The sequence below is a fragment of the Mustela nivalis genome, assembly GCF_964662115.1.
Source record: "Mustela nivalis genome assembly, chromosome: 4".
In the NCBI taxonomy this organism is placed as follows: domain Eukaryota; kingdom Metazoa; phylum Chordata; class Mammalia; order Carnivora; family Mustelidae; genus Mustela; species Mustela nivalis.
This window is the reverse complement of record NC_139023.1, coordinates 98,156,425-98,225,936: the sequence shown is the minus strand read 5'-3', so window position 1 is coordinate 98,225,936 and position 69,512 is coordinate 98,156,425. Positions and strand designations below refer to the sequence as shown.

Below are 69,512 nucleotides of genomic sequence, written 5' to 3'. Positions count from 1 at the left end.
CTCCACCAGAATAGCAGCATGGCAGGAATCTGCTGGGTTTGGACTCCAAACAGGGCTCTGCTTAAGAGATAGAAATGCTTGGTTACAGGCTGAGTGAGCACAGAGCATGGCCGGGGACCAGGGAGAGAGGAGTGATAGACAGCTTTTCTCCAAGGGCACATTGAGGAGTGGGGCCCCGAGTTCTCCACTCCAGGCTGGAGATTGGGAGGCCACCATTTTGATTTCCATCCTCCAGAGCTGTACAGAAAGCGTTCAGAGAATAAAAACTCCTGAGAGCAAACTTGAGCAGATTTCTTAGCCTGGCCCCTGGCCAGGGTTGTACAATTCCACCTCAGGCAAAGACATTTGAAAATCACTATAGCAGGCCCCTCCCCCAGAAGATCAGCAAGAACATCCAGCCAAGACCAAGCTCATGGATTGAGGAGAACTGTGGAACTCCAGAGATAGGTAAAAGCAATGCATGGAATTCATGGCTTTCTCCCCATGATCCTTTAGTCTTGCAAAGTTACTTAAATTTTTTAAATTTTATTTTTTTATTCTAACTTTTTAAATTTTTCATCTTTCCTCTTTTAATGTTTTTTAACTAGTTTATCTTAACAATACCTTTCTTTTTTTTTATTTTTTAAAGATTTTTTTTTTGTTTTTGTATTTATTTGACAGAGAGAGAGAGATCACAAGTAGGCAGAGAGGCAGGCAGATAGAGAGTGGAAAGCAGGCTCCCCACCAAGCAGAGAGCCCTGATGCAGGGCTCGATCCCAGGACTCTGAGACCATGACCTGAGCCGAAGGCAGAGGCCCAACCCACTGAGCTACCCAGGTGCCCCTTAACAATACCTTTCTTAAAAATGTCTTTTAAAAATTTCATTATTATAGTCATATTTTATCCTTCATTGTATTTAATCTTATTTTTTGTATAATATAGAGTATTTTTTTCTTTCTAAAAATTTTCGGGATACAATTTCCACTAATAGGTCACAATATACCCTAAATATAGCAAGGGCTTTGTTCTAGTCTCCAGCCTGAGCACATTCTCTCCCCACCCCCTCCCCTTTTTTCTTCTTTCTTTTTCCAACCAACTTTTCAATTCCTTTTTTAAATTTTTTATAAAAATTTTCATCTTTACAGTCATATTCATCCCTTCATGGTGTTTACCCTTACTTTTGTATATATATAAATTTTTTGTTCTTTGAAATTTTTGGAGGTAGTTTCTTCTAAGAGAACAAAATACACCCAAAATCAAGTGGGTAGCTCTGTTCTATTCACCACTCATATATATATATATATATATTTTTTTTCTTTTTCTTTTTACCCTCTTTACCCTTTTTAACCTCTTTCTTCTCCCCCCCAGTTTGGGGTCTCTTCTGATTTGGTTACCGTACATTTTTCTGGGGTCTTTGCCACCCTTTTAGTATTTTATTCTCTCATTCATATATTCTTATCTGGATAAAATGACAAGGCAGGAACAACTCAAAATAAGAAAAAGAACAAGGGGCAGTATCAACAGCTAGGGACCTAATTAATGCAGACATTAGTAATATGTCAGATCTAGAGTTCAGTATGACAATTCTCAAGGTGCTAGCTGGGCTCGAAAAAGGCATGGAGGGTATTAGAGAAACACTGTCTGGAGAAATAAAATCCCTTTCTGGAGAAATAAAAGAACTAAAAATTAAGCTGAAATAAAAAAAGGGATTAATGAGGTGCAATCAAGAATGGAGGCTCTCACTGCTACGATAAATGAGGCATATGAGAAAATTAGTGATATAGAAGACCAAATGATGGGGAAAAAAGAAGCTGAACAAAAGAGAGACAAACAACTACTGGACCATGAGGGGAGAATTCAAGAGATAAGTGATACTGTAAGATGAAACAATATTAGAATAATTGGGGTACCAGAAGAAGTAGAAAGAGAGAGGGGGGCAGAAGGTATATTAGAGTAAATTATATTAGAGCATTTCCCTAATATGGCAAAGGGAACAAGCATCAAAATCCAGGAGGCACAGAAAATCCCCCTCAAAAAAAAAAAAAAAAAAAAAAAAAAAAAGTCCAAACCCCATCATCTAATAGTAAAACTCACTAGTCTCAGTGACAAAGAGAAAATCCTGAAAGCAGCTCAGGACAAGAAGTCTGTAACATACAATGGTAGAAATATTAGATTGGCAGCAGACTTATCCACAGAAACCTGGCAGGCCAGAGAGAACTGGCATGATATATTCAGAGCATTAAATGAGAAAAATATGCAACCAAGAATACTATATCCAGCTAGACTATCATTAAAAATAGAAGGAAAGATAAAAAGCTTCCAGGACAAACAAAAATTAAAAGAATTTGCAAATACCAAGCCAGCCCTACAGGAAGTATTGAAAGGGGGTCCTCTAAGCAAAGAGAGAGCCTAAAAGTAGTAGACAGAAAGGAACAGAGACAATATACCGTCACGTCACCTTCCAGGCCATATAATGGCACTAAATTCATATCATTCAATAGTTACCCTGAATATAAATGGGCTCAATGCCCCAATCAAAAGACACAGCATATCAGAATGGATAAAAATCAATCAATGTGATACAATACATTAATAAAAGAAAGAAAAAAAACATATGATACTCTCAATAGATGCTGAAAAAGTATTTGACAAAGTACAGCATCCCTTCCTGATCAAAACTCTTCAAAGTGTAGGGGTAGAGGGCACTTATCTCAATATCACCAAAGTCATCTGTGAAAAACCCACAGTGAATATCATTCTCAATGGAGAAAAACTGAGAGCTTTTCTGCTAAGGTCAGGAACACAGAAGGGATGTCCATTACCACCACTGCTATTCAACATAGTACTAGAAGTCCTAGCCTCAGCAACCAGACAACAAAAAGAAATTAAAGGCATCCAAATTGGCAAAGAAGAAGTCAAACTATCACTCTTTGCAGATGATATGATACTATATGTGGAAAACCCAAACGACTCCACTCCAAATCTGCTAGAACTTGTACAGGAATCCAGTAAAGTGTCGGAATGTAAAATCAATGCCCAGAAATCAGTTGCATTTCTACACACCAACAACAAGACAGAAGAAAGAGAAATGAAGAAGTCAATCCCATTTACAATTGCACCCCAAACCATAAGCTACCTAGGAATAAACCTAACCAAAGAGGAAAAGAATCTGTACTCAGAAAACTATAAAGTATTCATGAAAGAAATTGAGGAAGACATAAAGAAATGGAAAAGCATTCCATGCTCCTGGATTGGAAGAAAAGATATTGTGAAAATGTCTATGCTGCCTAAAGCAATCTACACATTTAATGCAATCCCTATCAAAATACCATCCATTTTTTTTCAAAGAAATGGAATAAATAATCCTAAAATTTATATGGAACCAGAAAAGACCTCGAATAGCCAGAGGAATATTGAAAAAGAAAGCCAAAATTGGTGGCATCACAATTCCAGACTTCAAGCTCTACTACAAAGCTGTCATCATCAAGACAGTATGGTAATGGCACAAAAACAGACACATGGATCAATGGAACAGAACAGAGAGCCCAGAAATAGACCCTCAACTCTGTGGTGAACTAATCTTTGACAAAGCAGGAAAGAATGTCCAATGGAAAAAAGACAGCCTCTTCAACAAATGGTGTTGGGAAAATTGGACAGCTACATGCAGAAAAATGAAACTGGACCATTTCCTTACACCACACAGAAAACAGACTCAAAGTGGATGAAGGACCTCAATGTGAGAAAGGAATCCATCAAAATCCTTGAGGAGAACACAGGCAGCAACCTCTTCGACCTCAGCCGCAGCAACATCTTCCTAGGAACATTGCCAAAGGCAAGGGAAGCAAGGGCAAAAATGAACTATTGGGATTTCATCAAGATCAAAAGCTTTTGCACAACAAAGGAAACAGTTAACAAAACCAAAAGACAACTGACAGAATGGGTGAAGATATTTGCAAACGACATATCAGATAAAGGGCTATTATCCAAAATCTATAAAGAGCTTAGCAAACTCAACACCCAAAGAACAAATAATGCAATCAAGAAATGGGCAGAAGACATGAACAGACATTTCTGCAAAGAAGACACCCAGATGGCCAACAGACATATGAAACAGTGCTCCACATCACTTGGCATCAGAGAAATACAAATCAAAACCACAATGAGATACCACCTCATACCAGTCAGAATGGTATGCTAAAATTAACAAGTCAGGAAATGACAGATGCTGGCAAGGATGTGGAGAGAGGGGAACCCTCCTACACCGTTGGTGGGAATACAAGCTGGTGCAACCACTCTTGAAAACAGCATGGAGGTTCCTCAAAAAGTTGAAAATAGAGCTACCCTATGACCCAGCAACTGCACTACTGGGTATTCACCCTAAAGATACAAATTGTAGTGATCCAAAGGGGCACGTGCACCTGAATGTTTATAGCAGCAATGTCCACAATAGCCAAACTATGGAAAGAACCTAGATGTCCATCAACTGACGAATGGATGAAAAAGAGGTGGTATGTATATATATATATATATATACACACACACACACACACAATGGAATATTATGCAGCCATCAAAAGAAATGAAACCTTGCCATTTGCAAAGATGTTGATGGAACTAGAGGGCATTATGCTGGTTAAAATAAGTCAATCAGAAAAGGACAATTATCATATGATCTCTTTGATATGAGGAATTTGAGAGGCAGAGTGGGGGTGTTGTGAAGTAGGGTAAAAAAATGAAAGGAGATGGGATTGCGAGGGAGGCAAACCATAAGAGATTCTTAATGTCACAAAACAAACTGAGGCTTGCTGGGCAGAGGGGGGTTATGGATAGAGTGGTTGGGTTATGGACATTGGAGAGGATATGTGATATGGTGAGGGCTGTGATGTGTGCTAAGACTGATGATTCACAGACCATACTCCTGGGGCAAATAATGCATTATATGTTAATATAATAATTAATAAATTTTTTAAAAAGAAAAGAAAATGTCAGTGTGAACCTTAATTATTTTCTTTCTAAAAATATATACCTCCTAACTGTATTCGCCAATAATGGCTAGAAGTTATGATAATCCAGAAGCAAAAACCATCCCATTGTGTCCAGATTGTGTTCTTTATATACTATTTCTCATTAAAAGAAGGAAAGACTCCTTGGAGAACAGGTTGAGGTAGGAAATATGTATAAGTCAGATAAAGACATCTTGTGTCAGGAACCAGGAAAGCTATTAGAGGTTACTGAGTGGTATTAAAAGACACAAGACCCAAATTTGTCCTAACAGACAAATTAGGCTGATACACTGATTGCACTGCTCCGTCATAATATTGACAAGAGAGACAACTGGATGCCAAGGGCAAAAAAAAAAAAAAAAAGAAATTGAACTTTGAACATAATCAATTTTCTAGATCTCACAACCAGTTAACTACCAGTTTACAGGAAATGGAGAGGATAGAGAAGATGGTTTATACCAAGAGACTGGAAAATACTGAACTAAAAGATTCAGTATATTTAACAAATAAAGGCAATGAGAAAAAATAGGGGGAGGAAACTGATCAAGAAAAAGAGTCTTGGAAACATATCAGTCAACTGTAATGTGTAGGCAGAGCTTGGATCTTTACTTGCTGAAAGCAACTATTAACAGATATTTAAAAAAAATTGGGGGAAATTCTACATGGACTGTTATTAGCTGTAGGAATACTAAGGAATTATTACTTTAGTTAGGTGTGATAATGGTATTGCACTCATGTTTAAAAAATACTCTTTTGGAGATTTATGGGTGAAATGCTATGTGGGGCTTACCACAAAATATTCCAGCAAAAAAAAGTATATAAACACATAATTTATAGTAATTCATAAGTAATTATAAAACATTTCAGAATTATAAAATAAAATCTTTATTTTAAAAATAATACTTATTTTACAATGTTTATATGTATAATTTATAATAGTATATATTATATATGTAGTAATGAAGTTATAGATGAAACAAGATTTGCAAAAGGCTGGTAATTGTTGAAACTGAATTATGGGTATATAGAGATTCATTGTACTGCTCTCTGAATTTTTATCTCTGAAATTTTAATACTAAAAGTTTTAAAAAATAAAGTCATAGCGCCTGGCTGGCTCAGCTGCTTAAGCATCTACCTTCAGCTCAGGACATGATCCCAGGGGCCTGAGATGGAGCCCTGCATTGGGCTCCCTGCTCATTGGGGGTCTGCTTCTCCCTCTCCCTCTGCCACTTCCCCCTGCTCCTGCTCTCTCTTTCTTAAATAAATAAATAAAATCTTTGAAAAAATACAATCATGAGTTCATATTAATGTTTCCAATTTTTAGTCAACTATATATGGCCATGTCCATTTAAAATTTTGTTCTAGTATAATGTTTTTTAGCCCTTTCTCTTCTCTGTTGTTCATAGTATCACCCACCAAGATTTTTTAAATTTTCAGTAGCACAAATGGATGTAGGTCTCTTTAGATATTGGATCTTATAATTATGCTGTATTTTATATCCTCTTTTTTCCTCCATTTATTCGATAATCTCTTTGTCCATTATTTTTAGTCATTTGTTGACATGCGTAATCTTAATGAATGGGTAGAAATTCAAATTATAGAGTTCAGTTTAGTTCAGTCAACAAATACTGGGCATCAGGTTTTTTGTTTTTTGTTTTAAATAGGCACTGTGCTAAATGCTTAGCATACAAAAACAAATAAGATGTAGTGTCCACACTTCAGGAACTTAGAATCTAGTGTAGATTTCTCAGTTGGGGTGCTGCAGATACCATTAGGGGTTCTGTAAGAAGTTAGTAGGAGTTTCAGAAAACAAAGGGGAACATTTTAAATTTTTTTGAATTTCCTTTTCCATGCAATGCCAGTAATTGCAGTAATGACTAGTAATTAAGCAGCTCTGTTAGTAATTTTGCTACAGGTTTTCCAGCTGTATGGCAATGTCTGCATGACTATGTCCATTTGATTGAGTCCACTCTCAGTTTTTGATATAAGAAAGGGGATGCTATTGATAATTGGTGAGTGCTGAATTGCACTGATTTGGAGAGTGATAGGTTGATGGCATCAGCTTCTCCATCTTGAACTATATCTCCTTATTCTCCCTCAGCCTCTCCCTACCCACAGCTAGCTGAGAGCAAACAAACCTTCCTGATATGATAAGAAAAATCAATGAGCAAATTCTAAGGAAAGACCTTCTAAGTGCTATGACTCAGATGCCTCCCTGATATTTTGCAATTCTGTAAATATTGCAAAACACGGAAATTGTAGGTTATGAGTGAATTATTTCATTTTCCGTTTGTGATTTCCTTGTCTAGTTTGTTTTCCACTTCATTAGCACCTGCTTTACAAACATGACTTAAGAGTCCAACGTGGTGATTTTAAAGATGAAGTGGGAGATAGAAGAGAATTCTAGGCCTAGGTAATCCTGTTAACATTAATACTAAAGAATTGTAACGTATAAATACAGCAATGGCTCCAGCAAAATTGAAAAGACACTTAAAAAGGAGCAAATAGGGACGCCTAGGTGGCCCAGTCAGTTAAGTGTCTGCCTTCTATCCAGGTCATGATCCGGGGGCCTGGTATCAAATCCTGCATTGGGTTTCCTGTTTGGTGGAGCGCCTGTTTTTCCTTCTGCCTTCTGCCGTCCCCCTGCTTGTGCACTTTCTTTATCTCTCTCTGACAAATAAATAAATAAAATCTTAAAAAAATAAAAAAATATAGGGCACCTGTGTGGCTCAGTGGGTTAAGCCTCTGCCTTCAGCTCAGCTCATGATTTCAGGTCCTGTGATCCAGCCCCAGATCAGGCTTTCTGCTCAGCAGGGAGCCTGATCCCCACCCTCCTCCCCCCCACCCCTCTCTGCCTACTTGTGATCTTTGTCCCTCAAATAAATAAATAAAATCTTAAAAAAAAATATGTGTATACACACACACATTTTTTAAAAAGGGGCAAATAATTTAAAATGGTCTTGGGAATCCCAGAGTAAAAGATTTGTTTAAAAAAGGAAGTTAGGGGCACCTGTGTGGCTCAGTGGGTTGGGCCTCTGCCTTCGGCTGGGGTCATGGTCCCAGAGTTGTGGGATCGAGCCCCGAGTAGGGCTCTCTGATCAGCGGGGGGGGGGGGGGGGGGCTGCTTCCTCCTCTCTCTCTGCCTGCTTCTCTGTGATCTCTGTCTGTCAAATAAAATAATAATAATAATAATAGAAATAAAAAAGGAAGTTAAAAATAATAATAAAATGTTACCTTCCGTAAAAAGATCCAGAAAGCAAGTTATTAAGTAGCAGAACTTTCTGACTAAAAATGGAAAAAGCCCAACAGTTGGTAAGAACCTCTAGTATGTAAATTTAGAGAGTAAAATGGGATAAGACGCGAGAAACTAAAAAGGTTTTACTCTCAAAGTGTGATAAATGGATGTAACTGGTGACATGTCACATGATGCTGAGATTTTATATAATAAACCAAAAAGCAACTTTTCTAGACTGATGGATCAACAGATTTTGACATATGGTACCACATATAAGATAGATAAATTGTGAAATTCAAGAAAATTTTTCTGCTATAAGATGCTACCCTAAATAATCAAAGGCCAAGATACATTTACTGTTTTGTCTTCATATTTAAAACAAAAGGTACATCTTAAAGGAAGTACATTGGCATCTGCACTGATGGTGCCCCACTGATTTCAACATTTCCTCCCTAAGAATGTTCATTCTTACAAAGAAGAAATCCTGATATACTCACAATACACTGCTTTCTTTTTAAAAAAGATTTTATTTATTTATTCCACAGAGAGAGACACAGTGAGAGCAAAAACACAAGCAGAGAGAGCACACATGCTGAGCAGGGAGCCTGATGTGGGGCTTGAGCCCAGGACCCTCGGATCATGACCTGAGCCGAAGGCAGACACTTAACCAACTGAGTCACCCAGGTGCCCCAATACACTGCTTTCTTCCTGGAGATATGTTGGTGTCAGAAACTTCTGGAGCTGAAATGAAAAAAATTTGGCATGATGCTACAAAAATAACTGAACTTGGGGTACCTGGGGGCTCAGCCAGCTCCGGTCATGAATTCAGGGTCCTGGGATCCAGTCCCCTGTTGGGCTCCTCGCTCAATGGCAATCAGCTGGATATTCTCCCTCTGCCCCTCCCCCAGTCTCTCTCTCTCTCTCTAAAATAAATAAATAATCTCAAGATTTTTAAAATAGATTCTTAAGAGAGAGAGAGCATGAGGGGGCAGGGAAGGGCAGAGGGAGAAGCAGACAGCCATCCAGGTGCCTCAGTATGTTGAACATCTGCCTTTGGCTAGCGTCTTGGTCCCAGGTGCTGCTGCCCCTTGGAACAATTTGTTACTTAAACTGTAACCCCTGGAGGATTTTACTAGTTGCCAAGCACATTTAGATATGGCCTTAAGAAATACATATACTGGGACGCCTGGGTGGCTCAGTTGGTTAAGCAGCTGCCTTCGGCTCAGGTCATGATCCCAGCGTCCTGGGATCGAGTCCCGCATCGGGCTCCTTGCTCCGCAGGGAGCCTGCTTCTCCCTCTGACTCTGCCTTCCACTCTGTCTGCCTGTGCTCACTTTCGCTCGCGCTCTCTCTCTGACAAATAAATAAAAAATCTTAAAAAAAAAAAAAGAAATACATATACTGACAACAGGTCTTTGGGGAGAAGGACGATGTTCGACCGTGAAGCTGGGCAGCTGGGGATGCCTGGCTCGCTCAGGGCGGAAGGCTGCCCCTTCACAGAAGCCGGGCAGCCAGGAAAGCCTGGCCCGGCCAGGGCGGAATGCCGCCTGCTGCAGGGAAGCCGAGCACCCTGGAACGCCCGGTCAGCTCAAGGTGGAAGGAAAACCGCCTGCTTCCCTTTTTTCATTGTCGCTCCTTTCTCTTCCCAGAAGTGCTCATTGTTAGTTAGATGAGTCCTTTGAATGTGCTTGGTTAACTATAAACCTTACCCTCCTCCTTGCTTGCTTGCAAGACGGGATTAACGTTTGACCTTCATCAATCCTTCTGTTGGCTATTGTTTTCTATCTAATAAAAGTGAGACTGTGGAGTTGCTCGTGGCAGCCGTCCTGTTCGACTGTTGTGCCCTGCTCCTAGTCTTTTGCAGCTGACTTGTTTGTGCCTAATTCTTCTCTCGTCGCCGACTGGAAGCCACAAGTGGCGCCCGAACAGGGACCAGACCAGACCCGATCTGATCAGAAATAAAACAGGAGAAGAAGCCCCAACGTGAGTTTTGCACGGCCGTGCCTTTTTCCCGCTGGTGAGTTGTGGGCAATTATCGAAGGGTATGGGTAATCTAGAGAGCACAAACGATTATCGCCCTTACGTGTGTTTATTGAGAAGGCTCCTGAAGGCAGGAGGAGCAAAAGTCAGCGAGGGCCAACTTATGGAGCTTTTAAAGGCAATTAAAGAACATTGCTCCTGGTTCCCTATATTAGGGACTTTAGATTTACAAACATGGGAAAAAGTAGGTCACGAGTTAAAACTTTTATATACGAAAGGAAAGCAAATTCCAGTCACTATATGGCCTACTTGGACCCTCATTCGCTCCGTTTTGGAGCCTTTACAAACCCCTGATTCGGAGAGCGATAATGAATGTTCAGGAGAAACTAAAACAGAGGAACCTGAACATGCCATCCAGGAAGAGAAAGAAACTATTAAGGCCACCAGAAAGGAATATAGAAAGGAGGAAACTCCTCCTCCGGTAACAGAGCAAAGGGTGCCCATGTCACTCTTGCTGACAGCTCCACCGTTATATAAGAAGGCGCCCGTTAATGAAAAAGTTGGAAAGTACATGCTATCGGCTGTTCAGAAAGGCCTCCTTGAAGCACAGCAAGTGGGAGACCTAGGTGCCTTGCCTTTTAATTTCCCGGTTGTTATTACAGAACATGTCGCTCCAGGACATGATCCTAACAACCCTAATGGTGTCTATGAGGCCAAACACGAGCAATTTCCCTTCAAATTGTTGAAGGAACTAAAACAGGCAGTACAAAAATATGGAGCTAATTCTCCATTTACAACGGGAATTATTCAAGGCATTGTAGAAGGCAATCGACTTATTCCGACGGATTGGTCATTGCTAGCAAGAACAGTTCTATCTCCAAGTGAGTTCTTGCAGTTCAAAACATGGTGGCAAGATCAAGCAGAAATAGCAGCTGCCCATAATAGAGCTCATAACATTCCTGTTTTCATGGAACAGCTCATGGGTCTTGGACCATGGGCCCAGGTTCAAGACCAGGTGTTAATGATCAAGCTGTTGAGCAGCTCAGGTGTTGCTGTTTGAGAGCATGGGAGAGAACAGAATCTCCAGGAGATAAGTGCTCTTCTTTTCAAAAGGTGGTACAGGGTCCAAGGGAGCCCTATACTGATTTTATTGCAAGATTACAAGAGGCTGTCAGAAGACAGACAAATAATATTGAGGCTGTGGATACCATTATGCAACTGTTGGCTTATGAGAATGCTAATTCTGATTGTAAGAAGTTGCTAGCACCCTTTAAAGGCAAGGGAACATTGACAGATTATATTAAGCTATGTCAAGGAGTAGGAACAGAGACCTATAGAGCTGATATGTTAGCTCAAGCAATGGCTGCTCCGACCACAGGGAAATTTAAAGGACAGTGTTTCAACTATGGGCAAACAGGGCACAAATATTAATCTTACTTTTGGATATCAAAATAGGCCAATATGTATCAGCAATCATTCCAGCTGCCTTGTTCCTGGTGATCAGAGATGGTTGGTGGACCTTCCTACTAATAGTTACTTGACTATAGCTCAGTTACATTTACTCTCTGTTAAAGAATTCCAAGCCTACAAATACCAGGGTCCTAGCTATAATGCAGCACCCCCTATTCCCAAATGCAAACCAACACAGATGTGGTCAGATGAGGGAATTCGCCCTTTATGGAAGGATTGTAGAGCAGCTCACCCCAGTATTGTTATTAATGATTCCTATGGAATTGTATGGGACTGGTCCCCTGTGGGGATGGCAGTCACCAATTGCACTGGGGAACCCTGCTCCACTCATCGAAAGTTAAAATGGCAAGTTTTTGATGATCCCATTTTACCGCAAACCTTAGCTTCAGGAGATGCACCTCTGGTGAGGCTTGGGTAAGGACTTTCTATGCCATCTCCTTTTGTTGATTATCATAAAAGACAAAAGAATTTATGGAAGGTTACTACTGCTTTAAGTCACGTAAGAGTTTGGAATGGCTCTTACATTCATCAGTCTAATAATTATGCATTTTCTTTTTTCCTCATGGATGAAGAATGGGTAAGAGCTTGTGTAAGAGATCCCTATGTTTTTGTTATTGGCAAAATGACTTTTGCAAAATGACTTTTATTCATAGTAATAGAGAAATAGACTGTCTAAACTGTAAGATGTTCACCTGTGTAGATAGGAATGTTTATAAAGACAATTCTATCATTCTTTTAGCTAGAAGAAGAATAGGCATTTGGCTGCTGGTGAAACACCACCATGTTTGGGAAAGTTCTCCAGACGTACATATACTTTTAACAGTATTGAAGAATTGGGTTCATAGAACAAAAAGATTTGTTGGGTTACTTATAACAGCTATTCTAGGAATTACAGCCATTACTGCTACAGCTACCACTGCAGAAATGGCCTTGCATCAAACTGTACAGACTACACAATTTGTACAGAAGTGGCATGAGAATGCTAGCAAGGCCTGGAATCAACAAACGTTCATAGATCAAAAATTAGATGAACGTGTCTCTGATTTAGAAACAGCCATGATATATATAGGAGATGATCTTCAGAATATAAAGCTTAGACTTCATATTTTATGTGATTGGAATGTTTCTTCTTTCTGTGTTACTCCCCATGCCTATAATGAATCAGAAGTATCTTGGAGCAAATTTTGCCGACATATTACTAACCATTATGGTGATAATCTAACCTCAGATATTAAACAACTTCAAGATACGATCCTAAGTATTACTCACTCATCATTACAATCTGTTCCAGGAGTGAGTTTTACTCAAAGAATTAATGATATTCTGTCCGATTTAAACCCTTCTACTTGGATCACACAAACTGGTCTCGGTGTTATGGTTGATTGATTATTCTTATTGCTGTAATCTTTTTATGCTTAGTCCTCAGAAGCACGCAAAAATCCCTCCAATGACTGAAAAATCAAGAAGCTGAAAGATCAACTTTTCTACTTCTTCACAAACAAAAGGGGGGAGATGCTGCTGCCCCTCGGAACAATTTGTTACTTAAACTGTAACCCCTGGAGGATTTTACTAGTTGCCAAGCACATTTAGATATGGCCTTAAGAAATACATATACTGACAACAGGTCTTTGGGGAGAAGGACGATGTACAACCCTGAAGCTGGGCAGCTGGGGATGCCTGGCTCCCTCAGGGCAGAACGCCGCACCCTGGAACGCTGGGTCAGCTCAGGGTGGAAGGAAAACCGCCTGCTTCCCTTTTTTCATTGTCGCTCCTTTCTCTTCCCAGAAGTGCTCATTGTTAGTTAGATGAGTCCTTTGAATGTGCTTGGTTAACTATAAACCTTACCCTCCTCCTTGCTTGCTTGCAAGACGGGATTAACGTTTGACCTTCATCAGTTCTTCTGTTGGCTATTGTTTTGTATCTAATAAAAGTGAGACTGTAGAGTTGCTCGTGGCAGCAGTCCTTTTCAACTGTTGTCCCCTGCTCCCAGTCTCTTGCAGCTGACTTGTTTGTGCCTAATTCTTCTCTCTTCACTGACTGGAAGCGGCACCCAGGGTTCTAGGATTCAGCCCCATGTTCAACCCCATGTCAGGCTCTCTGTTCAGTGGGGACCCTACTTCATGAACCTCTCTCTCTGCAGCTCCCCCTGGTTTCACTCTCTCTCCCTCTCTGTCAAATAAAATGAATAAAAATCTCTTAAAAATTTGCATCACAATTGATATCTTTTGTGAGGAGCAGAAAATACACAGAATAGGCTAATAAGCTGGACAAAGAAGTACATTCACAGAAAAACATCATTCTCTATTTAAAATAACAGTGAGTTGCAAAACAGTGTTAACCACTGAGCTATACACTAAAAATGATTAATATGGTAAATTGTGTTATGTGTATTTTACCAGTTCTTTTTTAACATTTATACATTTTATTTTATTTATTTTTTTTAAAAAACATATAATGTATTTTTAGCCTCAGGGTACAGGTCTGTGAATCGCCAGGTTTACACACTTCACAGCACTCACCACAGCACATACCCTCCCCAATGTCCATAACTCCACTACCCTCTCCCTACCCCCATCCCTGGCCACCCTGTTTGTTTGTTTTGTGAGATTAAGAGTCTCTCATAGATTGCCTCCTTCCCGATCCAATCTTGTTTCATTTATTCTTTTCCTACCCCCCAAACCCCCATGTTGCATCTCTACTTCCTCATATCAGGAAGACTATATGATAGTTGTCTTTCTCTGATTGACTTATTCTTTATCCATTCATCTGTTGATGGACATCTAGGTTCTTTCCATAGTTTGGCTATTGTGGACATTGCTGCTATAAACATTCAGGTGCACGTACCCCTTCAGATCACTACATTTGTATCTTTAGGAGAAATACCCAGTAGTGCAATTGCTGGGCCGTAGGGTAGCTCTATTTTCAACTTTTTGAGGAACCTCCATGCTGTTTTCAAGAGTGGTTGCACCAGCTTGTATTCCCACCAACGGTGTAGGAGGGTTCCCCTCTCTCCACATCCTTGCCAGCATCTGTCATTTCCTGACTTGTTAATTTTAGCATACCATTCTGACTGGTATGAGGTGGTATCTCATTGTGGTTTTGATTTGTATTTCTCTGATGCCAAGTGATGTGGAGCACTGTTTCATATGTCTGTTGGCCATCTGGGTGTCTTCTTTGCAGAAATGTCTGTTCATGTCTTCTGCCCATTTCTTGATTGCATTATTTGTTCTTTGGGTGTTGAGTTTGCTAAGCTCTTTATAGATTTTGGATAATAGCCCTTTATCTGATATGTCGTTTGCAAATATCTTCACCCATTCTGTCAGTTGTCTTTTGGTTTTGTTAACTGTTTCCTTTGTTGTGCAAAAGCTTTTGATCTTGATGAAATCCCAATAGTTCATTTTTGCCCTTGCTTCCCTTGCCTTTGGCAATGTTCCTAGGAAGATGTTGCTGCGGCTGAGGTCGAAGAGGTTGCTGCCTGTGTTCTCCTCAAAGGATTTTGATGGATTCCTTTCTCACATTGAGGTCCTTCATCCACTTTGAGTCTGTTTTCTGTGTGGTGTAAGGAAATGGTCCAGTTTCATTTTTCTGCATGTAGCTGTCCAATTTTCCCAACACCATTTGTTGAAGAGGCTGTCTTTTTTCCATTGGACATTCTTTCCTGCTTTGTCAAAGATTAGTTCACCACAGAGTTGAGGGTCTATTTCTGGGCTCTCTGTTCTGTTCCATTGATCCATGTGTCTGTTTTTGTGCCATTACCATACTGTCTTGATGATGACAGCTTTGTAGTAGAGCTTGAAGTCTGGAATTGTGATGCCACCAATTTTGGCTTTCTTTTTCAATATTCCTCTGGCTATTCGAGGTCTTTTCTGGTTCCATATAAATTTTAGGATTATTTATTCCATTTCTTTGAAAAAAAATGGATGGTATTTTGATAGGGATTGCATTAAATGTGTAGATTGCTTTAGGCAGCATAGACATTTTCACAATATCTTTTCTTCCAATCCAGGAGCATGGAATGCTTTTCCATTTCTTTATGTCTTCCTCAATTTCTTTCATGAATACTTTATAGTTTTCTGAGTACAGATTCTTTTCCTCTTTGGTTAGGTTTATTCCTAGGTAGCTTATGGTTTGGGGTGCAATTGTAAATGGGATTGACTTCTTCATTTCTCTTTCTTCTGTCTTGTTGTTGGTGTGTAGAAATGCAACTGATTTCTGGGCATTGATTTTACATTCCGACACTTTACTGGATTCCTGTACAAGTTCTAGCAGATTTGGAGTGGAGTCGTTTGGGTTTTCCACATATAGTATCATATCATCTGCAAAGAGTGATAGTTTGACTTCTTCTTTGCCAATTTGGATGCCTTTAATTTCTTTTTGTTGTCTGGTTGCTGAGGCTAGGACTTCTAGTACTATGTTGAATAGCAGTGGTGGTAATGGACATCCCTTCTGTGTTCCTGACCTTAGCAGAAAAGCTCTCAGTTTTTCTCCATTGAGAATGATATTCACTGTGGGTTTTTCACAGATGACTTTGGTGATATTGAGATAAGTGCCCTCTACCCCTACACTTTGAAGAGTTTTGATCAGGAAGGGATGCTGTACTTTGTCAAATACTTTTTCAGCATCTATTGAGAGTATCATATGGTTTTTTTTCTTTCTTTTATTAATGTATTGTATCACTTTGATTGATTTGTGGATGTTGAACCAAACTTGCAGCCGTGGAATAAATCCCACTTGGTCACACCAGTTTTTAAAAAAGGGCATTAACAATTATAATTGTGTCTGTGTATATATATATATACACATACATACATATATATACATCTATTATGTATATATCAATACATACAACACACATAAACTTATAACATTTTTATGCAGGGGTTTCCAAAATGTGAAAATTATTTTAAGGGTTCTTCCAGGATGGAAAAGATAGAAAACAGCTGGTCTGGTAGATAGGAAATTAAGTTTTTCTAAGCAGGAAGTATATGACAACAATGGAGAAAGAGAAGCAAGGCAGTCGTGCAGGCCTGATTAAGCAGAGGGATGGTGTACAACATAGGAAGGAAATAAAATTAATCACTACAGGACCTAATCAATGGAGAGATTTTACTCTAGATTTTTTTCTAAAGGATGTGGAGAGCTCTCTGAGGTCTTGAGGATGGCTTGAGAATAAGCCATTTTAGTTAGGTCAGTATGTCATCATATTCAATACAGATGAAAGAAAAGTTATACATGGAAACATTTATTATGGACTTTTCAATTCTTACAGATTATATTGAGTGATTTAGGGTAGGAATTAACACAGAAGTATGGTAATGACAACAAGATGCCTGTAATGACAGCACAAAGCTATCTTCCAGGAATTAATAGAAATTGACAGCTTTGGATAAAAGAGATCAATCAAGGCAGGGGTGGCAATGATGCTAACAATGACAAAAGGAGAGTGCTCAAAGACCTGAGTCCAAAGATTCAGAAACGAGGAGTATGATGCTACTGTGAGGGCTGACAGGGGGCTGGAATGATGCACAATTTGGGAAGAGTAATAAATGGGGAGCGGGGACAGAAAAGGACTGAAGACTCTGAGAATCTAAAGTTCTACTTTATCCCTCTAACTGGCTGGAGAAGTTACTTCACTTTCTTGAATGTTAGTTCTTTACTGACAATAAGTAAAATAAAGGGGCACCAGATAATCTGGAAGGTCTTATAAAACTTTAATGATTTCATCACAGTGAGTTAGTTAGCAGTGGACACCAAATGGAGCTAAACACTGAACATAAAAGTTAGATGAAGCAAAGCAAAATAGAGCAAGGCAGTCAAGAGTAATTTTCTATATGATCTACAGAATTTAAAGTACATTTACCAAATCTGAATAAAAAATATATTTATTAAGTTCCTTTCATACACAGGATTGTTAGGGGCTTTCTCAAGAAGTTTATGTATTAGTGTAGAAGACATTGTGATTTCTAGCATTTCATAGTGAAGTTTACAACGTTGTATCCAAATCAAAATTAGCCTCTGAAGTAGGTACCAATCTCTGCCCTTTCAGAGGCACAGGATTCGACTGTGTCAAATACCAAGGTAAGGTCTCAGACAATTCTGGTGTAAAAGATACCATCCAGAGGCCCCTGGATGGCTCAGTGTGTTAAAGCCTCTTCCTTAGGCTCAGGTCATGATCCCAGGGTCCTGAGATCAAGCCCCCCATCAGGCTCTCTGCTCAGGAGGGAGCCTGCTTCCTCCTCTCTCTCTGCCTGCCTCTCTGCCTACTTGTGGTCTCTGTCTGTCAAATAAATAAATAAAATCTTAAAAAAAAAAAAAAGATACCACCCAAATTTAATAAATGGTTCACTAGCTTTCTTTGGAAAAGAAATTACACTGGAAGCTGAAATTAGATATCAAGGGCTTAAAGGGGAAGAGGGGCTTGCAGCACAGACGGTCCAGAGTCTGTCAGTGCTAAAACTGTACTGGACAGGGGTTCCAGGCTAGTTCAGTTGGAAGAGCCTGCCACGCTCCATCTCCCGGTTGTGTGTTGTAGCCCCATGTTGGATGTAGAGATTAACTAAAGCATGTTAAAAACAAAAACAAAAACAACTTGACAATAAACCTTTTGGTGCAAAAGATAAACATATTTGGCTTTTGTCACATAAATTATACTTAAAATTTTTTTTTATTTTTTATAAACATATAATTTTATCCCCAGGGGTACAGGTCTGTGAATCGCCAGGTTTACACACTTCACAGCACTCACCAAAGCACATACCCTCCCCAATGACATAAAATATACTTTTAAAGAAAAAAATATTTTTAAGATACACATACACCTAGCTTTTCTTCCTTTAACTGATGAAACCGTAGGAGAGGACAGGCGCAGTCAGCTCACAATCGTACATACTTCAAAAGGTCCGGGAGAAATAAGCGCTCGCAAGAACGCAGGAAGACCTTGCACGGGGTTGCAATGCCACCAGATCCACCTTTGGGCAGAGCGCAGCTGAAAATTCCTCAGAGATGTGGGCTGCAGAGTTGCTGCGGCTGGCAATGAATTGACGAACGAGGAGACCATTTCACGGCCTGAAAAGCCAGGGCTCACGGCCAGTTCCCCGCCACTTAGAACCCGCAGGCTCCCGGGAGAGGGGGCGGATCACTAACGCCAGCTATCTCCCAGGGCAACAGCCTCATGACACTTCCTGCAGCTTCTTTGCAATCAAAGGACGCCACTATTAAACGTCACTTCCTACGTAGGTGAAGGCAAGTTGACCTGTCGTGAACTGGGGTTTGAAGTCAGTATTGCTGCTCTTCCAGCGGAAAAGGCTGTTCTGAAAGGCGACGGCGCCCCGGGTTCTGCTGGTGATTGGCTTTTTGTAAACCAGTCCTTCGAGTTTCTTGCCATTTCCCACCGCACCACACCCCTCCTCGCTTCGCCCTCAGTGAGTGCGGGTACGGTGGCCGAGGAGGCTCGTGTATAGCGGAAGTACAGGGCAGGTGGGCGTGCTCAGCGGGGCTGGAGGTGCACGTGGCGTCGGTGAGTTGGAGTAGGGAGCAGAAGGGTCCGAAAATGGCTGGATCCGGAACCCAGCTGAGGGAGGATTGGTGGGAGGAAGGGAATGCGTTGTGAAGACCTTCCTGCCTGCTCTGGGAGGAGGTACTAAGCGGGGACGCCGAGGCTGCTGAGTGGTCCGGTCAGCGCGCACAGGCTCTGGGCAGGTGACTCTCCTCACCTTTGAGGTTCATCTCTAGCGACTTGGTCGTGCGTGAGGTGGCAAGGTTGCTGTATTTATTATTGTCCCCCCGTATAGTGTTCTAAACGTGGCTCAGAGGGGTTAGGTGGTGCACCCAGACGGCACAGTGACCCAATGGTACGCACTTTTTTTTTTTTTTTCTCAACAGGTAAAGTAAGCATGTCTTTTCGAGGAGGAGGTCGGGGGGGCTTTAATCGAGGTGGCGGTTTCAATCGCGGCGGCAGCAACAACCATTTCCGAGGCGGAGGCGGGAATTTCAGAGGCGGCGGTGGCGGCCGAGGAGGATTTGGACGAGGAGGTGGCCGCGGAGGCTTTAACAAAGGCCAGGACCAAGGACCTCCGGAACATGTAGTTTGTATGTCGCCTTAAATCTTAGCCTGCTTGGGGCGGAGGTTATGGGTTTACGTTCGGGGGTTACATTCTGAAAGATACTTCTAGCAGCTCTCCTACGGAAGTTGCTGCTTGGTTGGGGAGTCAGTTCTGGAGATGCTGTAAACTGACTTAAAATAATGCTTTATTGCTGTGATGAGAAAGGGAAGATGAAGAAAGCAAAAGAACACGTAGAATGCGTACGTGGAGGTGGAAATTGAGCTTGGGCTGAAAACGAAGTTATTAAGTAGGTAGTATTGTGTATTTACTCCTGTTGTTCCCGTTTTACAGGTAAGAAAACTGTGATTCAGAGTTAGGTTTCTTTAACTCTGGGATCATAGTAATAAAGTGGTCAGTTTGAGATACAAAGCTTTTCTGACTCCAAAGCCTATGCTCTCAGTTGCTGTTCATAAGTAAGAGAAGTGTGAAATAAATTGCTTGGACGGGAAATTATAGAGGGGAAGCCAAGAAAAAAACCTAATTAGAGTAGTTTTGAAGTAATTATCAATGAGGTGGGATGGAAACCGTGGAATGTGACACAGATTGGACAGGAGAAACCTACATCAAAAAGGAGAAATGATGAAGAGAGTTTAATATAAAGACGAGGTTGGGCCTCAAAAGCAGTTGTGCAACATGGTTTGAAGAGTGCAAAGGGTAGAGTCATAGGTCCTAGCCCCCCAGCATGCAATGATCCAGGCGTGGTGCACTGTGAGGGGGATGGAAGTGAGGGAAAAAAAGGAAGGGTTTGATGGGAGAGAGATTCCAGTGGAAACAAATTCAGTAGAACTTGGATAATACTTGGGAATAAAAGGTTCCAGGTTTTGAGCTTGGGTGATAGGGATGAAGAATTGGTTTTGCAGGTGATGAGTATTTTTGTATGGGGTGATAGTCAGAAATAATGTTATTTTGAGATCCCACACTTCTCTGAAAATGAGTGAAGAGTCATTGGTGTAGAGGCGGTAATGGGAAGTTATAAAAGGGGAGGAGAAAAAGAACAAAGACTTGATTTACGGTTAGGGACTGTGGAAATGAAAAGAGACAGTAGAGTGTAAGTATGGTGTTTAATATAATAGTTATTATTATAATAAAACACCTGTTACAGGTTGGTCTTAATGTGCCAGGCATTTTTCTTAGCACTTGACATTTATTATTGTGTTTATTCCTCCTAATACTGTATGTTAGGTGTTGGTACTGTTATTAGTCCTTATTAAAGACAGGGACACTGAAACAGAGAGATAAGAATCTTACCGCAGTTCACGTAGCTAGTGTGGAGTTTTGGGCTTTTTTTTTTTTTTTTTTTTTCTTTTTGGCCTCAGAGGAGAACAGATAAAGTGAAATCCCAGGTACCCAAGAAGAAAGCTTCCAGATGATGTTAGTCAATATCATTTGAAATTGTTTTATATTTTAACATTTTCTTGTCCTATTTCAGTATTAGGAGAGTTCCTGCATCCCTGTGAAGATGACATAGTTTGTAAATGTACTACAGATGAAAATAAGGTGCCTTATTTCAATGCTCCAGTTTATTTAGAGAACAAAGAACAGATTGGTAAAGTGGATGAAATATTTGGACAACTTAGAGATTTTGTATCCTTTTTAATTAGATTAAATTAATTAATTAATTATTACCCAGTGATCTCATTCGAAGGTTACCATTTGCTTTTTCTGGAGCTAAGTCCTGATTTAATTAGACTTCCTGCTTCATTAAATTGGACAGAATATTGCTATGATTGGACCATAAAGGAGAATCAAGAGAGGAGGATGTATTCCCAAATATTGAAAAGAAAAGACCCTATAAGAGTGACTTCCTTTTTTGGAAGGTTTTAGAAATGATTGCCATTTGGATAAGTGCTACAGGATTAAGGTACTTTTGTTTTGATTATGATGATGCCACAGGAGTAGTGTGGAATTAAAAGTTTTAAAAACAAAAACTTCATTTTCTCTTGGAAACTCACTTCTTACCTTTCCTAAATATTCCCATATAACTTTGTTTTTATAATTACATATGAATTCATGAGGTTATTTTTGATCTTAATTGCTTATTCCTTAATACAACTAATAGTATTTTTCTGTTAAATTGTCAGAAAATATGAAGGCATCTTCCTTTAAAAAACTGCAGAAGGTGAGTCAAGCTTAGGATAACTAGGATCTTTGGTTTTATAAAAGTGAATGACCTTCCTTAGGACAGTGCTACTTAGCACTTGAGAATCCCCTGCTGTATCACTAGTGAAGCTCTTAAATTCAGATGTTTTGTACTTTAGATGTTGAACTTAACTGATCTCTAAAAGCCAATTATTTAATATTTAACATTTATTTTAAAATAAATATTTATTAGCAAATTCTATAACTGCTATAATGTGTTTTTTAGTTTATGTAAAGCTCTTACTGGAAAGCTTACATGACCTAAAATTCTAAGTAAAATGTTAAATTTTGAAATATTATTTGGGAGAAGTCAGACATTAAATGATTTCACAAATATTTCAATAACATTTTGATACTTGATATGAAGGAGAAATACAGATTGCTATGAGAATGTTAGTAGTGGGACCAAATTTAATATATTGGATTTCTGAGGAAGTGAACTAGAAGCCGAGACCTGAAAGTTGACTAAAGGTGATTCCCAAACCTCATTGCTCATCAAAATATCTACAGGAGGGGCGCCTGGGTGGCTCAGTGGGTTAAAGCCCCTGCCTTCGGCTCAGGTCAATCTCAGGGTTCTGGGATCGAGCCCCACATCGGGCCCTCTGCTCTGTGGGGAGTGTGCTTCCTCTTCTCTCTGCTTGCCTCTCTGCCTACTTGTGATCTCTGTCTGTCAAATAAATAAAATCTTAAAAAAAACAAATATGTACAGGAGCTTTTATAGTCAGTATTTCTTGGCCCCACTCTTAGAAATTTGAGCAAGTAAGTCTTAGGTAGGGATCAGGATTCGGTTGTAAAAAGGGAGGCTCCTGGATAATTTTGATATATTAGGTTAACACTTGGGAACCACTGCTAGCCAAAGAGGTGGAAGCCCATTGCAAGTAGAGAAAAACAGTTTGTACAAGTCTCTGAGACAGGCAATTTAAGGATCTGAAAAAGCAGAAGTATAGCTCAGATACAGAACATTTAAATGAGACTGGAGAGGTAGGCGTTCAAAGTAGTGGGAAAGAGTGAAGCATTAGTTTTTTTTAAAATATTGTTTAAATTGTTAAAATATTTGTTTTTAAATATTAGGATAAATACAGTGAAGTTATGTTAAAAAAGAGTACTGGAAAAATAAAAGAGGATGCTGGAAAGGGGTTAGTACAGTATGTAAAGGAGGCAGGACAGAGAATTGCATTAATCCTGGAAGAGATGATATTTCGGACTAGGGTGGTAGTAACAGTGGAAATGGAGAAAAGTGGATTGATTCATGAGAGATACAGGAAGTAGCAGTGATAGATCTTGGTAGTTGATTAGCAATATCTGGGGTGCCTGGGTGGCTAAGCTTCAGCTCAGGTTGTGATTCCAGGGTCCTGGGATGGAACCCCCTGGTTGGCAGCTGGCTCCATGCTCAGCAGGGAGTCTGCTTCTCCCTCTATCTCCCCTCCCCCTGCTCATGCTCTCTCAAAAATCACCATCTTTCACATGTCTGATTTCAGCATCTTTGTGGATGTACCAAAATGGGGAACATTGGAGAAGAAGGGAATTGGGGGAAGATGGTGGATTCAGTTTTAGACATAATGAATTTGAAGCACTTAGGAGATACTCAGATAGTTAGGAGCTCAAAGGAAGAGCCTGGATTAGAGATGGAATTGGAAGTTGTCATTGTACAGACAATATATGGTACAGTCTAGGAAGAAAGAATGAGAAAAAGAGCTTTGGGATACCTCCTAAATTAATATTCTCTCTTGGAGACTGAGAAGTCACATTAGTAAAGGAGGACACAAACCAGGAGAGTTTTATAAAAGTGGTTTTCACCAAAGTCAGAAGAGCAGAAATGCTCAACTGTGGCAAAATGCTGCTGTAGAGTGTTCTTTGGATTTAGCAACAGCGAGGGCAAAATATGGAGCCAGTGGAATGCTGGGCTCACTGATGAGATGGGGACAGTGCCTTGTTGCTGGCATGTGGCTGCTACTGGCTTTAGGAACCCTGGCAAGTACCCACTGGGAAATTGACTTTTGCTTTAGGTGGGCCTGAGAGCCAGGCTTCTCATTTAGTGACTTGAAAAAAGGAAGTTACCTGCAGTACCCACTTAAATTCCATCTGGATGCCTGCCGTTTTCATGATATTTTTACTTGAATATTTATTATTTTAAAGATTTTATTTATTTGAGAGAGTGAGTGAGAGAGAGCATGAACGGGGGAGGGGCAGAGAGGGAGAAGCAGACTCCTGGTTGAGTGGGGATTCCAGTTAGGTGGGGCTCAATTCCAGGACTCTGAGATCATGACCTAAGCGGAAGGCAGACGCTTAACCAACTGAGCCACCCAGGCGCCCCTGTGGATTTTTTATTTAGTGGGTTTGTTTTGTTTTGTTTTTTATCACGGATGCTAAATTGGTACATTCTGCCTTTCCCCATTTCTAGATTCTCTGTTTAGGTTCAGATCTTCCTTATCTAGCCTAGGCTGTCTCATTGAATTTTCTGTAATGATTGAAATATCTACCTAGTATAGTAGCCACTAACTATTTGTAGCTGTTGAGCACCTGAAATGTGACTAATGTAACTCAGGAACTGAATTTTTAATTGTTAATTGAATAGCCACATGTGGCTAATGACTGCTAAATTGGGCGGTGCAGAGCAAGACAGTATTTTTGAGAGAATGGGTTTGAAAGGAAGAGTGATAAGGTGGTATCTAAAGAGGGAGTCAGACATCTTATAAGTGATACATTACCATATGAAACTGCTTATGCGTGTTTTATGTAAAATTGTGAACTATACCTCATTATGTTTCATTATTATGAAAAATGTCTTTAATCCCAAATAATAGAGTGGGTTTAGTTGATGCATATCCTTTATGACTTTGTATGTTCAGCAAATAGTTACTGATCTGATCCTTTATTAAAGTTTTGAAATAACTAGTATGTGCCTCATTTTTAATTTTAATGTTACATTTTTAATAGTTTTCATTTTAGGGCAATTCTTTTGAGTGAAGAGGTAGTTAATTTTGTACCTCATTTTTAATTTTAATGTTAAATTTTTAATAGTTTTCATTTTAGGGCAATTCTTTTGAGTGAAGAGGTAGTTAATTTTTGGAAGGCATCCATTTATCAGAAGAAATGAGACTGAATTGGTCTTGGGTTTTTTGTATGCATGTAAATGCTTATTGTGTATGAAGTTTAAGTGCTTTGTGTACATTACTCTTTGGATCTTCACAAAGACTTTGGGGTAGGTACTTTGTTTTCTTGATTTGATAGATCAGAAAACTAAGGCACAAAGAAATTAAGTCTTTGCCTTTTAAGTCTAGTGAGTAGATTCTTAACGATTATACTGTAATGCTTCCTAAGTCGTCACACTAATTGTTTCTGTTATACTTCCAGTTTTATATAGACCCATATAAACTGCTGCCACTGCAGAGGTTTTTACCTCGACCTCCAGGTGAGAAGGGCCCTCCAAGAGGTGGTGGCAGGGGAGGTCGAGGAGGAGGAAGAGGCGGAGGTGGCAGAGGTGGCAGAGGCGGTAAGTTATTTTGGGGGGAAATTTTCTAATGAGATTTCAAATTAGCAGCCAATTCATATAGTACAGTTCAATTTTTTATGTAAGCAAACCTCCTTTATGCTTATTTATTTATTTTTTTTAGAAAAGCTATTCAAATCTTGGCAGATTGTCAGAGTAATAGTGCTTAGTTTCAATAACTCATTTAAAAAATCTAATAAAGTGTAATATTGAAGGATTTTATCTTTTTGGGGTTGTTCATGTTTTGTTGAGCATTTTATAAGGTATAAAATGGTGGGTGGTTAGACGATGAACAGAGTTGGGGATAAGGTGCAGCAGCATCGAGTATGGCTAGATCTGTTAGTAGTGGGGTGGTGGATGGGTGGTGGGATGACGGCAGAGCCAAGTTAGTAGGAAGGGGAGCGGAAGACTGGTTGGATATCTTCTGTTACTGAAACAGAAAGGAGAGAACTGTTTTTACCCTTGTCTTTCTCAATTTAGTTATTTCATTCTAAATGTACTTTTTTGGGTCCACATAGCTAGGAGATAATCTCTTTAAGAAATCTGAATATATGTATATTAAATATTTTTGAGACTCTAATTAGAGATCCCCCTCCCATTCTATATTCAGTCTCATATATAACGAAAAGAATTCATGTTTTCTTAAAACTTGTATATTTGTATACCAGTATTTTAGAAATATGTTTGTTTTTCCTCTTGTTATAATTCATCATTCCTTACCACAAAAAGAATTAAAAATGGAGACTGAAATAGGAAGCTAAATGTGTGTTAAATAATTAAAAATTTTACATTTTCTAGTCAACATGTGAGCATCAGTGATCGTCCATAATGTAGCTCAATTAACTTTAAATAATTGTTTTATTATAGGCTCTCCAGAGTGAAATCACCTCCATCTGCTACCCTTTGTTCTTATGATAAACATCCTTAGTTCAATTGAAAAAGTAATTAAGCAAAAGTTGAAGTACTCCTACACTTAACAGTAGGGCTGAATGGAACTTTAAAGTAATAAGTTTTTGTAATTCATTAAACCAGAATACTTGTTTAAAAAGTTGCAATCTAGGGTATTAGGCTTATCAGAGTAGGATAGGCCACAATAATTTTATAAATATTTCCTTTATTTTTAGGTGGTTTCAGAGGTGGAAGAGGAGGTGGAGGCTTCAGAGGAGGAAGGGGGGGTGGTGGTTTCAGAGGTGAGTGTGAAAAAACAAATCTTGGAATCACTGAATTTCTGAATTGGTATTATCTACCATTTTAAATTTTAATTCAGTCTTATTTTAGTTTCTCCAGTGTATGGAAACCGTGGTGTTCTTTGCTTTAGCCTGATTTATAGCTTTATTTTGATCACTTCTGTGCTTTGCCTTTTGAATTTTTTCTTCTAATTTTTCTTCTAATTTGTTTTGCCGTATTAATTTGACAAACAAAAAGGTATAATATGAATGACAGTTAAGTGTGGTAAATTGGTTGGCTAAACAGTCTAAGACCTCATGCTGATTTTAAACTTGAGATTTCGGGTATCGTGCTATTAAAAATTGATATTCTGGGTGAAGTAAGTCAAGCAGAGAGAGTTAATTATCATATGGTTTGCTTATTTGTGGAGCATAAGAAATAATACGGAGGACATGGGGAGGTGGAGAGGAGAAGGGAGTTGGGGGAAATTGGAGGGGGAGACGAACCATTAGACTGGACTCTGAGGAACTGATGGTTTTGGAGGAATGGGGGGTGGGAGGTGGGTGAGCCTGGTCGTGGGTATTATGGAGGGAACGTATTATATGGAGCACTGGGTGTGGTGCATCAACAATGAATTCTGGAACACTGAAAAGAAATTTTAAAAAATAAATAAGAATTTTAAAAAATTGATTTTCTGTAGCCTTAATACTTTCATTTTCTCTTAATCAGGGAGAGGACATTAAGTATAACAGTTGGCAGAGAAACTTTCTACATGAACTACTTCTATGGATCAGAAACTTGTTTCTTGAGCAAGTCTTGAAGAACTGATCGTTTTCTGCCAGTGGAATTAAAATGTCAATGCCATGCAAAAATGAGTGCAACAGAATAGGTGATTTTGCTCTAAGAGTATGAACAAACGTTTTAATGTTTTGTACAATGTTTTGAAGTCTGTGGGTGCTTAATAAATGGGCAGTTTCCATTTGAAGAATACTTGGAATTTTTAAAATAAAATGTTTTATTTCTTTAAGTTGTAACAGAGCAGCTGTGTTTATTAAAACGGCTATTTTTGAAGCTAAAAGGTACAACTAAGCTTAAACTGAGTGGATTTCATATAGAAAAAATGATTTTACATATGTAACTGATCTTTAAAAAAAGTAGGTTAGTGGAACAGTACTTTGACCTTTTTTATAAATTAACACCCCCTTTCAAAATCTTTGCCTTTTGTTTGTGAAAACAGTACCTTTTATTGCATTTCACTTGTATATGTAAGAGTTACTAAAGCATTTTCTTTAATAACTAATAATTGATTAGCAAATTTTGGTTTTGATTATGAATCAAGTTGGAACAGCTCTGTTCACATGAGAACGGAAGTTCAAGAAATTTCTGGAGACATGTTCAATTCTCATTCAACATAGATGGAATCTTGAAAGTTTTACTGAATGTTTTTAATTTACATTTTAAAAGAAACTCTAAAGGTTTAAGATGTTATTTATCATTAAAAAAAGATGTTATTCATTATAAATATATATTTGTTCAGATTCCTGGTTACATGTTCAGAATCCTAGGTAGGGACATTACAAATGAAATTGATTTTTGATCCCCACTGCTAGTGTAGTATCAAGAAGTAACTATGATAACAAGTTAGAATACTGTGATAATAGGACCATTTCCCTGCCATTGATTTTTTTTCCCCCACACGTATTTGTTCTCAGAAAGAATGATATTTCCATCTTTGCTTAAATTTTCTAGCATACTATACCTAATGTTAATACTTGGTTAACTCTTGAATACTTGTTTGAGGTAGCATATAGTATTGTCTATGTCAGTGTTTTGGGTTTTATTTATCTTTCTTGATTAATAGAATTGCAGCAGAATTAATAAATATGTTGGCCATGAATATATATAAAATGAACAAATATTCGGGAATTACTTTTTCGGGGAGCCTGCTTGGCTCAGTAAGTTAAGCATCTGCCTTTGGCTCAGGTCATGATCCCAGGGTCCTGGGATTGAGCCCCACATCAGGTTTTTTGCTCAGCGAGGGGCCTGCTTCTCCCTCTGCCCCCTGCTCATGTCTCTCTCTTGCTCTGTCTCAAATAAATAAATAAAATCTTAAAAAAAAAAAAAAAAGAAAGAAAACTACTTTTTCACAGGAAGAAGCGGTTGTGTTTTTTGAACTTGGAAAGGGAGGCTATTTGATTTTTTAGAAATGTTGGGTTGAAACTGGATTTAGAGTTACAGCCAGAGTTTCTGCTCTTGGTTTGTAAGAAACCTCGTGAGCATTACAGGGGTGATGATGGCATTGTCCAAAGAACAAATAATAGTGCAACTGTCCTACACTTTTTTTGATATTTAAAAGTCTCAAATGTCTATGATGGAAACAATGTGTAGGTTGATAGACAAACTACTGGAAGGTTTCCCCTTTTACCTTAGGTATATCTTTGGTCATTGGTTATCTTTATACTTTTACTCTCACATCTTATTTTCCCCTTTTCTTCCTTACAGTAGTTCTTTCTGGATTTCCTTTGGGGCGTTCAAGTTCACATGTTTAGGGAGCCTAACAGTGAATTTGGTACTGTGGTGTGGTAAATATCACTGAGTTCCATTCCAAAAGATTATTCGATGATTCACATATTAAATCTTTGGAGTTGTTAACTGAATAACATCTTGATTGCTTGCATCATGTTAAAATGTACTTGTTGCCATAGTAATTAAACAGTTTAGTGGAATACAAGCAGTAGATCTTAATATGCTTGGAAATTTGGGAAGAGTTATGAAAGGATTGACTTTTGAGGTCAGTTGAAGTTTATCGGATTAAAAACTTGTGAGCTATATGTAAACGTTATATGCTTCTAGTTCTATTACTTAGTATTCTAAGCCTCATCCCAGTACAGCTTTTCTGTATTGATCATGAAGGAGCATGAAAAAGTAGTTTCAGAGTACTTAGCACATTAATACTTTTGAAACTTTTATCTACAGCAGATAAATTTGGAATTATTATTATTTTTTTTAGTTCTTAAAAATAAATCTTTCTGGAAAATTTAAGTGAATGCTACAACTAGGTATAATCCATTACAGAAAAGGAAGGGAATATGAACCTATGAACTAAAGAAAACACAAGTAATTTGTGATTTATTCTACATATTGAATGCAAAAAAACAAAACAAAACTTAAATCCCAACAACCCAGAGATTTTTTTTTTTAAGGGGGAGAATTCCTTTTAGGGTTATGTTAATTGCCTTAGGTCATTTGAAAATATTTTGATATTGGAATCTGATGAGATTCACTTCCCTAATATAGATAATCTTCGGAGTGTTACTTTACATTTATGAAATTTTGAGTACTGGTTAGCTGTAAGATCTGGGACAGATCAACCTGGCTCAACTTCATTTTATTTTTTAATTTTTTAAAAAAAGATTTTATTTAAGGGCGCCTTGGGTGGCTCAGTGGGTTGAGGCCTTCGTCTCAGGTCATGGTCGCAGGGTCCTGGGATCAAGCCCCGTGTCAGGCTCTCTGCTTGGTGGGGAGCCTGCTTTCCCCTCTCTCTCTGCCTCTCTCTGCCTACTTGTGATCTTTGTCTGTCAAATTAATAAATAAAATCTTAAGGAAAAAGATTTTATTTATTTGAGAGAGAGCAGGAGAGAACGCAAGTGGAGTTGGTGGATGGGCGTGCAGAGGGAGAGGGAGAAGTAGACTACCCATTGAGCAGGGGCTCTTTCCCAGGACTCTGGGACCACGACCTGAACTGAAGGCAGACACTTACACAACTGAGCCACCTAGGTGCCCCTCAGCTTCATTTTATGCATAGTTGGAAGAACTGAGGCAAAGGATTATCTTGTGTCCTTTCCTGCTGCGCTATTCTAAGGGTTATAAAATTAAGTGGGTAAATATAGCCCTCTAGTGGTTCTGTTACATGTTTACACATGTTTACACATGGTATATCTAGCATTTCTCTGAAGTTAACTGATTTTGAAAAATTAACTCAAAAATAATCAGGTTTTAGTAATATTACATGACATAAAAGAATATGGGGGGGGGGAAGCTTGTAGGGAGATCTTTTTTTTTTTTTTTTTTTTTTTATATTTATTTGACAGAAAGAGACTTAGCGAGAGAGGAAATACAAGCAAGGGGGAGTGGGAGCGGGAGAAGCAGGCTTCCCGCTGAGCATGGAGCCCTATGTGGAGCTTGATCCTGGGACCCTGGGATCATGACCTGAGCTGAAGGCAGACACTTAACCGAGCCACCCAGGTGTCCCAGGGATATCTTTTTCTAACAATTTTCATGGTAGATTATAACCAGATTCTATAATTACTTTTTGGGTTATTACAAGATGGTTCAGAATATTAGAATTGCCCTGTACTTTACAGGATGAATCCAGATTCTTTGCTGATAGATGCTGTGATTATTATTATCTGATAATTGTGCATAACAAAGCATTGGGTTAATTAAGGTGGGCTGTGAAGTAGATCATATATATGCATGCTATAAAATACAAGTTATTAATAAGTTAGACTTGGGTTTATTGGCCTGGAATTCATGATGTGACTTTAGAGGAAAACAAGTTACAGAATGATTTTATAAATGCATATCTCCCCGTTTTTCCTTAAAAAAGTGGGAGAAACCTCAATACTAGTGTGAATACATATTTGCATAAGCAAAGAAAAACAGAAGATCTACACCAGAAAATATTACCACTTTTAAGAAAGTGAGATTTGGAAAGATGGAAGGAGATCACTTCTCTGTTTGTCTGATTATTCAGATTCTTATGGAAAAATTTGAAAGACTCAGCAGAAATCAGGGCCCTTAATCTGAAAAGTGTTAGGAGACCAAGGTCAATTCTTGATTTCAGATTTCCACCAGCAATCAATTAAGTCAGCTCCTGCTGATTTTGAGTTTGTTTATTGTTTGAATAGGAGGTGTGCACTTGATAATCTCCTTAGCTACAAGTCTGATGCCCCAATTGTTTAAAATGCTGTGCTTAGTATTTCTCTTTATTTTGCTAATAAGCTTTTTCCTTGTCCTAGGAATTAAAATCCTTTCCTCTCCAGCCCAATTAAGTTTGTTAAGGGAGGGCCTCTATGAAAAGGCCCTTCTTTGAGGTCTTTAAGTGGAAATGATTGGTTCTGAAAATTCTTCCTTCAGTAGTTCTTAAAAAATTTCATAATTATTGAAGGCTCATTATGAAGGCTGTCTCAATTTCTTCCCTCCAAAATGCTAAGGAATAATTTAGACAACAGTACAGACTCTAAACAAGAAGATGGCTCAGTCTTTTCACAGACTGAACACAATATTGTTGCAGCTTACTTGATCACAGCAGGTATGAAGGTTTATTCCATTAACTGTTATTTTGTTTTGAATGAGTGAAGGAAAGCAGAGGTTTTCAGCATAAGGTAGAAAAAGCATGGGTTCAGAAGTGTTTCAAGTTCCATATTGTTGGCCACTTACCCTGAGTTGGGGTGCTCATGTGGCAAATAGAATAATAATCGTTGCCTTATTTCTTGGCTGTATAGTAAGAGAATGTAGGTGAAAGGATAGGTGAAGTCATTGTTAATGGTGGTTAATGCCACAAGTTATTTTGAATCTTGATAAACAATGTAACATTAGTGAAGTGGGGCTGAGAAAAGTTTTCTATAAAATGAATACTATGTCATCCATATATTTGTTATTACAATGTCAGGTTTTCATTGGGGAAGAGTGTGTACCATGACAAAAATGTATTTTTGTGTCCTTTACTATTCTAATACTATTCATAGTCTTGTCTTTGGTGGTGGACTCTAGTTAAGATGAAAAGGTCTTGGAAAGAAAATTAAAGTTATAAAAAGAGCAGACTCTACTGTCACTGAGGGCAGAGTTTGAAAGTTCAGCTCATTCCCAGAATATGCTGTATTGGGAAACTCTTGAGCTTTGAATTTCATCTTTTAGTATCTTACCTTTCCAATAGTAAGCAGGTTCCTTCAGCTTTCTGTTCTTACATTTTCTTTTCTGAAAACAGGATAAGAATAAGATAACTGTCAGTATTGTTGAGAAAAGTGAAATTACGTGACCTAAATAACATACAGTAGGTGTTGGGCACATACTTGTTTCTTTCTCCCCATGTGGACACACTCGTTGATGTATAGTGGATTAAGATAAAGGCATGTTTGTTGGGAGAAAGGGATGGGGGAAATGAAATAGAATCTTTTTTATGTATAGGTTGAATTATATAAATTTTATATTGAGGAGTTACTTCATTTCCAACTCTATGCTCATTAATGAGTTTTAAAAGTAACTGTTACATTGGCTTATTGTCATTTTTTGGATTGACTTATATGAAATTCTCAAATATATTCAAAAGTGGAGAGAAAAAGTATCACAAATCCTACTATAACCAGTTTATACTTCATAGTTGCTTAGTTTCCCTATAATTCACAATTACTTCTATGCTAGCAATTGTGGTTCTTCAATTAATTTTTGTAAATTTCAATGATATGCTAACTTGTTCACTTGAATACTTCAAATATTCAGGTGCTGGATAAGTACTGGACAAGTTCTGTTTTCTTTTTGATTTTTGTTGTAACAATATGAAAAAATAATCTGCTAATTAAAGAGAAAATTTTATTACAACTACATAGAAATACTTTGTATGCAAACTTTTGGTTTAGTTTTTTGTAGATGACCAGGAAAGCTTTCTTTTTTGATCTGTTTACAAAAGTAGCATGCAAAGAAAATTTCTTGTTAAGAAATTGTTCTCTCTGGTTCTTAAGCCTGTAGCAGTAACAATGATAGGAATTTTACCACCACTACTACGACGATGATCCTTACTGCCACCATCACCACTGACTACCACTATTAACTGTTATTTGAAAACATACACTGTTCTAAATACTTAAACGTACAGAATAATTCATCCTTACACAGGTCAGTAAGTGAATCAGTTTTATCTTCCCTGTTTATATAGACAAATAGTTTAACTTACCCAGCACACACAGATCTATTAAGGAACTATGCCAGGATTTGAACTTGGGCATTTTGATTCTAGAGCCCTCATGTAATCTCAACGGTCAGTTTTATTAAGGAATACCTTGGGTATGTGTTATTCGCAGTTTTGGTAGATAAACTGAAGGGAGCATATCTAACCTCTTTATGCTCCTGTTGAAAGATTTATTGTTCTCTGGGTCCCCTAGTTTTCTTAGGTCCCCTTTTTAACAAAACCCACTTATATTTCCAAATCAAAACCAAAGCTATGAGAAGAATTTAGTTAAAGCATTTATTTCATTTGTTACTTTTACCAAGAGTTTATTAGATCTGTTGTTTAAAATTCAATTTTCAATTTAATATTTCTCTTAGATTTTAGCTCTTACAAACTTTTACCGACTTGAGCATGCTCCCTTTCTCCAAGTAAGGCTGGGAGGCAAGAGGACATGGTAAATTGATGATCTGAAATACATTCATTATGGATGAATTGTAAATTGATGGGTAAAAGATACTAGGCTGCAGAGGAGGCTGTATACCAGGTAATGAAGAATCACCTAAGTCATAAAGGCAATGAGGAGACCCTGAATGACACTATTCCATTTGCATTTTAGAAATAATGCTGTACTAGTAGCTAAGAGACCACATAGGAAGCCCCTGTGTGATTAAGAAGGATCCCGAGAAGTGAGAAGTGGCAATCAGGAGAGAAGTAGACATATTCAAGAGCCAGAAGTTAGAACTGATGGTTGGATGTGGCAATTGAGGGAGAGGGAAAGGGAGTATCAGTGAAGACAGGTTTTCTGTTTGGGGACTCCTGTGGTTAGATGGTGAAGCTATTCACCAGGAATACATGTGTGGAAGAACAGGTTTGAAGAAGGAAGAGAAAATTCACTTGGTTCAGCGTGAGAGATGTCCAGTGGACATGTGGGCTTGAATTTTGAATTTTATGAGGTCAGTCTGGAAAAGAGCAGCATATAGCCTCGGATATGTATGAAATCACAGATTATGTGGTCAGTGTGAAAAGAAGGGGGTCTAAGAAGCTTGGATGATGCACATATTTAAGAAGGTGGAGATGGAGAAGGAAAGCCAGGTGTGAGTAAGTAGGATCTACCAAGAGATTGTAAGAAAGCCAGAGGCTAAGAGGAAATTAATTTAGACCTATTAAATGATCTGTTACTACCCATTAGAAAATACTTGCCGTTAAGAAACTAGAGCAGAGAGCTTGAGATAGCTGAGAGAAAAAGGCCAAATTGTTCAACTCATACCCCCCATTATATCTAAGACCTTCCCCAAAGTACAGTTACTTCTGGTTGTGTACTTGGTAGGCAACAACTTACCGTATTATGTTTTATCATATTCGAAATCGCCAATTAGTAGTTAGCTTAGAAAGATTCTTCATTATGCTTTTTGGAGTATTTCTTGTATGCCTGCTACAGTACTTGATGCTAAAATCAGAGCCAAAGAGGGGCACCTGGCTGGCTTAGTTGGTAAAGCATGTGATTCTTGATGTCAGGGTTGCGAGTTCTAGCCCTACATTGGATGTAGAGATTACTTAAAAATAAAGTCTTGAGAAAGAATCACCAAATTTGCTATCACTGTGCCTTACTTATGCTCTGTAGGAATGATAGAAATTAAACAATATGAGTTTCAGTTGTGGTCTGTTTATTAAATAAATCTGCTATATGCCACATAGTCATTGAACACAGAAGTCATTAGGAACCTGAAATCTAAATGAGAAGGCTAGGAATACCTAAAAGTTAAATATAGCATCACATAAAATGAATAGTGTATAATATAAGCAAGCGCTTTGGGAATTTAGAGAAGGGAGAATTACTGTAGGTAGGGGAAAGCTCTAGAGCAGAGCTGGGCTTGAATAGAACTTTGAAGGATGTATAGGTACAGGAGCATTTGTATAGGTACAGGAAAAAAGTAGGGTGTTCCAAGTGAGATAGGCTTTACAACAAGCCTTGTGTCTGATAAATAATTAGACTTGGATGGCTTGTTTGGCAAGTGTGGAAATTTGCTTAGAGAAGGTGAAAACAGATTGAGGCAAAACCTGGCTATCAGGTTGGGATATGTGGGCTTTTATCGCACAGCCAACAGGGAGTATTGAACTCTGAGAAGAAACGTGGCTAATTCTCTGTTGTAGCCAGCTTATTCCACCAACAGCACGGAGGGAAAGAATAGGAATCTGGAAGATTAGTGTCACGGGATGCTAAGAGGAAGTTTCGACTGAGGTGCCAAGATGAAGTGGAAGTTCTTCCTCAGCTGGTACTTTTGTGTGTTGGTGCTTGGAAACCTTCCCTCTCACTCCCCAATGGTTAGGACCTAGTATATGACCCACATCTGGCTTACAGGATGTTTATGTACCCCTTGCAGCATGTAGAGGTTGTTAAATGGGTTAACGTGGGTGTCCGGTTCATTCAACAATACACTGCCATTCTGATGATGAAGTTCAGTCATCTGTCAACCTGAGTCCAGCCCATTCTATGACAACATTCTTGAAAACAGTGAGTTTCTGGGTCCCCAAGGCTGAGTCAGATTCCAGACTGTGGAAACTTGACTAGGAAGGTGTCACCTGTGAGGATTCTCAGTGTACCTAAAAGCCCAATTCCCTTTCTGAATAGTCAAACCTTGCAGTGTGCCTTCTCTAGAGGTCTGTGTTTGTGCACACTGAATGAGGTACTCAGGTTTGGATACACTGAGCTTCCAGAAATATTGCAACAGTCATATGATCTTGTACATGGTAGATCCTAGTAAATGGCAATGAGTTGAATGAAAAGGGACATGGAACTGGAGCATGGGTCAGGGCTGGAAAGTGACAGAATTGTTAGGGTAGAATTGATAGATGAGGCTTGAGAAAGGAAACTATAGAGAAGGAAAAGCCTCAGGCCTCAGGAAGGAGGAGGAGGAAGTTAGGCTGCCAAAAGAGATGGTATAGTCATACATGTATCTTAAAAATCAGCGGAGGTGGTATCATGAAAGACGGGAGGAATTTCAAGGGCAGCATGATAAACAGTGAGGACAGTAGAACTGGCCTTCAGTACTCTGTATGCAGTTGGTAGATTCTTCATTTCAATTTAATTATTTCTATTTCACTGAAGGGCTGGGAAGATATTACAACCAATTTTAAGAACAGTTGGAGCTCCTCCAGTAAATGAACTAAAATGGATTTGCTTTGCTTTTGAGGGGGCTTAAATATTTAATTTTGATACTACTTCTAAATATTCAAATTAAACAAAGTGATTTTTTTTTTTTATATGTTCTCAGGTATAATAAGTATTTTCAGCAACCTCATAGTTCTGGGCATCTTCATTAAGTACAAGGAACTTCGGACACCCACAAATGCAATTATCATTAACCTGGCTGTTACTGATATAGGGGTCAGTAGCATTGGATATCCCATGTCAGCAGCTTCAGATCTGTATGGAAGTTGGAAATTTGGATATGCAGGATGCCAGGTATTGGAGATCATTGGAATGAAAGCAAAATAAAATAGTAAAGAGATGTAAATTTAAATGTCTTAAAAAAAGAAATTCCAAGGGTTTCAAACAAATAAGATCACGTAGGATAATAGATAAAGTAGTCCTACAGAAAATAGCTTCAGAAGTGACTGGGAAATACATTACTTAGTAAAAGAGAAATGACATTGGTATCATTCATTATATTTTCAAAATTTCCCTTACCCAAAGGAAAAAAAACAAAAAAATCAGCATTCAGCTAGAGAAGATAAGTAAAAATCCACATATTCAAAAAACTTTTCATTGGAAATAATGAACTATCTAATGACAGTAACATAATATCTAAGTAATGTAATTAAGCTATCAGTTTTGTCCCCCTCTATGGACAGTCCTCCAATGGACTTGCAATTAATTATATTCGTTATTATTTTTACTGACCAGGAAATAATATATTAATATTAATACATTAATACATTAATGTATACAACAATTAATACATTAATATTAATGTATTGATATTAATATATAAATATATTAATTCATGTTAAGAGGGTAGGGAGATAAGGTTTTTGGCCCAAGTTTTTAAAACAGTTTACTATTTTAAGCTATAAAATTACAGAGAATAAAATGAGAGTAATAGAATAATGAATACTGATGTATGTACCACCTGGTTTTGTTAAATCTCAATGTTCTGCAATATATGCCTCAGGTTGTTCAGCTTTTTAAAGATAAACTTGAGGGGCACCTGCGTAGCTCAGGTGGTTAAAGGACCTTCTCTTGGTTTCAGCTTAGGTCATGGTCTCAGGTTCGTGAGATTGAGCCCTGTGTTGGCTCCACGTTCTCAGTGCAGAGTCCAGTTTATAGTTTTAACCGTCCTGCTCATGTGCACGTGTGTGTGCATGTGTGTGTGCACACATGGTGTCTCTCAAATACATAAATAAAATCTTTAAAATAATAAAGATCTAAAATTTGAATAGTACTGTTGAAGGCTGCTGCCTACTATCCCCAGCCTTCCTTCTCTTCCATGAATGTCTGTCTATCTTAGTACATATTTACCTGCACATAAACTATACTGTTAGGATATTTCAAATTCTCTATAAAATAATATGTTGTGTACATGATGCAGTCGTCTTATATGACACCATGTTTTCGAAGTTTATCCATGTTGACAGATGTAGCTGTAAGTCACTCACTTTAACTGCTCTATGATATTCCATTTTATGAATATACCCCAATGTATTTATTTTTCTGTTATTAAGCATTTACTCCATTTGTTTTCAGTCACAAACAAAGCTTCAGTAAGCATTCTTATGTCTCCTACAATGTCTAAGAGTTTAAGACATATTGCTTTAGGAGAAGGATGGTTGGGTTGTAGAGAATATTCAACTTCAGTTTCATCAGATGTGGCCAAATTGCTCTCCAAAATGGGTATGCCAGTTATGAGAACTACTATTTCATATTCTCTCCCATGCTGGGGATTGTCAGATTTTTAATTTTTTGTCATTTGTTGGGTATATAGGGGTACCTTAATAATCTGCACTTCTTTGAATGTGTATTGTGGTTTACATCTTGTATCATAAACATTCAGGTTTCCCCTGTGTGAACAGCCCATTTTTCGTTTGTCTTTTCTTCTTGTTGAATTCTCTATCTTGTGAACACTAGTATTCCATTGGTTATCTGCACTGCGCCTGATTTGTGGTTTATTTTGCACTATGTTTATAGAATATGTTGTATAGAAGTTCTACTTTAAGTCTTAAAATTTTTTTTAAGTTTATTTTAATTAATGAAGACCTAAAACACTTTCCATACATGCCTTTAATAAGTCAGTTACAATATGACAATGGAAAATGTATTCTAAAATTATTAAAATAAAAACCATTCAATGTCCTTAAAATGTACTCTAGCCATGGAATAAAAATGTAAGTATCTCTTGGGAGGGTGTGTAGAATGGTGTATTCTTTCCAACTTTGACTTTTAGATTTATGCTGGGCTGAATATCTTTTTCGGAATGGCAAGTATTGGATTACTCACTGTTGTGGCCATAGATCGATACCTGACCATCTGTAGTCCGGACACAGGTATAACCCTTAGCTTTCTCAGCGAATCATTTCTGGCCTAAGTACTACTGAACACATATGCACTTTAAAATAAAAATGTAATGATTGGGGCACCTGCGTGGCTCAGTCAGTTAAGCATCTGCCTTCAGCTCAAATCATGATCCCAGGGGTGGAGATGGAGCCTGGGATGGAACCCTGCTTGCTTCTCCCTCTCCCGCTCTCCCTGCCTGTGTGCTCGCTCTGAATGCTCCGGCATCTGGCTCCTTGCTTAGTGGGAAGTCAGATTCTCCTTTCTGCCCCTTCCCTGCTCGTGTACACTCTCTCTCGCGCGTGCAAAAATAAAATCTTTAAAAAATAAAATAAAATATAAATGTAATGAGTTGCATTAAGACTGCATAGTCACTCTTGTTTCTCTGATAATCCTTGTTCAAAAGTTTCAATGATTTCCTATGATACTCAGAATAAAATCCAAATTTCACAGCCCAAACTCCAAGGCTCCATGTGGTCTGGCCCCTGGCTATCTTTCCAGCACTGGCTGGCGTCCCCTCACTTTGGGGTACTGGCCTAGGCCTTTCGCATTTCAGGATCTTTGTAAGTGCTGTTTTCCCTGGCCTTGGAGAATGCTTCTTCCTGCTTGTCCTCTGGCTAATCCTTTTTATCATTCAGGTAGCAGTTTAAATGCCTTTTTTTTTTTTTTTAACCCGAATATGAATTCATGTAGAAGGCGCTAAGTGAACTAACGTGCTTTGTAAAGAATCTACCTAATAACTTTGAATAAGTTAAAACAGTTAAAACAAAGTGAAGATATGAATTCCATCATTGGCAAATGATGCTAATATTTCATCTGTTTGTTAATAGGAAGAAGAATGACCACCAACACTTACATCGGCATGATTCTAGGGGCCTGGCTCAATGGTCTCTTTTGGGCTTTGATGCCTATCATAGGGTGGGCTAGCTATGCCCCAGATCCTACTGGGGCTACTTGTACCATAAACTGGCGGAAGAATGATGCGTAAGAGACACATTTTCACTTTAAAATAATCAAATGCTTCTAATGTAGACAGTTTCTCATCATTTCAAATTTAAGCTCAGATCAAATGTTTTCCATACAGAGTGTGGCCGAGTGCTTCCTTGGTAGTGATGGTGTGATTTCAGCATCAGATTACACTTGTTTGCAAGTAAAGGCCATCCAGCTCCCTTGTTCCCTTGCCCTCTACCGTCCTCTCTCTCCTGTGGCAGCCAAGTGCGTATAGACCGCCCTTCCGTGTTGGTATCTCAGGGGTAGAATCTGAAAGGGAAAAACGGAGCATTAGTATCACTAGACAGCGTGTGGTTCTGCTGAAAGCCCAGGCGGACCCCCTACTATCTTTTCAGGATGACCTGGTGATAAAGCTGGAATGACAAGGCAAAGGCACAGTCACCGTAAGGACCGGATTGCTCCTTAGTGATGCTCTTCTGTATTTACCAGGGAGAAGAGGGTAACTTAGTTTGTTAAAGAAAATGAAAGATGACCCAGAATAATGGGTAGAAAATTTCTAACTCTCCAACTAAATCTAAATCTTAAACTTTCTGTAAAGGGTCAATAAGAAAATATTGTAGGCTTTATGGACAAGACTGTCTCTGTTATGATTGTTCAACCCTGCCTGTGAAAGTGGACGTAGACAGTGTGTAGATAAATGTAGTTCCAGTAAAAGGTGATTTATAAAGAAGACAGGCCATAGTTTGTGAACCCCTAATCTAAATGAACCAATTAAATATTCCTCCTACATTACTTAATACAGTGACTGTTGAACAGTGCTACAGTTATTTTTAATAATTGTTCCGTTTCCTTTCCCCTATTCAGCACAATAAACAAGTAGTGATTTGGTGATTCTCTTTTCTTACTTTCAGATCTTTTGTTTCTTTCACGATGACAGTTATTACAGTAAATTTTATTGTGCCCTTGATGGTGATGTTTTACTGCTATTACCATGTCACTCGATCCATTAAATATCGTACTATTAGTAACTGCACTGATTACCTCAACAGAGATTGGTCAGATCAGGTAGATGTAACAAAGGTAAGACATTAAAATCCTTCATTTACTCATATGTGGTCCATATTACAATCCCCTCTCCCCATCACCTGATTCTTACTCTCTGACTCTTCTTATGTTTGTCTCCATATTTCTAAATGATGTGCCTATCTGCCATTTCCGATATTTTTGTTTGCTAATACTCTTGATTTCCTACTATGGATAGGAAATCCCAATCCCAATCTCCACCCCAACCTTTCTCTCTCCTCATCTTGTCAGCATAATGTTAATAATATTTGGTTACATAATTGTACCTTACTGTAACTACCTAAATTTTGTTTATTGCAGATCTCTTTATGGTTCTGTGATTTGTATTTTTTTTTATTTTGTTTTTCTTTTGGGTTTAATCATTTTCTTTCTCTTCCTCCTCTCAGTCCCCTCTTCTGCTCCCTATCCTTCCCACACCCCCATAGTTTTGTTTGCTCACTGTTCTGTGTATGGGTCACTAACTCATCTCTGAACTCCCCACCAGAAGCACCAATCTCCTCTCTGTATTTTCAAATGCATTAGAGACTAATTGACTTTATCCTTCTCTTGGAACCTTCCCTCCTGCTGTGACTCTCCGGCATCTTGCTCTACGCTGGCCCTTCTCTAAGACGACTGCCGGCATCCTCAGATCTCCTTATTGACATCTGAGAATGCCTGTGGCCTCTCTCCTGGGTTGGATCACCTGTTTTCTGGCTTGCATGTCTTCCTTTTTCGGGGGGGTACTCACTCTCATTTGGTGGAGCACATTCTAAAATACATTTCTGAGGAGGTTATAGAGAGGTAAATTTTTAAAGATTTTGTTGTCTGAAACTGTCTTAATTCTATGATCATGTTTGACTGTTTGCCTCACATGGAATTTTAAGTAGAACAATGATTTTCAAAGAATTTTGAAGGCATTGCTCTAGGGTCCACTAGCTTCCAGTGTTGCTCTCGCAAAGGCTGACAGCATTATGGTGACTGACCCTTTGTAGTGTTCTATGTGTTCTCTCTGGAAGCTTGGAGGATCATCTCTGTGTCTCAGATTTTCTGGAAATTTCATGCTGATGTGGTCTTGAGGGGGCTCTTTATTCACCCATGTTCTGGGTACTTAGCGAGTGCTTTCAATATGAAGACTCAAGACTTAAGTCTCCCCCTTCTGGGAGATTTCTTGTATTATTTCTCTGGTGATTTCCTTTCCATGTTTTTTTGTTTCTTTGTTTGTTCTTGTTTTTTTCTGTCCTCTTTTTCTGGAAGATTTTGTTTGTTTGTTTGTTTTCTGTTTATTGTTTTTGTTTTTTTATACTGAATCTCCTGAAAATATCTTCTAATTTTCTTAGATTTTCTCTCTATGTTGTCCCTGTCTTTGACTTTGTTTTTGTTCCTACTTTCTGTAAGATTTCCTCAACCATGTCCAGGTCTGGGATTGGGTGAGAAAAGTGAGGCTCAAGCCTTGGTGCGAAATTTAAACAGCACCAAAAAAACTCAGCAATCCCCCCCAAAAAGTAGTTAATGTAGTATTTTTTAAAAATCAAATTTAATATCACATCAGAGAGGGAGACAAACCATAAGGGACTCTTAACTGTAGGAAATAAACAAACTGAGGGTTGCTGGAGGTGAGGTAGGAACGGGGATGGGTAACCGGGGGATGGGTAACCCGGGGATGGGCATTAAGGAGGGCACATGATATAATGAGCACTGAGTATTATATGCAACTGATGAATCACTAAACTCTACCTCTGAAACTAATACTATATGTTAATTAATTGATTTTAAATAAAAAATTAGTTTAAAAAACCCCAGATTGAACAAAATAGAAAATTTTGAAGACAGGGTCTGACCCTGTACTTAACATAACTCACCTCATTACCCTAATACTAACTAACCCCATCATTCAGCCTTTCAATTGCATTTTTAAAATTATCCCCTTTTTTAGGGTAAAGGATAAAAATGGTTATTATAGATTAAAAGAGTTAATTTCACATCCTCTACTCCTTTCTAGTTGCCTCATCTTGTTTTATGGATGTATATCTTCTTTCTGTGATAGTATTATGTACATATTTACATTTTCCTTCTGTTCATCACACATTTCTTATTTCCCCTGAATTTCTGCACCACTTTTTTTGTATCTTAAAAAAAAACAACTTATTATTGAAGTATAGTTGACACACAATGTTATACCAGTTTCAGGTGTACAACATAGTGATTCAATTGCAGTAACTGTAGTTACCATCTGTCACCATGCAATGTTATTACAATATTATTGATTATATTCCCTATGCTGTGTACTTTTCATCCCTATGACTTATTTATTTTATACCTGGAAGTTTGTACCACTTAACCCCCTTCCTCAATTTTGCCCATCCTCCTATATTCCTCTCCTCTGGTAACCTCCAGTTCTCTGTATTTTTGAGTCTATTTTCATTTTCTGTCTGTTCATTTGTTTTGTTTCTTAGACTCCACATATAAATGAAATCATATGGTATTAATCTTTCTCTTTCTGACTTATTTCACTTAGCATAATACTCTCTAGGTTCATTCATATTGTTAAAAATGGCAAGATTTCATTTTTTTCCAGATTGAATTTACAAAGCTAGAAAGTTATTTTTTTCAGATTAGCAGATAAAGACAGTGAGGGGGAAGCAGCACAATGCCGGCGGTCCATAGCACAATTACTAGATATGGGTCAGGAGTGCATTTTAATCTGCCTGTCATCAAAGCCAGCTTTTGTATTCTTCTCTAGCACACTAAAAGAAAGAAGACATACTTTACATTGTTTAACATTCTATCCATTTAACAAGCTCTTGCTATCATAGAGGACTCAAGGCACAGCAGCAAAGTACAACGAGGTTTGGAAAAATTCAGATTTTCCTCTATGTCATCAACAACATAAACTTATTCAAACTCCTATTTAGATAATTATTCATGCTATTTTAAATATAGTAGCTACTTCAATATTTTAGATATCGGGTTTGCCAAATATTGATTTATTTTACAGATGTCTGTGGTAATGATACTCATGTTTCTGGTGGCATGGTCCCCTTATTCCATCGTGTGTTTATGGGCTTCTTTTGGTGACCCAAAGAAGATTCCTCCCTCAATGGCCATCATAGCTCCGCTGTTTGCAAAATCTTCTACATTCTACAATCCCTGTATTTACGTGGTTGCTAACAAAAAGTAAGTAATGTTTACGATGCTTTTAAATTTAAAAAAAAAAAATGGATATAGAAAGACTGTTAAAAAGATTTTGGGGGAGGTAAGTGACAGAAACGCCTTTAAACTAGTGTAAAAATTTGGCTCATGCAACTGGAGAAGCATCTAGGCCTTTAAATGCCTTGAGCTCCAGTTCTGGGACAGCCTCTTCCCATATGAAGGGGAGAGGATTATAGCAACCCAAGACCCAAGTTCTACCAGCTATGTCTCCCCAAATTCAGATGGCTTTCCGGCAGAAAAGCTGCTGGAAGGTTGTTGGTGGGCTCTGCTTAGTTCTCATGGTTATCCCCTCCCCAGTACATGGAATTGCTTTTCCAAAGAAAAGAGTGGTTTTATTATCAGAAAGTGGACAAAGTGAGGAAGGCAAAGTTGGGCTCCACAAGTGGGTGGTATAGTTGCATATTTATTAGAAGATACTCAAATGCAAGAGAAAAACGCCACGCTAAAATAAAAGGGCTTCAGGAGTGGGTAGTTATTCAGGATAATAAAGAATCCTGAACTTAGCAAAGATTTCTGGCTCCTCAGTGAAGCCTAGATTATTTTACTTCCTGTTACTGCTAAAAGATGGGATAACCAATTTATTGTCCTTAAATATTGGATCAAAAAAATCTCAGTAGAGGCCAGGCAATCTCGTCCTGAAATGCAAACGTTTGTACTTAGGCACATTTTTTTGGAGAACAGCTTTAGCTACAGGGACACAGAGAAACATAAAAACTTTTAAGACCAAACAGATCACATAAGAAGCATAAACAACATATTTTAAATTCAGAGTCCATTGGTAGTTCTTTTGGAAAGATTAGTCGTTCTTAAGCTCCCCTTAATTTCACCTGGCCTTTGCTCAGAAGAACAAACGTGAAATATACATCCTTAGTTCAAGGGAATTTTAACTGACATTTAAAGTGTCATCTTAATACATACTGATTTTTATTAAGTGTCTTCAATGTTCATAATCAATGGGGCAAAACTGGTCTTTAGCTGTACCGTATACTTCATATATTCATGAATGTTCTTGACAGATGTTAAAATTGGAGGCAAAAATGTATTTTGAGATCTCAGTTAGCAGTAGTGGCATCTTAGCCATGTTCGAAAATGCTTTAAAAGTTCCAAGTCATTATAGGATCATGCCAGATTTCCCCTTTCTTACTGTAGATTTCGGAAGGCAATGTTCGCCATGTTCAAATGTCAGACTCACCAAGCAACGCCCATGATGAGTATTTTACCAATGGATGTATCTCAAAATCCACTGGCTTCTGGAAGAAACTGAAGTAAAAGAAAAAGTACACAGTGTCAAAATATTTTATTTACCTTATTCCCCAGTCGTTTAGTTTTATTTTAAATATGATCCTGTTTAGATCAGATGCAAACATAGATTATTTTCTTATTAGACCCTAAATTCCCCAAGTTTAGCTCCTCATTCTTCTGTTTATGGGATGGCTATTGTAGTGATTGTTTATTTTCTTCATGTACATTTACTGTTCATCTTCTTTGATGACTCTAGGCATGTGAGATTAAGGCCCATTCCCTTTCTCCCAATCATGGGATTCATTATACTGTATCAGTGACTTGCTAACTTGTCTAGGCTCTCCATTAGATTAGAAGTAGCCACTATTTTAATGTTAAAATAAATTAATAATAACGATAATAATAATAATAATAGTCTTCAATAAGTAAATTACTGAAATGAGTTGTTGGATGTTCCTAGGTAGATGGAAAAATATTTAAGCATTTCACACTTCTAAAATTGTAATACAATTATTAATTTCTACTATTTAACAAAAATATTAAACACTGCTGCTTCTAAATCACATTAGCTGATGCACATATATACCTTACATAGCAATGTAATATCTGCATATTATTATGTAATCTGCATTTTTAATTTACATTTTTCTGTGTTTGCCACTAGGATTAATTTAATCATGGGGGGTTTATATTTGTTCTCCTTTTTCCTATTTTGTTTGTCTGGAATTTATTTTATTGCAGCAAGAACACAACATGGCTCTGTCCTCTTAACCAGTTTTTAAGTGTACAATACAGTATTGGTAACTATGTGTACAGCAGATCTGTAGAACATATTGTCTTGCTTAACTGAGACTTTATGTCCGTTGATAACTGTTTACTTTTCTTTGATGTATCCTTAGCAGGTAGATGCATTTTGCCTGGCACATAGTAAGTGCTCAATAAAAAACATTGTTGAATGTTGAATGCATTTGTAGACTCATGTATTTGTTGTTTTAAATGACTATTGTTTAAATAGTGGACATTTAAAATCTGTGGTATTGGGGCACCTGGGTGGCTCAGTGGGTTAAAGCCTCTGCCTTCAGCTCAGGTCATGATCCCAGGATCCTGGGATCGAGCCAGCATTGGGCTCTCTGCTCAGCGGGGAGCCTGCTTCCCTCTTTCTGCCTGCCTGCCTCTCTGCCTACTTGTGATCTATGTCTGTTAAGTAAGTAAATAAAATCTTAAAAAAAGAATAAAATAAAATCTATGGTATTTTATTTTAACTGAGCAAATTTTTCTGCCTTTATTGTTTCTGTATGCATCCTGTCAATTTTAAACATCCCATAATCTTATTTTTTACAGAATTGACTTTCTTCTGAAAGGGTTTTGGTTTAAAGATTGTTGATAGAACCACTATACAATAACAAGATTAAATTCTATATATATGTGTGTGTTATCGGGCAGGGCTAATCAGGATATGCCCAGATATGCCCAGATATATATAATATATATATGTGTTTGTATGTGTTTATAAAACCTAAATCCTTGATTGTCAATTGCCATGAAGATTTTCCATCTAGTGTACATGGAGGTAGTTTTTAATGATTGAATTTCATTTTTATTTTTGGTGGATAGAGCCTAATTTTGCTAAAAGACATGACAGCTGATCTTCAGATATGGCTTGATGCCTATATTGAAAAACTACTTAAGAATAAAATATATTCCTGAACAGAGATCATGGCCTTTGTTAGAAACTGCTGGGATAATCTTACACTGCCCCGAAATGACCTGGGAAAGCCAGAGTCTTAGTCCTGCCACTCGGTGGTGGATTAAAGCATTTTGCCCCAAAAAACTAGGTACTTGATTTTGTTAACTTTGTTTTTGGAGACTATAAATGCAAAAAAAAAAAAAAAATATATATATATATATATATATATATATATATATATATATATATATAGTTATAAATAATCTGCAGTATTTTCTAGCATCTGCTAAAAGACAATTATTCTTAACATGAAGTGTATCTTCAAGATAATAGTAGCGATTACATCCATAGAAAAAGGACTTAATAAGCACTACCTTACAAATCTGGATATGAGAACGTTTTGAAATTTTCTTGACATGTGCTTGAGTCTCATTTTCCTTAGAACGTGGTACTGAGTTGAAACCGTATTCAAAGGCTAGGTCGATTGATCCCCTGTAAAATACACTTGAAGGTTAAGTAACTACAGAGCTCGGCTAATCCCATGTAATCTGCTGTTACTAAATGGCTGTTTGTATTCCTGGCACACCAGTTTCTGAAGCTTAGGATTTGGTTTTTACTTTTTGTTCAAATAACCTCTAGAAGGAGCGATGCGTCTTTCCGCATGTTTGTGCATTGTACTTATTAGCTTTTCGGAGGGAGTGAGCTGTTCATGTCCTTCACAGTGCACCTGCGATTATCAAGGCAGAAATGACGGCACGGGATCAAGGTACGCTCCTCTCCTTGCTACTAAGTGTTCTAATGATTCCCAGGAAAAGGGCTCCAACCGGATAGCCTACTTTGAATGCAAATTGTTGGCCAGGTATCAGAGGAGAGAAGGTTTAATTTACATAAGCTTTAACCTCATTGTTTTAATACCGTTTACCCACTCCGTTGTTTTCATTTTGAGCCGCTGAACTCTTAAAAGCCCCTCAAACGACTTGAGATTCTCAAACACATTCTGTGTTATTGAAGTATCCAATGCACTCGTATTCACAACACGGCCACTTCAGGAGGTCAGACTACTAGAATGAGTGCGGCGGCTCTGCTTGTTTATAGAAAGCAAGGCCAGGAGGGAGGGCGGATCAGGAGGTACTTGACTGCCCAGATGATTTGCTTCCCCGAGTTCCCGGTTCACTTTGAAGGTTATTCATGCCAACTAGATAGATTTTTAAAAGTAGGACGGAAGCTCACAAGAGTGAAATTAGAGAGGTTCATGATTAAGATTTTTCTTTTTAAAGTTTTGGAGTTTACAAAGACATAACTTTGAAAGATGTGGATCAGTCCTGTCTGTTGCAGATACTGGGGGGGGCGGGGGGCTTCACAGAAGTTAGTTGCCCTCTGGGTTGCTTTTAACATCTACCTGTGAACTGAGAATAATTACGTACTTTTAATATATGTGAGCCCTTTGAGATAGAAGTTAAATGAAAAACGGGACTTTTGTTAGCTAAACGTGGTAGAACTTGATTTTTTTTTTAAGAGGATATTTATTTATTTATTAAAGACTTCAAGAGAGATAGTTGGGATGGGGTGGAGGGAGGGGGCAGGGTGGGGAGAGGGAGAAGCAGGCTCTCCCTTGAGCGGGGAGCCTGATGTGGGACTTGATCCCAGGACCCTGAGATCATGACCTGAGTCAATGATGCTTAACGGACTTAGCCACCCAGGCATCCCTGGAGAGGATATCTGACAACAAAATAAGGTTATTTTGTGACTTGGTTGAAGTGAATAGTGAACCTCCTACAGAAAATAATTTGTTAAAACAATCACCCAATATATGCTTTACAACTTCAAACAAATAAATAACAATTAAAACCTATTTTTGAGTAATTTGTCTTATTGTATGAACTTTACTTAACCGACTCATGGTATCTTTTTGAGATGTTCTCTAGATGGCTTCAGACAAAGAGAACAATGTAACAAATTAAAGACCTACTTGGCAAATATATGAGGCAGCTAATGACTCAGGGCAGGGTACTTTTGAGGAAGCAGTCACAGAAATGTTTTTTTCTTGGTGATGGCCCCATTATTGATGGATTTTGTAAAAACCATAGCAGATTATGCCTAATAAGGACTCTAGAAATAATCTAGTTTGACTATTGTCATTTTATAGACAAAGAAACACAACCATACAGAGATTATAAGCCTTGTCTAAGTTGACAGCACTGAGTGGATGCAGGGACTATTTGATAAGGTCTTTGTTTCCTATGTAGACTTTTTTCCATTACACTGGAATGCTGACCTAATAAGTAGATATCAGATCATTCCCATATAAAGTAGCAATGGAACTTGTGATACAGAATAATAGGTGTTCCTAGAGAATTCCAATGATTCCATAGGGCCATCTCCTAAAGTTACAGAAAGATGACCCTGTCAGTACGCCCCAGCTTTATGCTGTCTACCTCTCTTCACATTATACTCTGGCTTTTGAAATTCACTGATTTAATGTCATGTATTTTTATGGCATGGCTATTTCATTGCTACTATGTACAAGTATAATGTATTTCTATGTATAATGTAATTTTACATTATACAATTTAGACTCTGCTTTGCAAAAAAATTTTAACATCCATTCTCAGCATTCCAGTGGGGGTGAGTATATAATGAAACATAAATAGGTCTTTTTTCAGGTTAAAATGAATTAAATTCTCTAATTCTTCATACTTTTCACACACACACAGGGGACAGGCTTGTTTTTCTGTGCCTGTTTTACACATTGCCACTAAACAAGATCACAGTGTGACTTATTCAAGGTCACTTCAGTTAGTAATGGTAAGAGGAGTAAACTCACAGTTTGATTTATTCCTTAGGCTAAAAGCAATGCGCCAGTCACATTATTAAAATAGAGTTCAACTTTAAGCATCCAGTGTGAACAACTTGCTCTTTCTCTTTCCTCCCTCCCTTCCTTCCTTTTTAAAATTAAATTATCTTCTTAAAAAAGATCAATTTAAACTTCAACAGGGGTTTTAAAAAAAACAAACAGACCATTTCCTGAAGAGGTTAAGAGCGTGTGCTTTGGAGTACAGTGGGTTTGAAAGGTGGCTGTGTAACCCACTAGCTATGTGATCTTGGGCAGTTACCTTGTGTTGGTGGGCCTCGGTTATTTTCTCTGTAAAAGTGAGATTGATGATAAAAATAGCAAACAACCATTAAGTGCTTATTATGTGCCATGAAGGTAGAACATTTTATATCCTTTTCACTTAATTATAACAGGCTATATGGGAAAATGAAATGGAGGGATTGGTGAAGTGGCTTTTCATGGCCACAGAGGAAGTGGCAGAGCTTAGATCTGAACCAAGATCAGCCTGACCCCAGAACTGGGGGTCAGCTACGTCTTTTCCCCAGTATCTACTTTCTAGGGCTGTTACTGGTTAAATAGGGCGGATGTGATATGTTGCCCAGGCCTGACACATAGAGAGCTCCATCCGTGTTAGGTTGAACCGCGAGATTGCTGATATTTGCTCATTTCTCCCATCCAAGTACTAACCAGGCCCGACCCTGCTTAGCTTCCGAGATCAGACGAGATCGGGCGCGTTCAGGGTGGTATGGCCGTAGACTGATATTTGCTCATTTCTAACCTGCAAAAATGACCATTTCATATGGTTCAATCTAGAAGAAGATGATGGTAATGATGATGATGATGATGAATTATGAATAGGTCAGTCAGGCTGAACAACTGTTTTGTGAAAACCAGGAGGAAATGAAAACCCGATGCATATTTCAAGTATTATTTTTTCCCATGGGTTTTGGAAAGCAGGTTTTCTTCCATTGCTCTTGTGACAATAGGTCGGTTCTATGTAATGACATGGATATGAACGAGGTCCCTATGAACTTCCCCGTGGACACTGTGAAGCTGCGGATAGAGAAGACTGTGGTCCGCAAAATCCCCGCAGAGGCCTTCTACTACCTGGTGGAGCTCCAGTACCTTTGGGTGACTTACAATTCTGTGGCCAGCCTTGAGGCCAGCAGTTTTTACAACCTCAAGCAGCTACATGAGTTGCGCTTGGATGGAAATTCTCTGGCTGCTTTCCCTTGGGCGTCTCTGCTGGACATGCCCCATCTGAGGACCCTGGACTTGCACAACAACAGAATAACCAGTGTGCCAAATGAGGTGGTCAGGTACCTGAAGAACCTTGCCTACTTGGATTTATCAAGCAATAGGCTGACCACACTACCACCGGATTTCCTGGAGAGCTGGTCCCACTCACTTACATCATCACGGAGCTTGGAACTTACACCACGAAGAATTGTTCTTGGTAAGCTCAGAAGCCTCTGGGCTTCTCAGGTCCAGATAATTTGTTTTGCAAGACTTCAGCTGCCCAGTCTTTACATATGTGTCAAATTTCTCTTCTTACTTTTTACTTGCACATTTGATGGGCTGGTACTTTATCGGTTGATCTAGGTCAGATCTGGGCCTTACCCTGTGTAAGGTGTAATGGCTGTGTGCGCTGGAGTGAGGGCAGTAGTGTGTGTGTGTGTGTGTGTTGGAGGGAGAGGAGAGACCCTCATAAACCAAGAGACTAATGCTGCTATTAGCTTGGGGCTCAGTGATAAAATCTACCACCCCGCCCCAATTCTGAGAGCACATCAGTGCTCCATGCCCTGCCCCAGCCAACCTGCTCTGTTCTCTGTTCAGCCCTTCATCAGTCTCTTCAGGAGGGAAAGAGGGGCACTGGCATCTTTACAAGGTGGTGGTGGCTTTATTAGTTCAGGAGAATAGCTTCCAGATTCTCTTAATTTAAAAAGAAATGATGAAGACAATCTCCTAATGGATTAGTGTAGCTGTGATTTGTTTTGCAGACTTTGATCTTGACTTTGTTTAGGTTCTGTGGGTATTTGTCTTGGGTTCTTAAAGTGTAAGCTCCTTCCAGTAAGTCTTTCTCTTCCTTTTTTTTTTTTTTAAGTACCTTCCCACAGTGCTTTGCACGGTGCTCTGCACATGGAGAATGCCCAGTAAATGTGGTTGCCAGATTGAAATCAGTGAACTGAGACCCTTCTCAGGAGTACCTGTGGGCAGTGAGGCCTCTCATACTTTTGTGTGAGACACAAGCCTAAGGCTCTGATCAATCAATTTGATCTCCTACTAAATTCTTGTTCACCCAATAAGGCTGTGTTGTCAGTTCACTCATGACGTCCATAGAGCCATGGAAGAGGTTGTATTTCTCGGGATGAAAGAACTGAGTGTTCAGCGAGTGAAATGACTTACAAGCCTTTTGGTGTGAGAAGCAACTTGATGCTGAATTTATGCCAGGAATCCCTGCTGACCAATATCACATGCTCAAATATTTGCTGAAGTCAAGTATAAATAATTTGAATTTTTTTTTATAAAAAGGAAAATGCTGTGGCAGCATTTAAATGATTTTAGCATTGCTTTGGTTGAAATGTAAATGCATTTTGGTGCTTATGAGACTAAAAGTGTGAGTGATAACCAAAAAGAAAGAGGAAAAATCATGTAATTATTTATTCTATACCTATTTTATGCTTGCCTACTGCTTATCTAGTGCTTCAAGCATTTTTATTAAAGAATAAAAGAAATATTATAGGGTTAGCTAGGAAAAAAAACATGAATTTAACAATAGCTATGGAGTCCTTATGTCTACCATGATAGGCACCATGTAAACCTATACTGTAGTATTTATTTTAGCCACTAATTTAGTTCTTGTGACTAATAGCTAGAAACTATCTTAATTTAAATAATGAGATTCTGTTTCTCTACACATTTTTTTCCTACACATTTTTCTAAGTTTATTTAGATTTGCCAAAAGGAGGTATATAGTAGAAAATAAAATCAAATTATTGAACTATTATTAATAGCTCTCTAATGATTAGTCACTAATATTGCTAATATCACTATAAAGAACTGATTTGCAGGACATTAATATTTTTCCATTGTGATTAAATCTGGATGACAATTTAGGGATGAAATGGAAAGGGTTATAAAATTTCACTGTTCATGAAGATAAACATGGAGATAGACATCTCTGTTATGGGGTTCAGATTCTTCAAAAGCAGATTCTTTAAAGGGGTAACATGAAAATCCTTTTGGTATAACATTAAATTAAAAAAAAAACAGGATGGGGACGCCTGGGTGGCTCAGTTGGTTAAGCAGCTGCTTTCGGCTCAGGTCATGATCCCAGCGTCCTGGGATCGAGTCCCACATTGGGCTCCTTGCCCCGCAGTGAGCCTGCTTCTCCCTCTGACTCTGCCTTCCACTCTGTCTGCCTGTGCTCGCTCTTGCTCGCTCTCTCTCTGACAAATAAAATCTTAAAAAAAACAAACAAACAACAAAACAGGATGTGTCATTGTACACGATCATAACTATTTTAAAATGTGCAAAGAAAAAGACTGAAAAATACACTATCTGGTTAACTGTCCTCTTTGGTGATGGGACATCTTTTCAGTATTCTGTATTTTCAAAATGTTCTGCATCAATCATGCGTTGCTTTTATCATAATGATGATAATCATGATAATAAATAACAAAAGATATTTTGAAACATGTCCAGTCATAAGTGGCAGCTGATCTTAGCAGAGCCATGCCTGCTATGTAACGAGAGGGAAGAAAGTACTCTCCTCTAAAAGAAGACTAGCTCATGTGTGTGAATCACATACAGAAAACTCAGTTTTCTCATCTGGAAAATGGAGGTAGGAAGACTCACTCCCTTCTGCTCATAGGATTGTAATGAGAATATTATGAGATAGTTTATGGGATAGTTCTTTAGAATATGAGGTGAACAGTCTCTGAGGTTATGATTTTAGATCAACAATGAGCCATAGCAGCTGTGACTGAGATGGGAGTGTCTTATAAAGAAAGATTCCTCTATTTTGGCTTTTTCTGTTATTTTACCTGTGTTTGAGTCTTCCAATTTAATCATTAAACTACGGTGATGAAAACCAGTGCTAGCTTTTCTAGAACTTGGTGTATAACTGTAACAACTGTATCTTTCCAGGTACCCTGCAGAATTTACTTTTCTATTATTACAGTGGAATATATTCTGCTTTTATTTGTTAGTGTCCTGTGTTTATTATTGTGAGCAGATAGAAGTTATGTTTGTAACAATAGTAGTGGTAGCTGATATTAATGGAGTGCTTACTCAGGGCCAAATCTAGTTCTTACATTTTATAGATATAACTTCTCCCAGTCTCATGTTAACCCTGTGGTAAGTACCATTCCACCCCCATTTTATAGAAGAAGAATGGAGATGCACAGTAAGCCACGTGCGCAGACTTACTCATCACACAGTGGTGGAGCTGGGGTGGTTACAGGTGGTTTGACTGCGCAACTTGTCATGTTCCCCACTCCTGCCTCATGCAGGGTACTGTATGGGATAATATCAGAGTTGTCTTCCTCACATACGCCTTACTGATATCTTTAAGTAGTGTATTTATTTTTTAAAAATTAGGAAGAGGCTTTTCCATTACTCCTCTTTTCTACATGAGTAAAAATTTCTACATGAGTTAAAAAAAAATGAACAAAATTGTCCTCTGATGTATTATACAAACATAAACTAGTGTCCTGCAAGTAAATATTTAAATGAAGTGTAAAACTAGACTGGATTTTTTATTTGCAATGCAGGTAAATTTCCATGGCCTCTTCCTCAGGAAGATACAAATATTTACACAGGCAGACTCTGTAAGGCCCAACACTCTTTGTCCTGGAAAAAGCTTGCAGGAGGAGAGGGCATAAAATGCTTTGTTGGTTGCTTTATTGCTACTCAAATTTGCTCAATTGCAAACATGAATTCTTTTCCTGTTCAGAATGAAGTTTACCTGAAGGGCAGTAACCACACGAGTATTTCCACAAAATTTTTCTAAAATGGTGTTCATTTCATTCAATGAACACTCCTCAATCCCGGTTGATAAGCTGATTCTTTTTGAGGCACAAAGGAGATAAATCCACATAGATAAAGTGAACTCCTTGCCAGGTGCTCTTCTGAGGACTCCTTGGTAGGATCTGAGGACAAGGCTGTGAAGTGGGTCTGTAATTATTACCTGCTTTGTACAGCTGGTGAAGAGGCAGAGTCAAGCTTCAAGTTCAGTCCATCTCCAGAGATATCATTCTTTTGTTTTTTAAGCCTTTTCTAAATTGAGGAGTTGAGGTATAATTTGCATACCATGGATCTTAAGTGTACAGCTTAGTAAATGATGATAAATGATATATCCTGATGAAACCCACACCCTCATTAAGATATGGAATAATTTCATTACACTGGAAAATTCCCCTGTGCTGCTTCTCAACCAGGCACCTCCATTTCAAGCAAGCACTGTTTTTATTCATCACAATAGGTTAATTTTGTCTAGAATTTTATGTAAATGAAATCATACAAGATGGCCCTTGTGCCTGGCTTCTTTCATTTAGCATTATTGTCTTTGAGATTCATTGACGTCGTTGCATGAATGGGTAGTTCCTTCTGCTGAGTCATTTCAGTTTTACAAATATATGAATTGTTCATCCTTTCCCCTGTTTTTGGAAACATGGGCGGTTACGTCTTCAGCTATTATGAATTAAGCTGCTATTAACATTCTTATGCAAAGCTCTTTGTAGTACATATTTTCATTTCTTTCGGATAAATTCCTAGGCTTCAGATTGCTAGGTCATAGGATGGCCATATATCTTTTTAAGAAACTGCCAATTTTCCGAAGATGTTGTACCATTGTACACTCCCACTAGCACTGCACAACAGTCTACTTGCTCCATATTCTTACCAACATATGATGTTAGTAGATTTTTTCATTTCCACCATTCTTGGGGGTGATGGGTCAGGCAGTGATTTGACTTTGTGATTCTAATTTGCATTTCCCTGATGACTAATGCTGTTGACCATGCTTTCATTGGGTTATGGCTCATTGCTATATTCCTTTATGCCAATACATAATTTTTTAAAGTTTTTTTTTATTGTTGAATTCAAGCCTTTTGTCAGTTATTGATATTTTCTCCAAACCTGTGATTTATTTATTCATTTTCTTCATGGTGTCTTTGGTAAGAAGGTTTGAAATTTTAATGACATCTGATTTATTAGTTTTTTTCTTTTATAGTTAGTGCTTTGAGTGTCTCATCTAAGAAATATCTGTCTACCTACAAGTCATAGAAATTCTATTTTCCTTATAGTTTTAACTTTCATATTCAATTTCTGGCTTTTATTTTTTTTTTAAAGATTTTATTTATTTATTTGATGGACAGAGATCAGAAGTAGGCAGAGAGGCAGGCGGGGTGGGGGAAGCAGGCTCCCTGCTGAGCAAAGAGCCCGATGTGGGGCTCGATTCCAGGACCCTGAGACCATGACCTGAGCCGAAGGCAGAGGCTTTAACCCACTGAGCCACCCAGGTACCCCACTGGCTTTAATATTCTTATCTTTTTAAAATACTCTTATCTTTCATGCTTATGTCTGTGGTCTGTCTCAAAACAATTTTTGAGTATAGTGTGAGGCAGGGGTTGAGGCTTTTTCTAAGCAGATGTCCAGTTGTCCCCCCACCATTTGTTGTGAAGACTTTACTTTCCCCCCCCGAATTGTTAAATGCCACTGCCACTCCAAAACTGACTAAGGTATGGTTTTTTGCTTTCAAGAGCTTATAGTCAGCAGAATTACTTTTGTACAGAAATTTATTGCGAACTATTCACCAAAAAAAAAAAAACCCCACATTTAATTCAACTACTGTGATGCATGGAAAAACATTGTTTTTTTAGAAAAGGAATAAGGCAAAATTGATTTACCCCTATCCAAGAATAGTTAGATGAACTAAGTTAATTAGTGCAAATTACTGTGATTGTGGTTGGTGTGTTGCCTTGAAGGAATGCAGTACAAAATAACAGTTTAACTTCAGGGAGTTCTTGTACCTTTGTCCCCAAAAGGGAAAAAAACAAAAACAAAAACAAAACACTTGATGAACTGGTTCAGCCCTCAGGTCACTCTTAATATTCAGGTTTTAAAAGTTGTGCCTTTGACCTTGATGTTTCAAAGCTAGAATAAATACTCTATTTTTAAGGATTTAAAAAAATATTTTCCTGTTTTATATAACTTTAAGACATAGCCAATTGGGTTAATTTTTAAAAGAATTTTGTTTCAGGGGCACCTGGGTGGCTCAGTCAGTTAAGCAATCTGACTATTGATTTTAGCTCTGATCATGATCTCAGGGTTGTAAGATGGAGCCCCTGCATGGGGTTCCATGCTCACGGGGAGTCTTCTTGAGACTCTCTCTGTCCTTCCCTTGGCCCCTCTCCCTGCCTGCGAGCACATGCACACTCTCTTTCTTTCTTTCTCAAATAAATAAATCTTTTAAAAAATTTTTTCTTTCACCATTAATATAGGTTTATGACAGCTTCATAGCATGACTAGAACTGCAAATGTTACAGTTCTTGGATCTTTCCATATGTAGATAGTTGTGCTCCAGACATCACTGCTTTGACATGTGTTTATAGATAACAGCACTTATAGCTGCCACCCCTGACTCTAGATGTTTTTAGGTGATGAAATGAGTTATGGTGGAAGGAATATTAGATTAGGAGGCTGAAAATCTGGGACTTAGTACTCTAAGCTACTTATAGAACCAAGGCAGTAATCTCTTTGTGCTTTAGTGTCCTCTGATGTGAAACTCAAAAAAATCATACTAACTTCATTCATGAGGTCAGTGTAGGACATATAGAGCTTGAGAATGAAAGCTCTAAGGATACCAAGGTTCAAATCCTGACTATATCCAGTTGTATGACCAGAGAAAGATCCCTTAACCTGAGTGTTGGCTTTCTCCTCTTTAAAATGAGTATGATGCTAATATTATCTACCTCATGCTGTTGTCAGGATTGAAGTAGACAAATGCTTTAGCATGCTTAGTACTATTGGGAGATAATTTTCCATGGCCTCTCACATTTCTGCACGTATTGTGAGCAGAGACCATCACTGTCTGTCTTTTGTCCTGAACTATCATTTTAAGGATGTCTGTGAACAGAACTGCTTTGGAAGGTAAAGATATTTCTCTGTCCAGGGAAATGGTAGGCATGTTTACTGCCTGGTATAATGAAGACAATGTCTTCCTCCAGAGCTGTAAACTATCCTCCATCTCTAACCAGTAATCTTATGTCTTTTGCTAACTGGGAGGTGTTAGTCCCCCTAAAGTAGTAGAAAGCTCAGACCTTTTACAATTCTTGACAAAGTACAATATTTGCCACATAGGAAGCAATCAGTGACTATCAACCTGTTTTGTTATTATTTTATAAAGCAAAAATCTAGCATAACAAGTGTTTTGAGAGCATAAAGTTTTATCCACATATTAATTACTACATGACAGAATGAAATTGATGATCCAAGCTGGATATTAGAGATTGGTCATAGGCACACAGAACTAAATGTAAGAAGTTCAAGGTGATTCACCTATGGAAGAAATGAATTTTCTAAGATAGAAGATTAAAAAAAAACCTAGCAAGTTTTTACTAAGAAGAATATGAACCAATCATCAAGTGCTAATATAATAAAAATAGACACATATAGAAATGTATATTAAAACAAAAATAGACCTAAATAGAATTTATAAATGGACAGTTAAATCTTCCAACATGGTTAGCATTTTTAAAAATTGCAGTTCTGTCTTTTTCCCTTATGAATCAATGTATAATCTACTCTATTTGTAAAAACCCACAACCACAAACATTATTGAGATAAATCTCTTGCAACCTTGGGCTTTATGTGAAGCTGTTGTAGGACATTATCACCCTTAATAGCCTTAGAGAGACTTTTGTCTGCCAAGGGCTCTGAAGCACTGTCTTAGATCTTTCTGTGATCTTAGCAAATAATTTTATAGTTTCACCCTCCCTAGATTTGATTTTTGCTTGGAAACCCTTTCTTAGTTTGAGAACTTTGGAGAGGCTGGGAGTAAGAAGCGGGGTTTTTGTTTGAATTTTATTTTTAATTTTTTTTTATTATGTTCAGTTTTATTATTGAACCCTGCAAGTTTTGTCTCCTTTCTCTTTAACAGTTCTTCCTTTAACTGTCCTTTCCATTTTACCATGAGCAGCAAGAAGACATCAGGCAGCACTTGCAGCACTTGGTATGGAAATATCCTTAGCGAGAATGTTTGTTTTACTGAGTGCACTTTATACTTTCCATGTTAAGCACGCATGACAATGTTTCTCAACTTTCTGCCGCGCCATCAAAGGGTCTGCTTTCCTCTAGTTTCCAGTAGTTACATCTTCCTCACTTTCCTTGAAAGCTCTCACTGATGGTCCCCTTGAGGGCCAACACACTTCTGCTAACAGTTTGAAAGCTGAGGGAGGCAGTCCTCCAACCGGAGGCTGTCAGCTAACTGTATTTCTGCTGCTGATTCTCTCTTGAAGGGGGATTTGAACAGTGCATCTTCTTGGCCACCATATATGACATTCATGCCAAGCTCTGTTCTAGCCTCTGCCGGTCTCCAGTCTTATCTCCTGACATTGCCTTCATCTCACTCTGTACTTTTGCTACACAGAACTTGTACTACCTTCAAAGATCTTCAAATCATGCAAAACCATGACAGAGTGTGGGCTGAATTAGGGGGCCTCTCTACACCCTCCAATACTGACAATAATATACTTTCCTAGCACTCTAGAAATATCTCTAGCAGTGTTTTATAGTATTCTGTGGTGCTTGAATTAAAATCTTGGCTCAGATGCTGATTAAGCTATATGGCCCTGCTCAAATAATTTGATTTCTCTGTATCTCAGCTTCTTCATTTTTAAGATGAGGATAGTAATCCTCTTTCTCATAGGATTTTTAGGATTAAATGAAATAATACAGACAAGCACTTAGAACAGAGCCTTGCCCAGAGTACATGCACAATAAATGTTGGCTATGATCATTAACGACCTGACCTGACAGGCTGTATTCATTCAGGTAGCCAAACTGCAGAGCAAAATTGACAGGGAGGCAACTCCATTCCATCTCTCAAAGCACCTCTATTTTTAGGGAGATAATTCAGATACTTGCTTGCCTGAGAGGTTGTGATGTAAATAGAAGTCAACAGAATAATCTTTGTTCATCTTTTCCTTCCTTCTCGTTTAGGTCTGCAGGACAACCCTTGGTTCTGTGACTGCCACATTTCCAAAGTGATCGAGCTGTCAAAAGTTGCTGACCCTGCTGTAGTGCTGCTTGATCCTCTAATGATGTGTAGCGAGCCTGAGCGCCTGACAGGGATTTTGTTTCAGCGGGCTGAGCTGGAGCAGTGTCTGAAGCCATCTGTTATGACCTCGGCCACCCAGATCACATCTGCCCTGGGCAGTAATGTTCTGCTGCGGTGTGATGCTACTGGGTACCCTACCCCACAGCTCACATGGACCAGGTCTGACAGCTCACCAGTTAATCACACAGGTATTTTCTTTATTCCTTTTTAAAAAGAGTTTATTTATTTGAGAGAGAGAGAGAGAGAGAGAGAGATTGAGCACAGGGAGAGGGAGAGGGAGAAGCAGGCTCCCCGTGAGCAGGGAGCCTGATAAAGGGCTCGATCCCAGGACCCTGGGATCATGACCTGAGAAAGGCAGACGTTTAACCAACTGAGCCACCCAGGCATCCCCAAAATTGGCTAGTAAATTCTAATAAAATATGCCAGGATTGTTGGATGAAAAAAATTTGAAAGGTTCTTTTTATTTGTTAATATTTTCCTCAGTTTATCTAATTACATAGATGAAATTAGACAATCTGATTTTTTTTTTTTTGATAGAAAACATGATCCAGTGGATAGATGATTGCAAATAAGGCCCCTTGTCTTGCTGTGTCATCTTGGATATGACTCACTTAAAAATGTGTAACTATTACAGTTTTCTTAGAAAAGATTTTCATGTAAGTTTCTCATTTTTGAATGATTATTTAAATAATAAATTACATACAAACCTTATCATGAAGCAAAAAGTATAATTTTTAGAAATACTGGTCACATAGACTTTTTAGATCCTACTATAACCAACTCAATGCTTCAGCTTTAGTTTCAGTAGTGATATTCTGGTGAATTAAAGTGATATATTTAAAAAACTAGTGATATATTTAAAATTAAATGTAAATTTTATTTGTTTCTGAGAAACAAACTGACGGTTTTGGAGGGGAGGGAGGTGGGGGGTTGGGTGAGCCTGGTGGTGGGTATTAAGGAGGGCACATATTGCATGGAGCACTGGGTGTGGTGCATAAACAATGAACCTTGAACACTGAAAAAATAAAATTAAATTTAAAAATTTAATTGTAAATCAAAGTAAAATAAAGGTAAATGTAAATCAAAGTAAAAATAATGAAACCTGATGGAAGAAGAAATAGTTAAGGCCTAATATTCTTACAAATAGATAGTAAATGGCCCACAGCTTAAAGTAGTAAGTTAAATTTTGAGATACTAGGATACTGTTTAGTATATTATTTTTCTTCAGAAAGTTTCAGAAATCAAGACAGAATGGTAATATGTTAGATTTCAGTGTTTAGGAAAGTAAAATTCCAATACAAAAACTATATATTATTATTATTTTTAATATTATTTATTTATTTATTTATTTGACATACAGAGAGAGAGATCACAAGTAGGCGGAGAGGCAGGCAGAGAGAGAGGGGAAGCAGGCTCCCTGCTGAGCAAAAAGCCCGAAGCCGGGCTCTATCCCAGGACCCTGAGATTATGACCTGAGCTGAAGGCAGAGGCTTAACCCACTGAGCCACCCAGGTGCCCCTAAAACTATGTATTATTCTACAAATAAAAGAATCCATGGCTTATTAACTTATCTAGATTAAATATAAAATGAAAGACTGAGAATACTAATTATGACTTCTCTATGCCAGAAAATGATCTGTTATGCTATCTGGCTATGTAGATAGATAGCATTTTTATGGCAATGAAAAAATATTTGGGGAAATATTTAAGTAAGATCTTATCATAACCATTTTAGAGAACCATGGTGAGTTAAAATTGGAGAGCATCTTTGAGACCACTTTGTCTTATCCCCTTATTTTAAAAATACAGAAACAGAGGCCTAAAGATCCTAATTGACTTGTCTGAAATTACATATTCATCTGTGGACAAACATTTACTAAAGCTAAGTCTCCCAATTCACAGCCTTGTGTCTTTTTAAAATACCATTCCCCATATAGACCTCATGGTACTTGGCATGCCCTAGACCTGAACTATACCTGCCATCAGAGACTGGTGATTGTGTGCTATTTCCCTCTTGGTTTATGTGAAAAGGATGCATGTAGAACCAGATTGGTTAGCATGTTGTTTGAGTTTCTCCTTTTTTTCCCCTTACAGAGTATATGTATTTTTTCTTACAGTAATTCAGGAATCTCCAGGGGAAGGAGTCAGATGGTCCATAATAAGCTTGACAGGCATTTCTTATAAGGATGCTGGGGATTACAAATGTAAGGCCAAAAATTTGGCTGGAATGTCAGAAGCTGTGGTTACTGTGACAGTGGTTGGTGTTGTCACGACTACTCTATCATCAGATATCTCTGAAAGAACTAGAGATCACCCTGAGGAAGAAGTCCAGCCAGGATCTAGAGTTACGTCCCTATCTGGTTCACAGTCATCTGCCTGGCCTTCTTCCTTCCCTTCCTTCCCTGCTTCTTCCATTTTTCTTTCTACTTCTACTTCATCTCCTCCCTCCGCTGCTTTCTTCTCCTCATCTGCTTTCCCCTCCTCCATCATGTCTTCAGTCACAACTCCAAGCAACAGAATTTCAACAAGCCCCACCATCGCCAGCCAGCAGTCACTCCAGCTCCGCCCAGATGGGAAAAGAAATTTAAAGGTGGAAGTAGGTAGAGGTAAGCTTCCCTCAGCTAGTGCAAGTAAAAAAGAAGAGTTGGCATCAGTGTATCAAATGACACCAATGGAAAAGAATGCCACAGTAGAAAATCTCAGGATAGTCCGTGAGACCGAAGAGAGTGTGACTTTGATGTGGAACACTGTCAATACCACACACCAGTCTGAGATGACCGTGTTGTACTCCAAGTACGGTGAGAAAGAGCTGCTGCTGCTGAATGCAGACTCCAGCAAGAATCAAGTAACCATAGATGGCTTGGAGCCTGGTAGGGAATACACAGCATGTGTCTGTCCAAAAGGAGCATCTCCCCAGAAAGACCAATGTATTACATTTTCTACTGACAGAGTGAAAGAAGGTGATTCTCAAGTGTCTTTCCTTGTCGTGGTGAGCAGTATTGCCTGTGTTGTTGTTTTGCCATTGATTTTTTTCCTGTTGTACAAAGTCTGTAAACTGCAATGTGGGTCAGAATCTTTCTGGGAAGACGATCTGGCAAAAGAAACTTATATCCAATTTGAGACCCTGTTCCCCAGGTCTCAAAGTGTAGGGGAACTTTGGACTCGGAGGCACAGAGATGATTCGGAAAAATTGCTGCTTTGTTCTAGGTCAAGTGTGGAATCTCAGGTGACTTTTAAAAGTGAAGGTTCAAGGCCAGAGTATTATTGCTAAGGTTTTACAACTTAGGGATTGTGAATGCCACAAAATTTCTTCCATGCAGTTAAGGATCTGTGGATGTAGATGACTTTTGTTCAGACTTTCATATCCTTTATGAAATCACAAATGGAGTGTTTTTAATTGTGCTTAAAAAAATACTATGTGAGGGGCACCTGGTTGGCTCAGTCAGTAGAGCCTGCAACTCTTGGCGTTGTAAGTTTGGGCCCCATGTTGGGTGTAGAGATTACTTAAAAACTACCATGCGACTTCTGAACTGAAAAAATAAATAGTTTTGGTTTTTGTTGTGTGGAAGACTTCCATAGAAATAATTTTTAGGGTAGTTCTTAATAAGCTAATAGTATGTTTTAGAGTAATGTTTTAGTTCTTAAAAATAAATTCATGTGAGAATAGTTGTAAAAAATTGAAGTCTGAATTTTAAAAGATAGTTTTTTGGGAAATGAAGAAAGATTAGCATAACCAGCTAAGCCTTGATGTTCATTCACGTTTGAAGTGCTTTATGGCATTTGCTATGGGTATTCACTGTCATTGCCTAGTGGGTGAGAGTGAGAAAGTACAAAATTTTGCATTCATTAAAGTTAAATCCAAGCCAATGGAAAGGGAGGACTCCAACTCTTGGTACCATTATGCACTACAAGACTGTACAGTTGTATTAATATTGCAAGAAAAAATTTTCCTTTATCATTAAAATTTTTAAGTATTAGCAAAAAGAAGTTTAAAAAGAGGATCATGAAAATAGTAAGGCCATTTCTAAAAATAGTAACCACTGCATCCTAATACATTTGCTAACAGACTGTATGAATCTTTTTTTTTAAATTTAATTTTTTTGTGTGTGTTCCAAAATTTATTGTTTATGCACCTCACCCAGTGTGGATCTTTAAAAAAAGAAAAAAATACGTGCTCCTTTTGAAAAAATCGCTGTAATATTATGATATTTACTCTATTCTTTCTGCTCCTTTTTTCTGTCTTTCCTTCTTTTTTTTAGCTTCAGCTTTGTCAGAAGATACTCAGGTAGCCAAAGGACCACAGCTATTTGTCTTTTGCCATGATTGTCTTTTGCCATGTTATATTTTGATCTTCGGGCTAACAGGAATAGCTTGGAAGTCTTTTTTAGAGCTGAAAAGGATGTTTTAGGATTTTGAAGAACAGCTTCAATGGATTAATTTGGTCAAATCTTCTAGGTAAAAACATCAGGGATATTGAATTGGAGTGGGGCACACAAATAGGTAGAAAAGGGCTTCATACATAAAATTTAGGTTTTTTTTAGAAAAAAAGTTTGTGACTACCTTTACTAAAGATTATATTCTCTTTATTGGAGACTTTGGAATACAGAACAGGTTTAGAAAAGGTGTGTCAAAAGTCTTGAAATATTCTGAGAAGCAAGTTTCAAGAAAATCCTATATTTTGCATAGGCAATAGATTGGCTTCAATGGAATACATTGTGAAAATTACAATACATGCAGCTGAACAATGAAAAATCATTCATTCCACATGACTCTTAATTAAAAAGGAAGAAGAATTCTAGTTTAGACATATTCTGTGTATTAGGAGGAGGCCAGCATAGACGGATGGCCTGTCCAGAACTCTCAAATGTCCCATCTTGTATAATTTCCTCTCCTTTCTCTCTCTTTCCTTTCCAGCTTGTTTGTCCTTGGTGCTTTCATCACTGAGTGCATTGTCGAAACATCTAACTGTTTTAAATTCAGTATGCATTGTTAAGATTTGTTAGAAAAATACTTTTTTACAATTTTGTGTCTAGCTTCAAATTCTGTTGAGATCAATGTATTTTAAATTAAAAGACTGCAAAAACTTGCATTTCTTTACTCTACAGACATCATGGAATTCACTGCCATATTTAAAAGGTTCATATAAACAGACTGCCAAAGCACTACCATGTTAGAAATAATGACTACAGGAGAATGTTATGGACTACTGTGGCAGGTGGCCCCCAAATTGTATAAAAGAGGGTTATCTGTTGAGAAAGGAGACTTGGCCCACCCTGATGAGGTAAATTACTGATGGTCCTCATAACCAAAAGTCTGCACTTAATTTTGACCAAAGAGGAGAAGCTAGTTCCTGGTGTGGAGAAGAGAAGGCACTTTTGACATCTACAACTTGGTCTTGGCCCATGAAGTGAGTCCTAAGGAATGTGTTACTAATAGTGAAAGAACTAAAATTGTAAACCAGCTACTTTCTAAAAATACATACATTTGAGGGTAGGCAAATGATATCCGATGATATCACTGCTCTTATGTTCTTATAAGTATGCTTTCCTTGAGGGGGAGGAAAAGGTTGATGTAAGCAAGCAGCATGGTATTCTGTATAATCAACAGCCTGCCAATGTCACCACCACCATTGTAGAGAGCAATCAGAACTGACATATAGCCAATATATGGGACAATTGAATATGGTCACACTGTTTTACTTTCAGACAAGATATATTAGACGTTTGTAAAACATGGGTAAATGGTGAGGGTGTGTCACCTGGGAGACTATTACGAATGATGTGCTATCACATCAAACATGTTGAGAACTCCAAGCTCATGGTTTATGAGGGCTGCCAAAGAAAATGCTGGACTTTAGAGTCAGACAAGTCCCCTAGATTTTGGGAAATTTTTACAAAAAGTTCGAAGACAAAAGATTTTTGACCCATAGACTTGAGTCTCAAAAAGGTATTATGGCTAACAAAGGGAGATGATAAAAACCCAAAACCTTTTAGCTGAATAATTGCGAAATAATTTAAATAAAACAGACAGGGAAGTTAAATGGCTGTCTACTCATCTGAAAGTTTAAAAAATATATGTAGAAGGTATAAAGAAGGAAGAGTGATCAAGGTGAAGGTAGAAGTGTAGCAATCTATTATGAAAGCACCATAAACTAAAGGCCCCAATAAACAGGATAAAAAATATGGTAAAGTTGACCAGAAGGAACTGGAAGGCTTTTATGTTGTTGTTAAAAAGAAAAAGGAAATAAGAAGTCTACTGTTTAGAGATGATAAGAGAAAGTACATCAAAGAAGTAGCAGAATCATTCAACTCCTATTTTTTCTTCTCTTTTCTAAATGGGGTTTTCAACTGAATATGGCGAAGAAACTAACTGAAGTGAAAATCCTAGCCCAAGGTAGGTAAGAGATTAGTAAACTAATTCCAGGATATTTTCAATGAGGCCAGATAAATTACCAGGGTGGTAACAAAATTTTCAGTCATAATCTCAGAGCTACTGTTTAGCAGTCTTTGAAAACTCATGGCAAATAGGAGAGAGATCACAGACCATAAGTGACTAACTTTCATCTTTATTTTTGAAGAGAAGAATAGGGTGGGTTCTAGAAAGTAGAGGCAACTTGATTCATGCATGTAGGATTGACAACAGATTGTTAAAAGGCTTGATTTTGAGCATGCAGAAATGAATGTTATGGTCATTAGCAGCCAACAAATGTCAACTAAGGAGAAGCTTTAATAAACCAGTATGGCTATTTTTTTTAATGAGGTTACTAGGCAGACATCAAAGGACTGCTTAAAAATCAAATAGTAGCTATGTTATTTGTCTTGCCTTGGTGGAGTAATAAGGGTTGCTTCCTCTCAAAAATGTCTAGTAATGGCTTTAAATAACATGAGAAAGTGTTTGTTAGGATGCCTTTCCCCTATTTCCCATTTTTGTAAATGACTGGATGAACACAGACTTCTCAGCTTTGCAGAGGACATGAAAATAGACAGGGTATCTTATGTTGGTGCTTCTCAAACTTTTCCACAGAATATTCTTAATGGAAGGGGAAAGTAAACATGTACATCTGAGAAACCAGGGTAATTATCCTAAGTGGCTGCCAAAAGAGAGACATTTCTCTGAATTATTTTGTCTTAATTAAAAACTATGTGAATTTCCACTCTATTTCATATTTTTAAATTTATTTTATTTTTCAGTGTTCCAGAATTCATTGTTTATTTCATATTTTTAAAATATAAAATAACTCTGTCTAATCAATTTTTTTTCTTTCGTTTGTTTTCTTTTTTAAATTGGCATCTCTGTGCCTTTGAATACTTTGGCACATATTTCCCTGAGGTGCTCTACTTATCTTCATCCAAATCAATCATAAAAACCTTAAGCAGAATAGGGTAAAAAAATGGGAATGACAGCTCTCTAGTACAGGCTACTTCATACTGAATAAAGCCATCCATGCATGCATTTATATGACAGGTAAGACACCAAATCTTGAAAAGGATCTTAATAAGATGGCATACTAACAGAATTAAATCTAACAGGGATAAATATAAATATAAATATTTGCATTTAAATTGGCACAAATATGTGTGTTCAAGTGGTAAAAAAAATCTGTGACTTGAGATTTTTCATTTAGATTATTTAGATGAGAATGATTCCAAACATTCTACAAACCAATGGAGTTATGTAATTGTTAAGTATGGTAGTATTAAATTACTTTAATATAAGTAGTAGATATCAAGAAAATCAACAGTCCCTCTGTGCTCTGCATTAATAAGCCATTTTTATAGAAGCAAATTTAATTTTGGGTGCCAAATTTAATAGGGACCTTGATAAACTATGGAGTATTCATAGGAAGAAAACTAGGATCACCAAGCATCTAGAAATTTTATCATGCAAGAAAGGGTTAAGAACCTAGAGCGCATATGAGGAGACCAGATGAGCTTAGTGTAGCACATGACACCGAATGTTGTCCTACAGCATGTTTCTGAGGTGCATCTGCTTAGGTTGTTAAAATGGAGGCAACTGGGTTCTGCAGGTAAAAATTTGATTACATTTTGATACTCAACCCAGGGAAATGATGCGGATGAGGTGAAGATCTGAGAAATGCTGTTCTATGCACTGGATGTAGAAGCAGTAATGGAATTACAGAGAAGCAGAGTGGCTCCACATTAAAAAAAACAAAAACAAAAAACAACCAATAATCTTTCTTGGTAACAACTAGATGGAGAAAATAGTATAGAAAGGCATATTGCAATAATATTACTCAGGACATTCATGGATATTCCAGGAGTCAGGGATGATACTGAAGGGATACTGAAGGATACCGTAGACTAAAAGTCCTCTGGTCAATCATTCTGACTATAGCAGAGCAAAAGAAAAACTGATAAAAATATATTCATTGGTTTTAGTGGAAAGAGAACACTAATATTTGTATTTATGTGTAGCCACTTTTTTGTTTAATTTATAATAAAGTTGATCTTGTATACAAATATCTGACTCTTGATTTGTTTAACCAGTGCGTATTTTGATGTTGTTTTCCTTTTATGCAGTTAATTTCCATTAAGTGGTTGGATGAAAGAGTTACTGTAATTTTTTCCTCTTTGGCGTAGGATATAACACTGATGATTTATTTCTTAATTATTCAGGGAAACCCCCCCAATGTTTATAGATTATTTCGGTATAGATTATTTAGTTCATAGAGAAAAGCAGCAATTTTTGAGAATACCATGAACTATGAATTGCCTACAAAAGAAAGAAACATTAAATTCCAATGGCTGTCCTGCCATTGCTGCAAACTGGTGCGTACGGAAAGCAGAGAAGGATGTGTTAAAGGACTGCAAGGAAGAGGAGAGCCGAGAGTGTATGTGAAGCAAAGATAAAATCGCCAGAAAACGAAAAGCCAATATCAAGTGCAAATATATGGACCTTGCGTCTAAGACTTAGAAGTTCCAAAATGAGCTACAGGGAAGAGGCATGAAAGTGAGTGGGACCAGAGTTGGAAACCTTGGAAAAGCATTGCTTCTAGAAGAGGATGAGTTAGAGAATGGTGCTAATCACCAAAGACATGGTATTAAGAAAAAAAGAAGAAACAAGAGGGTGAAAATTAAAGCAAATGCACTGACATTGATCATTTAA

At 38.0% G+C, this 69,512-nt stretch overlaps 3 protein-coding genes and 1 long non-coding RNA gene across 10 annotated transcripts; all 4 read left to right on the top strand.

The window, feature by feature from the left end:
- The first annotated feature begins 9,636 nt into the window (after positions 1 to 9,636).
- LOC309862675 lies at positions 9,637 to 13,671 on the top strand. Its single transcript, XR_014310648.1, has 2 exons — positions 9,637 to 10,234; positions 13,087 to 13,671. It is a non-coding gene; the product is annotated as an uncharacterized lncRNA (long non-coding RNA).
- A 3,691-nt stretch (positions 13,672 to 17,362) lies between these two features.
- Positions 17,363 to 27,592, top strand: GAR1 (GAR1 ribonucleoprotein). 7 transcript variants are annotated; one of them, XM_082728172.1, is made up of 7 exons: positions 17,363 to 19,098; positions 19,549 to 19,755; positions 21,199 to 21,353; positions 21,829 to 21,888; positions 25,263 to 25,401; positions 26,523 to 26,588; positions 27,295 to 27,592. In XM_082728172.1, exons 2-7 carry the CDS (start codon positions 19,560 to 19,562, stop codon positions 27,306 to 27,308), a joined length of 630 nt encoding a protein of 209 aa, XP_082584298.1. In that variant the 5' UTR covers positions 17,363 to 19,098; positions 19,549 to 19,559; the 3' UTR covers positions 27,309 to 27,592. The 7 variants fall into 7 exon arrangements, with proteins under 7 accessions (XP_082584298.1, XP_082584299.1, XP_082584293.1 ...); XM_082728173.1 differs by having other exon boundaries at positions 17,363 to 19,183; positions 25,263 to 25,389; positions 26,565 to 26,588; XM_082728167.1 differs by having other exon boundaries at positions 17,363 to 19,183.
- A 2,647-nt stretch (positions 27,593 to 30,239) lies between these two features.
- Positions 30,240 to 45,659, top strand: RRH (retinal pigment epithelium-derived rhodopsin homolog). Its single transcript, XM_082728174.1, has 7 exons — positions 30,240 to 31,879; positions 36,784 to 36,974; positions 38,953 to 39,052; positions 39,890 to 40,043; positions 40,922 to 41,090; positions 44,068 to 44,246; positions 45,432 to 45,659. The coding sequence occupies exons 1-7, from the start codon at positions 31,774 to 31,776 to the stop codon at positions 45,544 to 45,546; spliced, it is 1,014 nt and encodes a 337-aa protein (XP_082584300.1). The 5' UTR covers positions 30,240 to 31,773; the 3' UTR covers positions 45,547 to 45,659.
- A 2,199-nt stretch (positions 45,660 to 47,858) lies between these two features.
- On the top strand, positions 47,859 to 65,469 carry LRIT3 (leucine rich repeat, Ig-like and transmembrane domains 3; the record flags this gene model as incomplete). The annotated part of the gene is made up of 4 exons (XM_082728759.1): positions 47,859 to 47,977; positions 51,031 to 51,500; positions 60,269 to 60,574; positions 62,504 to 65,469. The coding sequence occupies 4 exons, from the start codon at positions 47,859 to 47,861 to the stop codon at positions 63,655 to 63,657; spliced, it is 2,049 nt and encodes a 682-aa protein (XP_082584885.1). The 3' UTR covers positions 63,658 to 65,469.
- Positions 65,470 to 69,512: the final 4,043 nt, after the last annotated feature.

Excerpts from the sequence above, each read along its gene's own strand:
- GAR1 (XM_082728172.1), top strand. The coding sequence starts at position 19,560 with ATGTCTTTTCGAGGAGGAGGTCGGGGGGGCTTTAATCGAGGTGGCGGT. Across the intron at positions 21,354-21,828 it reads TTGGACAACTTAGAGATTTT|TATTTTTCTGTTAAATTGTC; the intron begins GTATCCTTTTTA and ends TACAACTAATAG. Across the intron at positions 21,889-25,262 it reads CCTTTAAAAAACTGCAGAAG|TTTTATATAGACCCATATAA; the intron begins GTGAGTCAAGCT and ends TTATACTTCCAG.
- RRH (XM_082728174.1), top strand. The coding sequence starts at position 31,774 with ATGCTAAGGAATAATTTAGACAACAGTACAGACTCTAAACAAGAAGAT. Across the intron at positions 40,044-40,921 it reads AACTGGCGGAAGAATGATGC|ATCTTTTGTTTCTTTCACGA; the intron begins GTAAGAGACACA and ends TCTTACTTTCAG. Across the intron at positions 41,091-44,067 it reads ATCAGGTAGATGTAACAAAG|ATGTCTGTGGTAATGATACT; the intron begins GTAAGACATTAA and ends TTTATTTTACAG.